Source organism: Gymnoscopelus braueri (genome assembly GCF_963280865.1).
Source record: "Gymnoscopelus braueri genome assembly, chromosome: 4".
Classification (NCBI taxonomy): domain Eukaryota; kingdom Metazoa; phylum Chordata; class Actinopteri; order Myctophiformes; family Myctophidae; genus Gymnoscopelus; species Gymnoscopelus braueri.
In genome coordinates, this window is record NC_137605.1 from 35,568,375 (window position 1) to 35,640,463 (window position 72,089).

The window sequence follows — 72,089 nt, forward strand, 5'->3', positions numbered from 1 at the left end:
AGAAATCTAATGCAAAATTAAGGTAGGCTACTGTATAGTCGTCCACACAGGATCTCTGTATGCTGTCCTGCACTTACTTCTGTGTCTTAATTCAACGTAGTGGGTCTTGTCTTGAGTAGGCTACTGTAATTTGTGACTTCAGGGAGTCACCGTTTTTGAAAGAAATAAACATTTCCTTTACACACAACTATTATGAGGAACTACATGTTACATTTATTTATAGGAAAGTGTAACCCACTTGGTGCGTGTGTCACAAAGTTTGCTGGTACTTTAATCCTTCCTGTCCTAATCAGCTACCGGCTTTATGTTTAAGTAGGCTATAGTATTGTTTTGTTTGTCTTATTTCAGTTAGAACAATAACCTTGCATATGTTCTTTCATTTACAGTACTACAGTACAATCTCCATTTTGTTATATTTTTTAACTCGTACACATCTTAGTAGTAAATTGCACCCACAACTTGAAATTATACCATTAAATTATACCATAAATATATAGTAATCCTGCACAAAAAATAAAAAAATAAAATGAGATCTCTGAATGAAACAGTCACCTTTCATAAATAACCAAAGGAATATGAAATCAGTCTTTATGATTTCATATTATGAGTGTTTAAAGCTGAAATCCATTACACTCATGTCCTATCTGGTATATTCAAACCCAGGTCTCACACATGAAAAACACATTTCTACAGTTCGTCCAATAAGGCATCCCTGCTTGGGCAGGGGGGATATTGCCTCATGAGCTTCAGGTACAGTAGTACTACTTAGTTAGGATCCTACCCTATCATACATTTTACGTCAGAGTTAGATGGCAAAATTCTATTTTCTTTCCGTTGGAGTTGCATTATTGCGTCCCTCTAAACACGGTCGCTGAGGCAAACTTCTGGGCTTGGTCCAACTGGCCCCATTATAACTAACCATATACCTAACCTTAACCCTAACTCTAACCTCACACTACCCTTGTCGAACTATTGGGATGTCGGAATAATGGGATGTCGGAATTATGAGCGGACCCCCCCGGTCTTCTGGTCACGAGCTTGTGCGTTATGCATCAGTGACCACCTCCTGCACCAGTAGGTTTCTGTGCCTGTGTCTGTCAGCTCTAAATAAAGTTTAATGTAATGTTCTGTAACCACATTCCATGTTATTCTAGAGTATGGGTTTTATTTTAGGAGGTTCCATGGTGTTTCACAGAACTACCACCATAACCTCCCTATATCCCATTGCCTAAGCACTCACTACAAATACAATTTGAAGTGGCCTCCCAAGGTGTAAAAAGCTTTGGCTTTGCCATCCAATGCCAGAAGGCAAAATGTCAAATGTAATCTTTATACAAACTGACAAATGAGTGTGAGACTGCCAGGGCTAAATAGAAAGACAGATAGATATTGAAATAGAAGAAGGGCTTTAAATTGGTGTAGGGTTTACCCATTAGGAGCACTTTACTCAATATGCAAATTTGTAGTGTTTGTAAACTGACAAAAATGAGCGTGGAAGAGAGTGGGTTAAATGGGTGAGAGAAAGAGAGTATAAGATAGAGACAGCATGTGAGAAGGGAAATTGGATAGAAAATGAGTGAGGAAGTGACAACAATAAAAAATACATAAAATACATAAAAGGGAAGTAGATAATGCATGCCTGCATGAGAGAAGAAGTGAGAGAGTGATATTTTGACAGTGACATTCACCACCATCCACTTCCCCCACATTATGTGGTCTTGACTGAGCATATTCTTATATAGATACACCCAGCAGATAAACCAACCATCTATTTCATAACCTTTCAGCCTTCCCCGAAACAAACTATAGCCCAAGATGAACTACCACGAAAATCTCTTCCAACAATCCCTTCAGTAACACCTGTAATGGTTTGGTTTAGCTTACCTTTCACATAGTCTAGCCTATACAATTGTCATTATTGACCATATTATTCACATGAGGTGTTAAGTACAAACTAAATGCTTTCACCATGGGCATCATTCCCAGCGGGCATAAAAGGATAAAGCATATAGAAAGATGATGTCATCTGTGGAAGATGACACCAGGTTCTCTCTCTTTGGAGGGTTAGTTTGGAGGAAATAGTCATGTTATACACAATATGTATGATATACAAGGTCAACACAGTTATTACAAATAAGAACATGCAACCATCATTACATCACCATTTCCACTCAGCATCCAGCCATTGTCTAAAGCCAGATTCACTCTTTGGGCTGGACTCAATATGATTGGTGCCAGATGGTTTTCAGAACCAAAGGAAATACGTAATATGCATTTTATCTGTTGCTGGTGGTATCACAGACCATTGGCTATATCCTGGACCAAAGACATAACATGCAACATTTAAGTGATGATACATAGACAGACAATAAAAATGACCAGTTTTGCCTTCAGCAATTATATGGAAATCGGGGACAGGTAAAGATTGTTTTTGTGCAATGCAATATTACTTGTGTGTATAGCCATGGGATATTACCTCATTGTCATTATAATTCATCGCTGTTGATGTGATTAATTGGCTTAATAATGGTCCTCTATATCACAGAATTTACTTTAATCTGAGTCCAACTGAGACCGAATAAGGGAATGCAACATACAATAAAAGTAAAGGTCTAATGTGTGTAAATCAACCCCATCTCACACAGCCATCAGTGCTGCCAAGACTGCTTATTATAAGCGACTTTGGGCTTGTTTATCTGTAAAGTCACTTGTAAATACAGGTAGTTGTGGGTTGCGTTTTTTTGGGCTTGTTTCTAAAGTGCAGTTGCTTAATTGGGCTTGCTTCCTGTTGTTTAAAACAGTAGTTCTCAAACATTTTTATGTCAAGTAGTAATGGCTACAGACCCCCATCTGAAACTATTTTGTGCCAGGGACCCCCATACAAGATTTGTGTTGTTAAAATGTTTCAAATGTATTCCAAATATTTCACAAAGCTCACAACGCATCACATCAGGTCCGGGTACTAAAGTATAATTGGGGTCCTAACACGTTTTTGCACAACAAGGTTGTAGAATGGCTATAGGGTTCAAGTAATAAAACAGATTTTGATGCTATATTAACACATTTAGCTGGAGACCCCCTGTGTGTGTGCTCATGCGGCCTAGTCGCTTCTTTTGGGCTTGTTTTCGTAGACCTGACTTGTTTCTCTCGCTAAATCTGGCAACAGTGACCATCCACTCAACTGGGCCTGGCGACATCAGGGATCTCTGTATCTCCATATTTAGTCGATCTGTCGTATTAGTGGTATACCTCACTGGGTAGTCAACGTACAATGGGTACTTTGACAACAAGTACAACGGGTATTACATAAACGAGCAGGCGTGTGCATTCCCAACTTGCGTGGCAAGTCTGATAATGACCTAATGCAGAGCGCATCTATAGGAGGGGACTTCCATTGTATAGAGACATACGGCCGGAAGCGGAAGGCCTACAAATCCACGCCCACTTTTGACACTCGGGGTCCGTTAGAACGATGAACTGCAGCTCTCAATGCAATCTCTATGAGAGGCATTGTAAAATACCGTCATTTCACTGGTTAACTACTGAGGCTGTAGCGATTTCTTTTGTGTTCTAATAATCTGTCCCATTTGTTTAATTTGTCCTTTTTAATGTCCCATATCTTTCATCTCTATATACTACCCACAATATACTATAATATACTCCATCAGTATGTCAAAACTGCTAGCATCGGAGATCCAGACTTTAAGTGGTCGCATCACGGACGCATCCCTTGAGGTTTTCAATACCCAGAAAACTGGCGAAAGTGGCCGTTTTCAATAGGTTTTGGTCATTATCTCTGGAACAGAAGGTCCAATCTGCTCAGTTCAAAGCTTGTTGGATGCGTGACTTTGAGGACATTAAGCACGCAATGACACATTTTCGGGTTATTTTTTTTTTTAGGGGAGGCGAGACCTTAGTTGGGCAGGCGACCGCCTCTCCTGCCTCTACAGTGGGTACGCTGTCGGTCGGCGCTCGTAAAGACAGTGATGTCACTGAAATGCCTGTCTGCTGTCTACCCTCTGCTGTGTTAGCATTATGGGTAACTCGTTAAAGTGGCAAATTAAATGTGAAACACATCAACTATTAAGAAAACAAGAAGATATGTTGACAAAGACACTCCATACATTTGGAAACATATTTTTATTTAAATCAATATCGTCTCCAGTTAATGTAGGAATATTTCAAAAGTAGGCTAATTCTCATATCCTCTCATAGGGATTGCATTGGCAGCTGCAGTTCATCGTTCTAACGGACCTCGAGTAGCGGCGCTGTCTCAAAAGTGGGCGTGAAATTTGTAGTCCCCGTGTGTCTCTATGTATGTACTTCCCCTAGAAGCAGTTTCTTTTGACCAATGGGTGGCACTCGCAGTAGCAGGTCTCGCCCAGTGTGGGTTCATGTGGTTAAACAATGCTGATTTTAATGTTAGTGTTGGCTGTCATGGGTCCATGGGTCCAGGGGTCCATGGGTGGTCCGTTGCCACCCAGTATACACACCTCCTTTGATCGCTTCTTTCCTGAAGATGATCACACATAACACTACACCTCCTACTGATGGTCCATTGTGGAACCTTGGGCCGTCAACCTTTACTTTATAGAGTGCAGTCAGAAGACAGGCCTTGATAGCCACAGCGTTGATATACTGAATGTAATAGATAAGAACTTCAGAATTCTCCAGGCGCTCAACCGAGCGCTTGTTTGCATGCAGACTTAGATGTGGAGCGAATTGCCTTCGTGATATATCAGGTCGTATTGTTTTAATATCATTAATTTGCTGTTCTTTTATTCACATAGTATAGAGGGAATCTCCCTTGTTTGTCAATAAAGATGCCTTGCGCATGTAAAAGGTAATTTCTGTGTATGTCGTCTATAAACTGGACTTTAGGGTTTATTGAACCAAGAGTGACAGGTCTGTCACGGCACATCAACTGGTGACCCCGACCGTGACCCTGTCCAGTCCAGACGACCGCTGGATCCATAAGATCCAAATAACAATTCGCCCATACACTATGTGCTACAATTCCTTGGGGCCCCAGGAAGGGTACACGCGGTGCTATATGTGAATTGTATTATACCAAATTTAGGTCAATTATTAAAGACAATGTGTAAATATGATTGCATACATGTGAAGTCACCACTGAACAGCAGATTGAATGACCTTTGTGTTTAATACCCAGGCTCTGTACTTCCTATACCCCATGATGTCCTGTTAGCGTGGCTGGGTGGACCGAGTTGATCCTCCCAGCAACTGTCTCTGTATATGTTTATGAGACCACCGGAGACACCCCGACGTTTTTTTTTTTTTTTTTTTTTTTTACACGGATGTTTAACTATCAGCTGTTACAATCAGTTATTTGTCTTTATTTATATATATATATTCATGTCAAGGCCTCTAGAATAACCCACGATTCAACTTGGGTGTTCGAGCAATGCATGGCTATATATATAAATATATGGATTTATTCTTGTTGTACCTCGAAATACCACTTTTTCACGCTTTGGTTTTCGGTGCGGGTGAATTTATCTAATATTAGTTTTACACTAGATGTAGGGGGTTTGTCTGTGTGCCTGCATGAATATATCCGTACAATTGTCATAATGTACTAATAGTTTACTGAGACACTACACTGTTTCTCTGTATTCTGTGGTCCAATAGTTTACTGAGACACTACACTGTTTCTCTGTACTCTATGATACTAATAGTTTACTGAGACACTACACTGTTTCTCTGTATTCTGTGGTCCAATAGTTTACTGAGACACTACACTGTTTCTCTGTATTCTATGATCCTATAGTTTACTGAGACACCACACTGTTTCTCTGTATTCTATGATCCTATAGTTTACTGAGACACTACACTGTCTCTCTGTATTCTATGACCCTATAGTTTACTGACACACTACACTGGTTGAGTTTGCACGGCTCTCTATTCAGCTAACCACGCCGGGTCCATAAGAGAAGATAGCGTGCAGCCTAAGTTGTCTCGTCATATGTCGTTGTTTGTATTTGTTTGTTTGTTTGTTTTGTCTTGTATGTACCGAGTGAAGGTTTAGACTTAAAGTGGAGTCTTGAAAAAAAATGGACACTGCGACCGAGTGAAGGTTTAGACTTAAAGTGGAGTCTTGAAAAAAATGGACACTGCGACCGAGTGAAGGTTTAGACTTAAAGTGGAGTCTTGAAAAAAATGGACACTGCGACCGAGTGAAGGTTTAGACTTAAAGTGGAGTCTTGAAAAAAATGGACACTGCGACCGAGTGAAGGTTTAGACTTAAAGTGGAGTCTTGAAAAAAAATGGACACTGCGACCGAGTGAAGGTTTAGACTTAAAGTGGAGTCTTGAAAAAAATGGACACTGCGACCGAGTGAAGGTTTAGACTTAAAGTGGAGTCTTGAAAAAAATGGACACTGCGACCGAGTGAAGGTTTAGACTTAAAGTGGAGTCTTGAAAAAAATGGACACTGCGACCGAGTGAAGGTTTAGACTTAAAGTGGAGTCTTGAAAAAAATGGACACTGCGACCGAGTGAAGGTTTAGACTTAAAGTGGAGTCTTGAAAAAAATGGACACTGCCGCTAAGGGGCGACCCCAAAAATACTACAGGTTACATGCACGTTATGTTTAGCTCCAGCATCCGAGCGAGGTGACGTGAACGGCTGGCTCTGCAGCCTAGGGTTGCCCCCTAAATAGTACTACAGTGTGTCATATATGTTGTCTTTATATGTATGTTATATGTACGTCATCCGAATGAATGAAGGCCTCTGTAAGTCCTGTCTGTTTGTTTGTTGTTGTTTTTTTAAGGAGCATCCACTAGTCTACACCTTAGTGGAGACTATTCTTCCTGAGGTCCAGGTTTGTGCTTAAGTACAGTCTTGAGGTATTGTTACTTTAAAAAGCCCTTACAGCTATCTGTATTTTTACTTCCACTGCATACATCTCAGAGGCAGACAGTGTGCTTCTGCCCCTGCAAAACACCTTGAGAACGTTGGTAACTGTTTACTTTGAAGTGGGAGATAATTGCTGCAGAACCACTTCAGCCCTGCATACAGCTCAGCCATTTGGAAATTGCCGATCTACAAGCTCACAAGCTATTTCATCTCAAGCACTTCGTGCTTGTGGATCTGCTATTTTCAAAGGGAAACTTGTGCATGTTAAATCTGAGAAATTGTGAATGGGGACAGGCTGCCTATTACTGTAAACACTTCTCACGTTGGTGTCTCACTCCACTCCGATACCATTTTTTGTTTTTGGTACTTTGACCCAAGTACATGTCAGTGGATAGTGTAATCTGCTCCGTAAGCATTTTGTTTAGAGATTTTGTCCTGCTTAGGAATTTAAACAAGGAAGATAACCGCCTGCACGGGGTTCAGTGGTGGAAGCCAAGGTCACGAAGTACATTTACTCAAGTGTTCTAATTGAGTACATTTTGAGGGTCCCATTTTGTATCTCACTAGAGTGGTTCCAGTTTTCAATACTTTTACTTCTACTTAAGTGTACATTTCAGAAGCCGACATTGTACATTTACTCCAGTATGATTACTGGAAACCGTGGCTGTTTAGGCTAGCTCAATAGTGACTCATTGTGCTAGTAGAATCTGCTATTGTTGTTAGAGTTATGAACAGTCTGAAATACGCTATAACTATGACTCGTAATCCCAGAAATTAAGGACACAGATAACTAGGGAGTGGTAGCCCTTAGATTAAAAGATTGGAGTCAGTTATTTTGGAAAATGGAAAAAGAGAAAAAAGCGAGGAGAGAAATATGATGTTCAAATAAATTAGTTTCTTCAGAGAATTCTGCAAAAAAAAAAAAAGAAAAAAATAGCTTCCATGCAGTAAGTGAGTCACTCCCCTCAGAGAGAGAGAGAGAGAGAGAGCCTGGCGCAGCACTATAGAAAAAAAGGGGGGACCCTGTGAACTGATCAGATCTTATATGCAGAAATAATGTACTGTGACCAAACTAAGCGTTATCCGTAATAATTGTATCAATTTGTAAATCTGCTATTTTCGTTAAATTTTATGCACAGTCTGCAATGTGTTGTATACCTATGATTTGTATAATCCCAAAAACCAACAGTTTACTTTCTTAGAAGTGACCAGACCAGAAACAACATGCAAGTGCACTAAGGTGACTAAATGATTGTTGACTCTGAACTGAATATCAGTAAAAAAAATATATATATAATAATAATAAAGAGAAAAGCCAATTTGACCGTGTGGTTAAGTAAGTAGAGTGTAAGTGTAAAATAAATAGGTTATATTTAAAATAAGTAATAATAATTATAATTATTATTATAATAATTTTAAGAATGTAACAGTGGACAGAAAGCCCAAACGCTTCTATGTATTGTTACATTAGTATATCTATATTTTTTTGTTATTACAACTATCTCAGACTTTAGAAATGGGTTGGTTTCACATTCGAGGACTGCAACACTGGTTGGCGGACGGTCATTTCTTTCTATGAACTGGAAACATGCAGTGGAAGGCCCTATAATTCTGTCTGATCGACATGCTGAGGCAGAGGGGCACCAACATTGCAAACTGCAGTGTTCACGAGACTCACTTCCGATGACACCTATGGCATCCAGAGAGCAAGCCTTGGGAAAGCTTGCGTGACTTTTGACAAACTTTTATCTGTTACAGACACTGGAACTACTATGCCATGGAGAAGGACACACTTTCTAAGCAAGAAGTGGGAATATCTGAAGCAAGGTTGACTTACTGCTAATCGTTGTTGTTGGGGCCTCGACATGTGTAAACAAATACATTTTCTATCGCTCTGGGTGGGACACAATAAAAAGAAAAATATATATATTCTTTTTTACAAATAACATACACTAGAGAGGAGACAAACATGATACTTATTAGAGATTAAGTGGAATTTAAAACAAATGTATTTCTGCTTTAACAAACAAACAATTAGTTGCACTAATATATTATAGAGTAAACCTGATTTTGACTCGCATAGATTAAAGTTTCAAAAGATCACATAATAATATTTCACCAGTAGTAATATAATATTACATCTGATGTATAGTGACATCATAGACTAAAATAACTATAATAGCTTAATCAGAGAAAACAACCAAATTGAAGTGAAACTGTTGTAATGTGTAGTGTTAAATAGAATGCCACAATCAAACTATATATATATTCAAATTAAACTAAATTATACAGGCCAATGTCAAATTAGTTAACTGAACGGAAACATGCTGTGTGCGTGTTGGCTCTTTTTGTGCTCTGGCTTGATTTGATTCACATACAGCGAAGTGAGGTGTTTGTGTGCGTTGGTTTCTCTGAAACAGGTCATGGGTTGCAGAAGAGAATTGTACAATTTTGTACAGCCCGAGAATAATGTCAATTGACCTGTGCATAAAGCACAGGAAAGTTGTTTTGTTGTGTTTCCAATTACATTTTGTGTATGGTATGTGTTGTTGTGTATGTCAAAAAAGGTAAAGGAGGGTGGCACCCTGGCCTCTGCACATTCCTATGCTGTGTGCCCTGCCGGGTGTCAGGTCAAGGAGGGAAATAATATGATAGAGATCAAAGACTCACCATCAAACCCCCACCCAATTTTTTTTTAGATAAAGGAGGGACACTACACATTTAATTTGAGTAGTACCAATATCACTCTCAGCCAGACAGGAAATTACCATTGTTTCATGGGGTACATCTATGCTGCCCAAGGCCACTGAACGACCCCAGAATACATATTAATTTTGATTTTGATTTTGATAGTAATGTTGGGGGACATAATCTGATCGTAGCGATCTCCCTGGCAGCTTTAGGCACATTAAATATAGGCTGTCTTGCCCTTCGCAAATGGCAAGTGATAAGAGAGCAGTGACAGAGTGATCCCAATACACACCACAGAAACATTATATTGCCACCTGGGCCCCCATGCTGAACTTGACGAAGAACACCCCTGCACGATATCTACGCCCCGACTTTCGACCTCAAGGAGGGTACGGATCTGACTGGCGCTTGGGGGTTGGGGCCCCTGTGTATAATACGGGGGGCTCCGGTCTCAGGCCCCAGGAGGGTACGGACCCGGGGGGCTCGGGAGTGGGACCTCCGCCTCTTAGCTCATTCAGTGCCAAGTACATTCGTTAATGGCACTGGATGGGTTGGGGGGGGGGGGCCTAGTCTTGGGCTCTGTCGGAACCTCCTCCTCCGGGCTCGGAAAAGTGACCACCTCAACCAGAGGAATTGGAGAAGAAACCAAAAATGCACACAGAGAACAAGTGGGAAAAGTGACCACCTCAACCAGAGGAATTGGAGAAGAAACCAAAAATGCACACAGAGAACAAGTGAAATGATTTTTTTTTTTTTTTTTTAATATATATATATTACACATGTTAGAATAGTTGCTTGTAAAGGAAAACTCAGTGGGAATGCCCCACTGAGGGACCCTAAGTTTAGCAATGCAATATGGAATCAAATGATGTAATTGTCCCCAATAAGAGCTCATGTCCAGATGGTAGGTTTGGGACTGCCCCAGCCTAGTTCAGAGTTTCCCCTTCAAAGAAAAGGGTTTTCCTCGGCTCACATGACTCAAAAAGAGAAAAATGGGACCTGATTTTTTAAACATGAAATATGTTATGCTAAGTGAATTTCTATAAAGTACTGTCTAGATTTTAATCTTGTGTTGTTGTGGGTACTAAATTCGTACCCAAGGAGGGCTTGATGGTCCATTGTGGAACCTTGGGCCGTCAACCTTTACTTTATAGAGTGCAGTCAGAAGACAGGCCTTGATAGCCACAGCGTTGATATACTGAATGTAATAGATAAGAACTTCAGAATTCTCCAGGCGCTCAACCGAGCGCTTGTTTGCATGCAGACTTAGATGTGGAGCGAATTGCCTTCGTGATATATCAGGTCGTATTGTTTTAATATCATTAATTTGCTGTTCTTTTATTCACATAGTATAGAGGGAATCTCCCTTGTTTGTCAATAAAGATGCCTTGCGCATGTAAAAGGTAATTTCTGTGTATGTCGTCTATAAACTGGACTTTAGGGTTTATTGAACCAAGAGTGACAGGTCTGTCACGGCACATCACTACCTCACCCTACCTCTCACCTCCGATCCCAATCACATCCTGCTCTGTACCGAATGCACACTTTTTGCACCAAAATACTGCTTTTTGTTACTACGTTATGCTTCCTGACTGTCACCCATACGGTTTGCACATTGATCTTGTCATTGTCAGTTGTTGTTTGTCAAGCAAATTGTTATTCTGTGTTTCATGTCCTTGTACCTTGAGATTTGTTGTGTAAATTGTTACTGTCCTGTTTCATGTCCTTGCAACTTGAGGTTTAATTGTCCTGTAAATTGTTATTATGCTGTGTTTCATGTTCTTGCAGCTTGACGTGTGTCTTGTAAATTGTTATTGTCCTGTGTTTCACTTTCTTGCACCTTGACCAAAACCAGTTCCTGTATGGCCTATACAGGCAATAAAGTGCTTCTGAGTTCTGGTTGACTGCATTGACCACTTGGCAAGAGAGCAGCATACCTACAGCAGAGGCCAACACACACACCACCACCCACACAGACAGACTGGTAGTCAGATGTGTTAACTGTATTTTGTGGCATTATTTATAGGTAACTGTGTCACTCTGGGTCACTCTGTGTCATTCTGGGCCACTGGGGGAAGACAGAGAGACAAGCAGGTGGACAGACTGAAAGACATACACAGGCAGCCACGCAAAATGAAAGATAGACAGGGCAAAGCAGACAGACAGGTGGAAGGATGGATGGACAGACAGACAGACAGACAGACAGACAGACAGACAGACAGACAGACAGACAGACAGACAGACAGACAGACAGACAGACAGACAGACAGACAGACAGACAGACAGACAGACAGACAGACAGACAGACAGACAGACAGAGAGGTCATAATACCCACTTTCTGTTCCTTTCTACCACCCAGTATTCTCTCTCCCTCCACTCCTCCCTCTCTCAGTTTCTCTGTCTCCATCCTCCTTGTCCTCCCTTTGCCTCTCTCTCCCAGCCACTGGACGTTGGGAGAATGTATTTTAATGTTTTTGTAACCCACATTTACATAGGTGACCTAGATCTTGCCAGTAAATCAAGATGTTGACAGGTAAAATATAAAACACAAATATTATTGCTGAAACTCAAGGAATTAAGGTAAGGTAACACCCCATACTGTACTTATACATACACTGATTTATACACATTAAAATATTTATTGTATGTTATCTGGAAGTGTGCTTACAAAGAACCATACAAGACGTTTCTACATTCAAACATTATTCAAGCTCAGCAGTTTCAATCCCCACCACCTGAATAAATCAAAAAACATCCAACCGGTAAATGTTTTACTCTCCAGGTCTCTGACTGTTACTTAGTGGGAAAGAGACAGACTTTGCTGGAAAGAGCACTAGACAGACCTAGACATAATTAGTAAACATGGCCAAGCTATGAAGCCTTGACATTTTTTTAACTTCCACTGACAAACTATTTGAGCAGCACTGAATCAAGTCTTTGGCAGAGTCACCTTCCACTCGCTGGGATGACAGTTAGTTTAAAAAACGTTTTCTTTCTATCTTTTGCCCTACCCAACCCTTGGAGGGGGATAGAACTGAGAACTGAGAATAAATATAGCAGACAGAGCATTCGTTCAGGAAGTGAGGTATTAAATGTATATTTATTTATTTATACTTTATTCATATTGAAAACTTTATTACTTTGTTAGCGGCGATGCCACGGCTGCTGCCGCTGCCGGAGAATGCACTCGCTCTCCCTCAAAGGATAACCCAATAAGCCCAGGGCTTGTTTCCATTGAGGTCCTGTGTATTCAATTCATCAAGACATTTAATGACAAACAATAATATACAATAATATGCAAAACATCATATATACGAGTAGTAATAAAAAATAAAGATATGTACAGTAAACAGTTGGTATCATACAATAATAGTTCAGATGCTGGTTTTATTGTCTCCGATGCCGAAAGGCATCGCGAGAGAGTATGTTTTACCCCCTGTCCGTCCGTCCGTGTGTGTGTCATTCTGTCATTTTGTGGACAGCTAATCTCTGGCACCGTTGGCTTGATTGCAGCGAAACTGTACACACACACTCCCTGGATGCCAGAGCAGAACCTCTGCTCCACATTTTTCACATGGGCCCTTTATAGAGCCACCAGGAGCCCGATTTGTGCAAAACACATTTTTGTACAGTACTCCTACAGATTTTGGCCAAAAATCCCCCAAATCGGTACACAGTATCTCTATAGTCATTAAAATAAACGGCTCATTTCAGATTTTTCATATTCCATCCTGATTGGCAACAATTGGCTTTCAAAGTTTGCAGGAGTACTCCGTTTCGAACAAAATGCCTCAAATCATGAACACAGCATGCAATTTCCGTGAAATTTTGCTCACACATTCCCATTAGGCCGAGGAAGAAATGCCATTTGAAAATGTTCAAATCAGCCTCATGGTGGCGCTGTAACAGGCCGATTCGTGTTTTTACCTATAACTGCACCGATCAGTGTAAAACTTTGTATGCACACTCTCTAGAGGCCAAGGAAAAACCGTTGCCCTGCATTTTTCACATTTGCCTTTTATAGCGCCACCAGGAGGCAGACTTATGTAAAACAATTTTTTTTATATTAAGCCTTCAGATTTCAAATTTCACGCAAATAGGTACACATGATCTCTATAGTCATGTGATCAAGACAGATCTGTTTGATTTTTCATATTCCATCCTGATTGGCTAACATTGACATGTAATGTTTGCAGGAGTGGCCCGTTTTGAACAAAATGCCGCAAATCATGAACGCAGCGTCCGATTGTGGTGAAACTTTGAATGCACATTTGCACTACGTTGAGGAACAAATGCCACCCTTTTAACATTGGCCTGTTATAGCACCACCAGCAGATCAAATTTAGCTAGACACATTTTTTGAACAAACTGCCTCAAATCATGCATGCAGTGTCCGATTGCCATGCACAGCCTAGGAATAAATGGCACCCTATTCACATTGGCCTATTATAGCTGACTGCATGCCCTCTGTGGAGGTCATCTACTGTACCACTCAATATTTTGCAAGCACCTTGCAAAGGAAAAGACACGTGGTGTGGTCATGACGACATGATGATGAGCACACATGAATGATTCCTCATCCCAACAATATTGGACTGACAGCTCATTGAGGTTTGAGGTGGCCAGTTTGGTGTCTTTTGCTGCAGTGGCATAATGTTGGAGTGGAGCTTTGTTAATCCCGCAGGGCAAATTCAGTTTCAGCTTCACCCAGTTGATGGCTGCTCAGATGGTCATTATGAGCACTTGGGGGGAGCTGCAGGGTGTTTTGCTCAGGGACACTTTGACACTTTCACATGAACAGGCCACCTAATGCAGGCCGCCTAAATGCACTGCAGTAAGCTCAAACAGCCGTTCACACAAGTGCAAATGTGTTGCAGATAGATCACAGACTGTCTAGTTGCAGTGTCCCACACAGAGACATCTCCTAACATTATTGTTTCCCTTAACCTTGTCTAAGGTAAAACATGTTCAAAATCATATGACAATCAGAGCAACCCTGCACAGAACAAAAACATCCTGTAGTATTAGGCCATAGATTAGCTAAAACCAGATGTGGATACATACCCCAGGTTCTGTAGTCATTCAGGCTACTGATGACCCAGACAGACTTTCCACCGTGTTGCTATTTAAGGAAACAGTAATGATCCCACAGGGAATATCAGGATTTTCCACTGCGACCTCCCAGGTAGGGTTCAGGAAGAGTAGTCAAGAGGTCACTAGAGTGTCCAGAGGTCTTGGGACCCTTAGAACTAATGAAATAGTAAACACCCTGAACTATCCTGGGCCAAAGTACAACAATAAGGGAATCCCCATCATGAGTGTGTACTGTATATGTGTTTTGTATGTAGGAATGTATGTATATACAGTATGTGTTTGTACTAGTATGTATGTACCTTCATACGTATGTATGTATACGGTATGAATGTAATATTATGTACTATGCGTGTGTTCGTGTGTTCGTGTGCGTGCGTGTGTGTGTGCGTGTGTGTGTGTGTGTGTGTGTGTGTGTGTGTGTGTGTGTGTGTGTGTTTAGAATACACAGCAAGTGTCGCTCAGTGATATGTAAGGATAGCAATTAATTTATCACCTGATAAGGAGAGTAAAGCTGGCATGGGATTTCCCTCTCTTTCTCCCTCATCTCAATGCAACTGGCAATAATTGTGATGAATAAAACGTCTCTCTCCCTCTCTCTCTCTCTCTCGCCGTCTCCCCTTCTTTTCCCCCGTGTCTACCCCTCCCCCCCCCCCTTCAGGATCTCACAGTAAATTGCAACTCTCGCCTTCCTCCAGTCGTCTGCCAGAATTCCAGAACTCTGGGTGATCTCTCCAACATTCCATCCTGTTTGTCGTCATGGTGCCAGTGGAAAAGATCTGCTATAAAAGAGTCTCTTCTCCGAGGTCTTCACACAGAATGACAAAGGAATTACAACCTTCTGCAACGCCACCTCCATACACTCCACCAGAGACGAGGAACATTTTAACCTCAATTGAACAGAACTCAACTTGATACGGTACGGTGTCAAGAGACAAGACAAGACAAGACAAGACAAGACAAGACAAGACAAGATAAGACAAGTCGAGAGTTCTTTCTACCAATTAAGTTTCTGTGATTCGGCTGACCCAACAGACAAGATGAGGATTTTCAATCCAGCAGAGAGAGTCTTGTTTGTTTTCTACATCTTAACACAGGTATGCTTGTTGAATAATATATTATAAAGAATTCCAAGTCTGCTGACAAATGTTATTATTCTGTTTGGAAAAAAAATGAAAAATGAAAATAATTGATATTTCTTATTTTCAGCATAATTATTTGCTTGGTTTTAACTGAACATCTTTTCCATGATATTTCAACACTAAAATACTTTCTCTGCCCCAGATGTTTACCCTAGTCTGGTCCCAAGCATGCCCTCTGAGGTGCCAGTGCCCTCGGGAACCACCCATGTGTGCCCCTGGGGTGCCCCTGATCCTAGACGACTGTCCCTGCTGCCTGGTTTGTGCCCGACAGAAAGGCGAGGTCTGCTCTGAAACAAATCCCTGTGACACACGTAAAGGACTGCAGTGTGACTACACAGCCGACGTACATAAGAGGACTGGAGTCTGTGTAGGTGAGTGAGCCATTACAGGGATCTGTACGATCGGTTGCGTAGCAGAGTAACTGCTGTGTACCCGCTTAATGTTTAGCCTGCGTTTTTGCCTGCTGCTTGTCTTGAACGTTTGTTTTTGCACGGACATACAGTATACAGTAGCATGAGTTCACAGGATGTTTAAGCTAGTGATCTATGTAATTTTGACATCACTGTGTAATACCTCCGCATCAATACATACATAGAACCTATATCATAAAGATTAACAGTCAACCTACAGTACGTAAATCAACTGTCAACCTAAATTCACCAACATTCTCTCACATCCAGCTCACCAGGGAAATGCATGCGTTCTGGACGGCTCCGTCTACCAGGACGGTCAGACGTTCTTTCCCAGCTGTAAGTACCAGTGTGTATGTCGGGACGGGCAAATCGCCTGTGTGCCCCGTTGCAACTTGGATGTGATGCTGCCTGGCCCTGACTGCCCACTGCCACGGAGGGTCCAGGTGCCTGGGGAGTGCTGCGAGAAGTGGGTGTGTGAACCACCGGCTGAGGCCAGTGCACTTGGGGGCTTCGCCATGGCAGGTGAGTAAAGAGGAAACATAGCCTACTGTAGATGAGACAATAGTATTCTCTCTCTCGCATGCACACGCACACGCGCACGCACACACGCACACACACGCACACGCACACGCACGCGCACGCGCACACGCACACACACACACACACACACACACACACACACACACACACACACACACACACACACACACACACACACACACACACACACACACACACACACACACACACACACACACAAATACTGCACTGCATTCATGCAAAGATTACATACTCTCCCTGTGATTCCTCCAGCCTTCCGCCAGGAAGAGACTGTGGGTATCGACAGCTGGGACCCCAGCCAGAACTGCATTGAACAGACCACGGAGTGGAGTGCCTGCTCTCGAACCTGCGGCATGGGTGTGTCCACCAGAGTTACCAATAAGAATCGTCGGTGTGAGATGGTGAAACAAAGCCGGTTATGTATGGTCAGACCCTGTGACGACCAGCAGGACCAGATGCAGCTGACACCGATTGGCCCTAAGGTAACGCAATTACCCTACAGTGGGCTACACTTAGAGATCCACTAAATTCACACTGATTATTTTATTGTGTATGTTTTCATAGTACTATATGGCTGAACTTTGGTGTCTGGCTGAACTTTGTTTTACCTAAACCTTTTAATAATTAATGTGCTAGTATTGTGTCGTATTATACCACTGCTTAAAATAATTAAGGGAATACTTTGATTCCTTTGAGCAGTTTTTGTTAGCAGTATGTACACAGTTCATGAAAACTCAAAATAATTAAGGGATCAAAGTGTTCCCTACATTTCTTTGAGCAGTATATCTCCTTCCCGCCCTCCAGTCTTGTAAACTTAGGTTCCTAGAATATTCAACACCTTGCTTGCACAACGAATGCAGCAGTGCAGTCTTCATAAAAGACAATAGCATGCATGTTCAACCCAATCCAGAAGGATGTCAAGTGTACTCTATTTGCAGATACGACACATGTACTTTTCACCAACATTAACTTTCTGTCTCATCCGTCTTCCTCCAGAGAGGCAGTAAGTGTCAGAGGATGTTGAAGAGCACCAAACCTGTCCATCTCTCCTATAAGAACTGTACCAGCGTCCAGCTCTACAAGCCTCGCTACTGTGGCTCCTGTACCGATGGTCGCTGCTGCACCCCCCACAGCACCAAGACTGTCCTGCTGGAGTTCCAGTGTGCCAACCGTAAAACCAGCAGGAGGCCTGTCATGGTGACCCAGAGCTGTGCCTGCCACAACCACTGTCCCAGAGACAATGCCATCTGGCAACCCTCAGACCTGGGATACAGTGGCATGAGGTTATAGGGTCACATTCCATACTCAGGAAGGAACACAGGTAAATGGTTAATAATAGATGATAGATAACCTGAGTATTTGTAAATGCAGGAGGTGAATTAAGCTGAGTTGTCAAATAGTGTGGTACCTGGCAAATAATATGCTGGCCTATGGGCAGATCTGTGCTCCACAGTGTTGTATTTCTGCTGTTTTTAGGTTGCATAAATGTACAGAACATTCAACGCTTCTTGTAATGATGAGAATAATACTTGTAGAAATCAGTCACCTCTCTAGAGGTCATGATAGTTGAAAATGAGATAGTTCTGTGTCTTCCTCTCCTGGAGAGGGTGTTTATTGTGTAGCTTCCTGTGTGTACCATAGTGTTGACTATGGTGAAATAGAATCTAAGCACTTGAATGTATAAATAGATTATATTGATGCTTTCTACTTCTGAAGACTACAAAGAAAATATGCCAGTAGGCAGTCACAAAAGTAAAATTGGCTATAGGTCTTAAAAAGGTTTCTTGGTCATATTTTCACATATACAGTATCCTGGTTGTTAAGTTGGACACCTTGTGTGTAATATAATATAGATCACTAGGTGTAATAGTAACACCTGTTCCTGGGCTACAAACATACCAGCAGACTGTATTTTATTCAGCCTACCGGACTTTGGAAGACCATTGGATAGGTATTAATTTAACATAAATTGGGAGTCAATTTTTACGTTTCTTTAACCACTTTAACCCTGGCACCCAATTTTGGATATATCATTACAGGCAATAATAAATAATTTTGTTAAGTGGTTATGTTAATTTAACTTTGGTTGCCGTTTCAGACTCATTTCAGAATTGTGTATGCTTTGGTCTGATTTAGAGCTTTATCCTCTAAGGGATGAGGAGAAATGGAGAACAAGAAGACTGAATCAGTTACTGTATGTTTTGGGGGTCACCACCATTCAAACATTTCAACTACAGAACACATTGACTTTGTCCCTCTCCAAAGCTCTACCATCAAATAAGGGCTTGATCCTCAAAGGCGAAAGGCCATTCTCATGACTTTGTGGTAGTTTCCACAACTATCTGAAATGCACCTTTGACCTAAAGTGTATACCCTCCAACTCCAAGCAAGCAAATGTATATTTTTCAAGACGACTAAAGTGTGTAGAAAGACAAAGGGTATGTAAATACCGGTACTTGTTGTATCGTTTGTATAAATAAGTGTGTATTACATACACAATGTTTTCAATCGTTTATGTAAGTAAATAGGAATGATATGCATTTGTGTGCCTTTGTATTTGTATTTTTGTCTGTTCCTTCCTGTAATTATATGAACAATGTTGATCAAACTCTACATCTGGAAATAAATGTGTATTTTTGTATCAAGTTTGTATTCTCTTCTTCTCATCTTCTATGAAAGCATAGATTAATCAATGCAGAGCAGTCAGCATTGCATGAGATGAGACGATTGTTGCAACACTTTTCTTTTTAATATTACTCCTAAAAATGTTTTCCAAACATCATGCAAATCGGTACACATTATCTGTATAGTCAAGTGATCAAGATGGTTGATCACTTGACTTTAGTCAGATAATGGCTCACAATAACCTACCTGACCTGGCGGAGACCTGTGTTCCGAGGAGCACTTTTTCTAGTTTGACCTTTTGTCTGTCTCCCATCTGTGGAATGTCTGTGTCACTTGACCCACTAACAGATGTATTCCAGTTCCTCTAGATTTAAGTAAATACAAATAAGTAACAGTGACATGGTAAGGTTGTTGAGCCTTGTTATCTTTGTACAGTAATGAACATTTGTGAGAGCATCACTTTTGCTTAGAAATCTTACCATGTGTGTGCTAGATCCAAAGTATGTTCTTATACAGTACTAGCATTACTACATCTGTTTTACACTTGTAAACGTTTTGCCTACCACCTCAATCACACAATGCTTTTACACATAGCCACATGCTGACCTTAAGCCACTCTTGTATACTGTAGTATAGTATAAAATGAGCCAATGACCAATATCGACAGAGCAATCCTTAACCAACCTCTGCAATAAAGACAATATAAACATTTTTTTTGTATAAACCCAAGCTGTGGGTCTGGTGTATATGATTGATCAGTGTCCTACAACTCTCTGTCAAAATACTGAGAGAGAAAGCTCTTACGTTATTTGCATGGTGGTGTTATATAGGTTTCAGGTCAGCCAAATGTATGTTAAGTGTTATCTAACAATATACATACTCTAAAACATATATTTACAAATATATAATATAGACAATAATGAACAATACATTTATAAAAGCAAATACAGTACAATTGATCTAACGTATGTATATATTATTTACATACTGTAAAAAACATTGTGCATTTATACACATTTTATAGTGGTATTTATATAATTTAGTTTTTCTACCCAATAGCTTTTGCCTTTGTAGACTTAAAAAAGAAATGAAACAGGAACAGAAAAAGAGTACTTTTCTCTCTTTGAATATATATATATTGTCAGATTAGGGTCATAGATGGTGTTTCAGGCAACTGCAAAAACTGCCACTAAGTCAAGAGAGTGATCTTTCACCTTTGGAGGTTGAGACTGTTTAATGACAGAGCTTGTGAATAGGCCAACAGACCAAAATTTTGTTGGTGGTCCCTCCAAGAATAAACTGTTTGCCGTATAAACAAATTGGTATGTAATCCTCACATTCCCCATTGGTTTCTGACCACGTCATCCCTCCATAGTGAGTGAGCAGATATCTAAAGCTACTGACGATGTTACGTTTCTGAAGTCAAACAGTCCCAATGTGAGGTAGGCTGAATACAATATTATATTCTTGCATCTTTATTGTCTGAGAAGAGGGTTAATTTGGCTTGGTTACCAAACCCAAAAGTCAGTAAAATTGGTTGTTTTGCAAATGGAAAGCCAAAAAATGTACGAAAACAATTTCAACCTCAACATCAAAACCACTGAGTTGGAGGCTCTCCACTTGCCTCAGTCAATGCACAGGGAGGATAATGCTATCAATGATCTCCTGTTTGTGTACAGGGTCTTTCCACACCACTCTCTCACTGTACATACAAGTTGAACAACCATGAACACCCGTCAGGTGTAAAGGTAACTTATAAATACTTCAGAGTACGGTACAGTATGTGAGGTTGTTCTGCAGTAAGTTTAAAGGTCAAGAGCTTGTTTTACTTTGAACGTTCATATACTCCCTACCATTTTAGCATTATCAAAGTGGACAGGATATAGATTATCGACAAATGAATGATAAATGCAGGGGAATAATTTGCTTATCACATAGGCCTACCATTACAGACTCATTTATACACAAAGACAATGAGAAAATAGCATTTGATCAACACTTTAATAGAACAAAAAAAATGCTGTCAACAAGGAACTGCCCCGGCAAATGAAATGGTTGTCCTGCTGGGATATTCCAACAGTATGTCCGGCCACACCATTATGCAGCCATTCTGTGAACCATAGAAGGACTCTATGAAACTGTGTTTGCCAGCCAAGTTTAATCCATGTTTGACATGGTTAGTTCCTTTAGCAGCTGACTCACTCTTGCTCATATTTGTCCGATTGGTTTTTGTACTGATCAGCTGCTGTATTAGCCCTTGGGCTGATACGGCAGCAGACCAATCAGCGTAAACATATCACCCTCTCTGTCCTTTTATCACCCAGGGTAAACAAAGAGTATAGGTACGTGATCCTTTTTTTTTTATCAGAGACTTCAAATGTAGCTATGTCAATAGTTTCTATATTAATGTTTTCAACTTTTTATTTGACCAACCAGCCACACCACTACAGTCCACTGTTTCCACAGAGCAGTAGAAAGATAGAGTATACCTAATTAATTTGTAGCATGTGCTGTGACCCTATAACCTCATGCCACTGCATCTTAGTTCTGAGGGTTCTCAGATGGCACTGTCTCTGGGACAGGGGTTTATGGCAGGCACAGCTTGGGATCAACATGACGAGCCTTCTGCTGGGTTTACAGTTGGCACACCGGAAGTCTTGGAGCTGTGGAGCGGCCATCGGTACAGGAGCCACAGTAGCTTGTAGAGCTGGACACTGGTACAGTTCTTATAATCCTGAGACATGGACAGCCTTGTTGCTCTTCAACATCCTCTGACACTTAGGCCTACTGCTTCTCTGGAGGCATGAACATGTATTCTGTTGTCTTTTACGTCTTTTTTTAATTTGCTGCATTAGCTGTGGTAAACAGATTAAAAAACACTGGTCTTGGCAACCTGTCCACCCTTGTAAAACCCTATTTAAAAAACCTTGATGTGCTCTTTGATTCCTCATTTAAGTTTGACAAGCAGGTAAATACAGTATAAAAAAAAGGTTCGCCCCCACACACCTTAGTTCCATCACTTAATCGTTTCATAGTTTTTAAATAATGGTATATTTGTTTGTTTGCGCCTTGTATGTCGTGTACAGCACTTTGGTCAATGACAGTTGTTTTTAAATGCGCTTTATAAATCAATTTGATTTGATTCGATTTGAAGGTGATGAATATTCAAGGACCACAAGTTAACAACTTACCACAGGACTAATCCATGTCAGCTGCATGTGGTGAAACAAGGAACCCACATATTTAAATCTATCACATTGCTATTTCACATTTCAGACAAGAATGTGTTTTCACTTCTCTCCTCGAGCTCCTGCCTATCATTCGTTCTCAGATCATGTGGTCAGAACTCAGAATGAAGTAGCCCGTCTGTTAGTCTCGCACAAGAGTGAGACTAACGTCAGAGAGGAGTGTGAGTATACGTTCATGTCTTTGTGCGTGTATGTGGCGCTAATCCTTTTTGTGTGTGAAGGTATGTATGAATGAAAGCATTTCTTCCTCTCTGTATTTGTGTGTACAGCAAAGTGGGTTTAATCTCTACTCACCTGCCATGGTGAAGCCCCCCAGCGCACTGGCCTATAGACCTGTGGCTCACACATGCACCCACTTCTCACAGCACACATACTCCCCACTCATGCAGGCACCTGGACCTCCATGGCAGTGGACCGTAAAGGACCAGGCAGAAGAATATATGTTGCAGGAGGAGAGTAAACATGGGATGAGGTTGCTCACAATTCTCTTATCTCTATCTAAACACAACAATGACCCACTCACCCACAGAGGCTCCAGTCCTGGCTGTGTAGTCACCCTGCAGACATCCCCTTTATGTCAGGCATGCATGGGTGGTCGGGACTCATGCAGACAGCCCAGTGCCTCTGTGGATGAGAGCTTCCCACCATCCAGGACATTGACGACAAACGCAAGCTTATCAAAGACCCTAGCCATCCCAACACACTGACTTTCACATGCAAGTGCTACCTCGTGGCAAATGACTTCAGAGCCACAGAGCCACCTGTCAGTGTGTGAGTGCTAATCCCCCGCACACACACACACTGCCTGTCTGTGTGCAGAGGCAGCCTGTGTGTTTTCAACACTTTGCATAATTATAAAACTGTACACACATTCACACAATGTAAATGTACATAGACATTGAGATAAATGTAAATAGGTATTTACACACATATAACGAGCAGTGGATAACTTTTAGAAGAAGGAACCATGCGAATAGCACCTTCAAGCACCTTTGATGTATATATATATATATATATATATATATATATATATATATATACCCCATGCCAGGCCGAAGGTGTCTGTGAACAGCTAATCTCCTGCACTGTTGGCCCGCTCGACATGAAACTGTGCACACACACTCCCTGGATGCCAGAGCAGAACCTCGGTCCCAAATGTTTCACATGGGCCTGTTATAGTGCCACCAGGAGGCAGAGTTTTGAAGAAAAAATAAATAAATCAAATCATAAACACAGAGTGCGATTTCCGTGAAACTTTGCACGCACATTCCCACTATAGGCCAAGGAAGAAAAGTCACTTGAAAATGTTTAAATCAGTGTAATGGTGGCGTTATAACATTTCGTGTTTTACGATTCGTGTTTTTACCTATAGCTGTCGCCTCACAGCTAGAATGTCCTGGGTTTGATTCCTGCCGGTGACGCTGTGGGCGCTGGGGTCGTGTTCTCTCCTCCGCGTCATCAGTGCCCATACCCTAGGTGGGGTTGGCGAAAGGGCCTTTCAGTGTGGCGTTTGCATGTTCTCCCCGTGTCCCTGTAGGTACCCTCATAAAAAACATGCAGTAATCCTGGTCTCTATACTGGCTCTCCCTGGTCAGCCGGGGCGCCTGATGGAGAGGAAAGGAACTGGTTGGAATAACGTGTTCCTTCCACGCACTACGTCCTACCGGGGAAACTCCCCCCTGTCAGGTGATAAGAAGCGGCCTGCTAACTCCTCATGCATTGAAGGAAGCATGAGCTCAGTTCGGGGCTCTCCCCAGGCAGGCAGAGGGAGAGTAGCACCCAGGATTACAGCTTAGGCTTTGGCACTGGGTGAAAAAATGGGTTAAAACATTTGTGGGATAAAAAAAGAAAGAATAAGTTAAAAGAATATTACAAATAAATAAAATAAAAAATAACTGCACAATCTGTGTAAAACGTTGTATGCACACTCCCTAGAGGCCAAGGAAAAACGTCTGCCCTGCATTTTTCACATTCTATAGCGCCACCAGGAGGCCGATTTTTTATTGCTCCTACAGATTTTGTCCAAACATCACTCAAATGGGTACACATTATCTCTATGGTCATGTGATCAAGACGGATCTGTCCGATTTTTCCTATTCCATCCTGATTGGCGAATTTCAAACATTGCTGGGCCACAATAACCTACCTGACCTGGTGGAGACCTGTTGCTGTTACAAAGGTGAGGAAGCAAAACCAAAGAATTTTACTCTATATGTACTTGTATATAAAATGCAACAATAAAAATGCTGAATTGTGGACTTTATTGTTTTCTGTTGAATTGCTGTTTGTCCAGCACCTGGGTGAGATTGGATCGTCTTTACCAGTCATTTTGTGAATTAACCACTTCTCTATAAGAAACAAGGAATAAGCACCTTGTGTAATGTACACAATCTATTCATATGTCACCTAATATCGAGGGTTGATCACAAAAGAGCATTGCAATCCTAATATTACGGTTGATCACAAAAGACCATCGCAATCAGGTGCTGAGCATGTAGACCTGGTCTTTTAGGCAAACGATACCGTTGTGCAATGGACCAAACACAAATTTAAGCTTATGGCAGAGCTGCTCCACTGGCACCATGTTGAAAACATGATGGAATGCTGGAGAGTCTTCCACAGTTCTGGCACACGACTGGATTAAAGGCGAGAGTTGCAATTTACTGTGAGGGGGCATGGAGGGTAGACAGACAGAGACGGATATATTCCCAAGCTTCCTGGACCATGTGAAGTATAGGCGGTGACCTTTTGACATCTTCCTCTTCCTGGATCCTACATTGGGAGTTCACAGAAGAAACCCCTGCATATCCCTCTGGGATCATTGTTGTTTAAATAGCTTCTTAGTGCACACTTCAGTTCACTCACAAGCCTGCCCTGGATGAATGGGTTACTGTTACTGATAAAGAAATAATGACATTTGGTCTCACCTAACCAGATGGTATGCAAGTTACTGTGTATGGATTGGCAGTGATGTTAACTGGCTCCTTATCAATGGATAAACAGTTAAACAAAATTCCAATGTGTCTCTGTTTCCCATGCACCACTTTGTCCCTACACAGTATTTGGAAAACAGCAAATGTATTGTTGGGGTTGCAGTAATAACATTGTTTTCTTCTGAGCAGGGTGAAGTGAAGCATGGAGCACTGGCTGGAGGACACCTATGGTGGAAAGTACATTTACTCAAATACTATACAATACAGTACAGTACAATTTTATGGTACTTTACTTGTACATCTCAGAGGTACTGTAAATATTGTACTTTCTATTCCACTACAATTAATTGAATACTTTAGTTAAAAGTGACTTTGTAGATTTAGATAATTATATAAAAAAAAACATTTAAGTAATTTTTTATACTTATAGTCTATTCAAAAATAGCTGATCTACAAGCTCACAATGCTTCGCATCGCTGCATTTTTATTTAGTGGTATTGATATTTTTACTTAAGTAAAAAACCTGGGTACTTCTTCCACCACTGCACTGCATATATGTAGGGTGATATGCAGTGTTATATATAAATGGGGTGTAATATACAGCGGGTCACCATGAGTTGTGTCATTGACTCATTTTCTGTCTGAGAGCCAGCCACCACCAGCCTGACTGACGGACAGCTTGTCTGCCAACCGATTTTATCATTGACTGCCGGCTACATTTAAGTTGGACCAGTTGCAGCAACCATTGGGCCATATCTCCAACATCTCTTCCATGTTGACTGTGTTCTCTTTGACGCCTTCTTGTCTGGGCTGCAGGCCACTGGTTTCTGGGGCAGAATACGGCCCAAACCTTACACGTTCTTGTACTGTTGATTTACTGTATGCTAGAGGAATTACAAATCAAATTTTCAGATGGTGGTGGGACTCCAAGCCAAGATGTTGGGTTGAGACCGAGATGGTAGTTGCATGTATTGAGCTGGACGATTAAGGGGTATTGAGCATGGCCGAAAACAGTGAAACTCAATGGTTGGGCTATAAAATGTTTTTATAGATGGGATGTGTTTTGAAGTTGGATGACAGTCTGTCTGTGTGCAACCTCTCCCAGTGAGTGAGAGAAAGGGAGGAAGGAAGGTAGATAGAGAAAAATAAATGAAATGTGAAAAGGTTTTTCCTGATTGACCTGTGATTCCAGGGAAAGTTAGGTGACACTGCCAAGGACTTGATTCAGTGCTGCTCAAACAGTTTGTCAGTGGAAGCTGAAGAATGTCAGACTTCATAGCTCTGCTTTGTTTGCCAACCATGTCTGGGTTTGGGTCTGAGTCCTTCTCCGTTATGCTTTCCAATAACATCTGTCCCTCTCTTAGCACTGCGATGAAGGCAGTCAAATGCCTGAATAGTTGTTTGACTGAAGGGTGTTGGTGGTGGAAACCTCTGACCTTGAGTTATGTTGAAATGTAAAAAACAAATGTGGACGTTAGCTTCAATGTGGATCTCGGTATTCATGTTGCCAAACTGTGATGTAATCTATGATGTCAGTCATCTCATATATGATGTCAGTCGTCTTTAACATATCTATGCTGTATAATATAACTCCAAATTTGGGCAAGGTTTCAGCCCGATTAGAGCCTTGCCGTGACAAGTTTGTGTACAAGTTTTTGTAAGTGACAGTGGTTCTCAAACTTTTCAGGCCGCGATCCCCCAAAATAATCATATTTGGACTGGGAACCCCCCACCCTGACAAGCATTTGAAATTGTAGGAGTTGAGGCATTGAATTTAGTTTGCCTCGGTTCCACAGATAAAAAAAGAGTGTAAATAGCTTGTTTGTTTGCCTTTTTCCGAGTTTTTAACAGCCTGATAACAGCTCCAACAAATAGTCTGGCACTGGCTTAATGTGCCCCAGGGACTGGCTTCACTGGGGCACTGGCACTTAAATCATGACCATAAAAAAAGTGTCTCACTAACGTTATTTCCATTCCCTGTACTCATCACGTTTCATTTCAGCATTACATTTCACCATGAATGCATTCATTAACAGACGGTCATGTATAATTGCACACACAGCCTCTCTCACACAGCTGATTCAGTCCAAGTTTGTGGTCACAGCTTGCCCATCCAACAAGCAGATACAAAGTAGCCTAAACCCAAATCTAATGGGTTTAATGAAAAGACTATAGTCAGGGCCCAGAACTATAGCTGAGCCCCTGAAAAGGTGAAAAGTGAATGAGCCCTACTGCCAAGGGGTAGTTCACCCCAAAAGAAATGAATGAACATGATTTGTTTTTAATCAATTACTCACCCCATGAAGCCTTGAATTCATGGAGATGTTTGTGTTTTTGTCACATTCCTGATCCAATTGAATTGAATAGGAGGCCAAGGCAAAACTATATATAAACTAGAAAAAGTGCTCCTCGGAGCACAAGTCTCCACCAGGTCAGGTAGGTTTTTATGGCCTCCTGGTGGCGCTATAATAGGCCAATGCGAAAATGGAGCCATTTCTTCTTAGGCCTTTCACAGCAATCGGACACTGCATTCATGATTTTGTTCCAAAAATGTGGTTTGCTAAATTAGACCTGCTGGTGGCGCTATAACAGGCTAATGTGAAAAGGGTGGCATTTCTTCCTCGGCCTAGTGGGAATGTGCGTGCAAAATTTCACGGAAATTGCACACTGCGTTCATGATTTGAGGAATTTTGTTCAAAACGGACCTACAGTATCCTGCAAACTTTGGAAGCCAATGTTAGCCAAGTAGGATGGAATATGAAATATCGGACACATCCATCTTGATGACATGACTATAGAGATATTGCGTACCGATTTGCGTGATTTTTGGACAGAATCTGAAGGAGTAAGAGCAATTTTTTTTTTACAACAAAACTCAGCCTCCTGGTGGCGCTCTAAAAGGCATATGTGAAAAATGCAGGGCAAATGTTTTTCCTTGGCCTCTAGGGAGTGTGCTTGCAAAGTTTCACGCAGATCGGTGCAGTTATAGCTAAAAACGTGAATCGGTCTGTTATTGCGCCACCATGAGGTTGATTTGAGCGTTTTCAAGTGGCATTTCTTCCTGGGCCAAGTGGGAATCTACGTGGAAAATTTCACGAAAATCGCATGCTGCGTTCATGATTTGAGGCATTTTGTTCAAAATGAACCAATCCTGCAAACTTTGGAAGACAATTTTAGCCAATCAGGATGGCATATGGAAAGTCAGACAGATCCGTGTTGATCACATGGCTATGGAGATACTGTGTACCGATTTGCGTGTTTTTTGGACAAAATCTGTAGGAGTAATATCCAAAAATGTGTCTAGCAAAAGTCGGCCTCATAGTGGCGCTATGACAGGCTGATCTGAAAAATGTGGGGCAGAGGTTCTGCTGTGGCATCCAGGGAGTGTGTGTGCACAGTTTCACAGTGACTGGGTCAACGGTGGTGGAGATTAGCTGTACGCAGACAGAAGGACGGACACACACACACGGACGGACGGATGGACACACGGACGGACGGACAGGGGGCAAAACATACTCTCTCGCCATGCCTTTCGGCCTGGCGGAGACAATAAGATAAAAAATTGTTGTTCAATGAGTTTCTCTGCTGCTTGGTGTCCAGCATCTGGTTGGTTCTAATAACCATCCACAAGAACATCTTCTCATAGGTGGACTTGGCCAAGGCACCCACTGAGTTCATAACCTAAGGAAATGGGAACGTTATTAGTAGGGGAGTGAATGGTTTTTACATTTACCTGCTTGCAAATAATGATAATATTCATACGTTGGCTATTCAAAAATAGCAGGTCAACAAGCTCACAGCACGTCACGAAAGCTCACAGTGCGTCACAAAAGCTGTGTCTTTGTCTGTCTGTCTGTCTGTCTGTAGCCTCGATCTCCAGACTTTCATTGTTTAGTTTTGCTAAAAAATAAAAGCCTGGAGGAACGTGTCGGTGTACCCGGTATAGGAAGTGTTTCATTTCCCCAACCAACCAGAGTGCAGTGGGCGTTGCTCGTAATGTTGTGTTAACGGGGCGGGGGTTGGCGGACAGATCGGTGAACCAATGGGATCAGGCGCAGTCTCTCTGCGCCTCTATACACCCGCCCCTCTATACACGAAATCAGGAGCGTTGGTGCAGCCTAGTCTGTCTGTGTCTGTGATAGAGTCATTTTGGTCTCTTATCTGAATTATCATAATGTGTCTAGGGTCCCTTAACCTTAAAATGTCCTATTAATTATGGTCTCATATGGGCCTGTACTTTGCCATGGTAAAAGTACTCTGTACTCTTAGTCTCTGTGTCTGCAAGCCAAGGTCGAACTCAAGCAGGCCTTTTCTGTGGCAATCTTGTTTTGGGAACACGGTATCTGGGTGTTCTCTTCTCTTCTACAGTTGTCTCCCTTAGTGTCACCAAATCTTCACTGACCAGTGACAGGTCAGAGATGTCAAACGTGTTTGACCCAGACATGGGGACGCTGTTTTTCCATAAGATAAACTGTCACCATCATCCTCCATCATAATCTACCATCATCAGACGACGACGTAACCATCAGTCTCATCCAATCCGAGAGGTCCACCTTCAACCGGAACCTCATCGATGTCACATCCTATGATGTCATATGTTTATGTTACTGGACAATGTTAAAAGCTCGTGCTTGCTCTGTTACACTACGGAGAGACGCGACCGATGCTGCGGACACCTGTGAGATACTGTAACCTTCTAATGTCTCTCTGATCTGAATACAATCAATTGTTTCATTACACCCAATGGCTGCCTGTCTGAGTTTGGTTTTTTCCTTATTGTCTCCGTGTTACAAGTATCTGTACTTTGTGTGGGTCATGAGGTGAAATTAAATTCCAACAATTGGTCCTTATCGAGCTGGATATGTTTGAAATATGGTGTACGGGGGGGGAACTGAGCTATTATCAGACTCTCTTTCCCCGGCAGACCATATTTTAATACGTATCAAACGAACCGGCCTTGGGTGTAACGACTTATCACTTCTATTCAGATGAAGGTTAACTTTGAACAGTATCACAATTTATTTTGTTTTGGACCTGGACGCGATCGCTGGACCTTTGGACTGGACCCTCGACATGTCTCAAATTCCACATGGTCCAGCCATCGGGGTCGGGATCCCTGAACCAACATCAGATTTGATGAGTATATATTTTTATTTTTATTGTACCATGGTCCAGTGATTGGGACCTGTAACTTATCCCTGCCTTGATCTGATGAGTATACCTTTTTCTTTATTGTCTTTACCGAACCATTTGTCTCATAATTATCAGCCTGTTTGTAAATTACTGTTTAACACAACTCCGCTAGGGAGTGAGTCAAGTAAAAATGTTTTATCACCTTATATTCCTGGGAGGACATTCCTGAATGTCTCATAAATTCTCTTATCTACCTGGGTCATTATATAGTTTGTCTTTGTCTCTGTATATGTTTATGAGACCACCGGAGACACCCCGTACACTGATGTTTGACTATCAGATGTAGGGGGTTTGTCTGTGTGCCTGCATGAATATATCCTTACAATTGTCATAATGTACTAATTTTCCTTCTATACTGATATTTGACCTAAGATTAACCCAGTCAGACATAAGCCACCCTTTCACACTGCCTATTTGCTATATGTGGGTTAATGTCACAACGGGTCTCATATCAACCCATAAGAGAGTATTCCAGTGTTGCTCTCCCCCTGGCTACATTTACCTGCTTGCTACAGGTAATACCATGTATGCAGATCTGTGTTTTCAATGTCAGTACCACCCTTACCATCCCTCTTAGTACGAAATATTACCAGCCAGCTGCATACCGAACATTACTAACATGTTCGACCCAGACGACAATTGCTAGGTTGTCACCCTTGAAACTTTAGTACATTGTGTCAGTACATTTTTTTTGTTTTGTCTCATATGTTTGTTTTATTTTGACCACTGTAGTTAAATCATCCATCCATTTAATATATTGAGCTTTAACAATAACTTGTAAATCCCTCTTCCCTACAGCCTCTCACTTCTCCCATGTCTTATCTGTTTACATTCTCTTGTTCCGAGCTGGTATCATAACAAGGCTATGCCCACAGAAGAATACATTCACACACTATAACTATGAAGGCTTGTTTTAAAAGTTTAAAATATATATATTTTAACTCTGTTCTAAATTCCTTGAACCATCAGTATAATTATATTTGCCTTAAAAATAAGTTTTAGTTTATTTAAAATATATTTTTGAATATAATTTAAAATAATAAGTAAACCAATCAGGTTAAAATCTTTTTCATTCCAAAATTAGTTTGTTGCTGGAAGATATCTATGTTCGGTATGTTTGTATGTCTGTCTGTGTGTAGTAATGAACGGTTTCTCTCTCTATCTCTCTCTCTCTCTCTCTCTATGGGTCAGCAAGCTGTCGTACGCGGTGTGTGTGTCCGGGCGAGCGAGGGAGCTAAGGAATGAAAGTTTATCTGTTTATCTTTTTCTCCCTGCTATCTATGTATGAGTGATATGCATGCGTGAATGAATGCGTGTGTCTGTCTCCCTAGTTCTAACCATTTTAGTCAAACATTTTTTGTCATTCTCCAGTCAGTTAGAACAAAGTCACTCTGGTCTCTTAAAACTCCATTTCCCATAATTCCTTCTGGTCTCTTAAAACTCAATTTCCCATAAATCCTTCTGGTCTCTTAAAACTCAATTTCCCATAATTCCCTCTGGTCTGAGACTCCATTTCCCATAATTCCTTCAGCAGGAAGTGTTAGTGGTATGTTAGACACGTTTCTATGGCAACCTAATCCTGTAGCTCAGTCACTATTGAAGTCCATTTAAAACATAGATCAGTTAAATTAACCCACAATAAGATTCAATTTGTTCCATATCAATATTGGGAAACATTAACTATAATATTAAGTTTATTATCAAGTCATTTTTGATTTATTTTAAAAAGTTTTGAAAATATTTTATCATTTTAACTTAAGATTTTTTTTTTTGTAAGCTTGCAGATTTGCTATTTTTCTGTACTTATCTCATTTCAATATACTCTTCAGAACAAAGATGTTTATTCCTTATTTTTCATTGTTATATTTTAAAAGTTTTAATTATAACTTTTTAATTTTAATTTTAATTTTTTTATTATTATTTTTTTTCATCCCCTTTCTCATCAACAAATCATCTGACACACAATATATTGTAGATATATGGGTGTCAAATAGAGGGGAGTTTGATTAATATTTGATTTAAATATGATTTGATTTAATGTTTAATTGCTGTGTTTTGTGTTTCTTTTTCATTTTGTGTTTCATTTTAGAACGAGAATGTAAACCACCCCATAAATCCAAATTCCTGGACAACTATAAGGTCACAATACCTGCTAATTGTACATACAATTGTACATACAGGGCTAAACTTTAATTTTATATCTGGTTCTAAACCTGTTTTAAACTATGTTTCATACTACAGTCAACTGTAGGCTACTGTCATGCCCAACAGTAAATTTGATTTCCATTCTGTCTTACAGATTTCAACTTATGTCTTGGATAGACAGATGTTTGATGCCACATGCCTACATGCAATCAGGAAGTATTTCTTGAGTTTTAAGATGATATCACGTAAGTTTTTTCCCCAAATAAAGTGTAAAGTGATGTACAAATTTACATAGTACAGAAGTGTCCCGTTCCATTTTAAATACTTGTATCTTGATAAAGCACAAGGACTGCAGCTCCACAAGGAGGAAGGTAACTTTTCTATTTCTGAACGTGTACAGAAACAATCAATGACCCGAGACGTAGGTCTCTTGTCAGATTTCAATATGAAAACTTACAGACTGGTGAGTTGTCCCTCCCTACAATCTCTCTGCTGCCATGCCATTAAACTGTGCTAAAATTGTCTGTCTTAGTTAAACCAAACATGTTGAAAAGATTTGCTTGGGACGGTGACATTAGCTGAGATTTTTTTGAATTATAATAAAGTTATTTGCAAAGTTGCAAAGGGAAAACTTGGAACACGTGTGGAGTGTCTTGGAAATTCATGAACTATAAACCCTGTTTTGCTTCTTATTTGAATAAATTAATAAATTATACAGTCCTTTCCTAGTTGAATAAATAAATTATACAGTCCTCTTGAAGAAGTATAAATGTGTATGTTATCTAACTAAACATTTATTTTTGGCCTTAAGTCATTTAAATCTTTGCCTGTCTGATTTGATTTTGAATAATGTCACAAGGTGAGACCTGATCAGCTTGACCTTTGACCCTATCCAAATCATGATAAGATGTAGGATTGATAGAGTCATTTTGGTCTCTTATCTGAATTATCATAATGTGTCTAGGGTCCCTTAACCTTAAAATGTCCTATTAATTATGGTCTCATATGGGCCTGTACTTTGTCATGGTAAAAGTACTCTGTACTCTTAGTCTCTGTGTCTGCAAGCCAAGGTCAAACGCAAGCAGGCTTTCTCTGCGGCAATCTTGTTTTGGGAACACGGTATCTGGGTGTTCTCTTCTCTTCTAGAGCTGTCTCCCTTAGTGTCACCAAATCTCCACTGACCAGTGACAGGTCAGAGATGTCAAACGTGTTTGACCCAGACATGGGGACGCTGTTGTCCAGAGATAAACTGTCACACAATCATAATCTACCATCATCAGACGACGACGTAACCATCGCTCTCATCCAATCCGAGACGTCCACCTTCACCCGGAACCTCATCGATGTCACATCCTATGATGTCATATGTTTATGTTACTGGACAATGTTAAAAGCTCGTGCTTGCTCTGTTACACTGCGGAGAGACGGACGGCCGATGTTGCGGACTTGTGATACTGTAAACCTTCTATTGTCTCTCTGATCTGAATACAATCAATTGTTTCATTATACCCAATGGCTGCCTGTCTGAGTTTGGTTTTTTCCTTATTGTCTCCGTGCTACAAGTATCTGTACTTTGTGTGGGTCATGAGGTGAAATTAAATTCCAACAGTCTGTCTGTCTATCTGTGTCAATATCACACATTTGACCTTTGGTTTAAAAAATGGCGTATCTACAAGCTTGCAACTCGTGGCTATGCGACGGGGGTATAAGAGGTTTTGACCGACTATAACTATTGAGCCGTAAGGTCGTATACAGTGAAAAGTTTTTTTCTGCATTCCTTGGCTCATGACACAACTCCGCTTAGCGTGTTCACATGTACAGGGACGTCCCGTTTTGCACAAAATGCCAAAGATACAGAAAGAAGGAGACAGAGACAGAAAGACGGTGACAGAGACAGACAGAGACAACATCCTTTATTTGTAAATAGTCACTGTCGGGTCAAAAACTATTCCTTTTTTATTGTTGAATAAAAAAATGTTAAATAGTGAAAATAGCAGATCTACAAGCTCGCAACGCGTCACATTGCGAGTGGAACTGACCCAGAGATGAGCCCTGAAACGTGGTCATATCCTCTGCTGCTGAGGGAGGGAGGGAGCAGCAGCTGTATGCAACATGCTGTCCACATCCTGTATAAAATAGACACACTTGACAACTTCAGTTTCAAGCACATTCAAAAATACCAAAAATAGCCAATCTACAAGCTCAAAACAAATGTGACGCGACAGACGGACAGACAGACAGACAGACAGACAGACAGACAGACAGACAGAGGTTATTGTGGGCCAGCAATGTTCGTAATTCACCAATCAGGATGGAATATGAAAAATCGGACGGCCATCTTCCTCGGCCTAGTGGGAATGTGCGGGAATGTGCGTTCCCTCAACAAAATTTCACAGAAATCGCACGCTGTGTTCATGATTTGAGGCATTTCGTTCAAAACGGAGCCCTCTTGCAAACTTTGGAAGCCAATCTTAGCCAATCAGGATGGATCTGAAAGACCCGTTTCGTTTAATGACCATAGAGATATACTGTGTACCGATTTGCACACTGCCAACACACCTACTGTAGTTGAGGGCAGCTCTTAAATAGTAGGAGGCCTCCGTCGTGACTGGTTGGTGTTTGATGGAAGGTCTCCTCCCAGCCAGGTCTACTCCCATGCAATCAGGACCTGAGCTGTGATGCAGGTCAGTATCTGCTATAAATCACCCCATTCAATGGAAAGGAATTACTTGCAAATGTCCTCATTCTATGGGGTGGAATTGTAAAATCTCTGCAGCCCCGCTCACCCAGGTTACAAAAATTACTCCTAAACCCCCATTTAATGATAAGGCTTCTCCATTGGCTGTTCTCTCAGCCACCCGCACACCTCTTTCAGACCCGGGTATACAGTAGGTTACTATGGCAACATGGGCTAAAAATGAATATGGTCACTTGCCCATTTCAATATTACGGCATAGAAACTGGTGGTGGACACAATGCACGAATGTCCTCAAATGAAACAGGTTGTAGGCCTACAGAAAAACACATTACATTCAAGAAGATTTCCGTTTATGAGAAGTGAGAACTGACTGACAGTAAGACCTGCAAGTATACGGAAGCAGAGGTAACCACAGTGCGGTAACACAACCTTGTGCTTGGAAGACCACCAAAACAATCTCTCACACCTTGCAGCAAAATCTGGACAGGATGGCTCTCCCCTCTTATAAACCTTTTCATACCAGAATTTCAGTTCCTCACAGGTGTAAGTTCTTGACTTGATGTACTATAATATGGTGGCTTCTGAATGCTCAATTAATCACACTGGAATGTATTTGCCCTTGAAAAGATTATTATGTATTATTTGTAAAAATGATGATTTTTTAATATATGGTATTTAAAAAATGACTTCTGATTCTGAATAAACCCAATTCAAAGTCTAAAGATTGTTGTACATTGGTGCTTTCATAAATCACATTTTGATATATGGGTTATGGTTTATAGGAATGTTGCTTATTTGAAATAAAGCATTTTTACTGGACATTTTGTGCTCTAACATAAAATTACACTCAAGCCTTCAGAATAATTTGCCCTCTACCAGTATTCATACATTTCATGCATTCATCTATCAAACTTTACTCTTTTTTTGTTTTGTTTGCTTACGCTCCTTTACTGTAATTATTATTTATTTATTCTTGAGAATAAAGAATAAATAAAGACTTTTTAATATGATTATTTTCCCACAATTTATTCCAGGAGGGGAAAGTGACTTGAATTAAAAGAGACATTTTGACAACAGGAACACATTTTTGTGTATTTGCCCACCACCATTAGCAGCACATAACCATAACCCCTTTGGTCAGTTCACACAGTCTCACAATGTGTTCAATTGCTCTGTGACGCATTTCCCTTGTACTTTGTTTACCTCCAGCATACAGTTAAAAATAAGTCACTTCTGGGGGGAGCCATGGTACCATCTGTCCATTCCCTTTTGTGAGCTTGTCACAAAGAGTGCATTTAGATGTCTGACTAACCAACTTCAAATAACGTGTATTGGAGATTTTGTCAAAATCTCTTATGTGGATTGGTGGGGGAGAGACCTGCCATGGCTACCAGATTTGTTTTGGTATAAAATGGAAATCAGTTACATCACATACACTAGCTGGGCTTGTTGTGTACCTACAACAAGCTTATACAAGTTTATACACTATGCTACAGTACATAAAAAAAAATCACATATACCTATACCTTACAGATATATTTTTTTTTATCCTTTCATATCTTCAAGTTACAAGACTTTGCACCCATACTGGCTTACTCATGAGCACGTTTTTCTTTTTCTTTAGTTATGTGCTGTGATGCTTTCTTTTCTTCTCTTTTGCTTTAATTACCTGTGTACATACAGCTTTTAGCTGTTGTTAATGTATAACATTTGAAGTGATCTGTCTTTAACATGTTTAAAGGACAAACCATATTAAAACATTGAATCCCCTTGCAACTAGATGTCAACATGAACATTCTGTAAAAAATCTATTATAATACTGTATATAGAATAGTTTAGCTGAATAAAATAAAATAGTTGAATAATTGACAGGTCATTAAGGCACAAAAGCCAAACCATAATAAACAGGCTGTGACCTCACAGAGAAGTTATGTTTAACATACTGGTCATAATTCATGTGACCTGCATTTTTGCCTGAGAGTTTGGGGAGTGGAAATGTTTGATTTCACCTAGGAGAAAGTCAGAAATGCAGCTCTGAAGACACAAGTGGACGTTTATGGGCTACAGCTTACAGCAGCTGGTTTGCAGTTCACTCAGTATTTTTTGGAGGGAGGAAGGAAAATGCAAGTACAAGCAAATAAATGAGTCAATAGTTATAAAATGGGTACTGAAAGCGCTCAGGTGGTGCAATGGTAAAGTCCCTGCCCACCTGGAGGTTGTAGCTTCGAATCCATCGTTGGCACGTGTTCGGGGGAGGGAAGAAAAAAAGGGGGGGAAATGGGTACTGAAGCTCAAATCACATAATGTTTGGTAGAGGTATGGTATAAAAAAAGTGAATAAGAAACATAGAGTACAGTATGCACATCCAATCTGGTAATTAAGTGCAGGACAATCAGAAGTTCAGCATTAAGATTCTGTAAAACTGTTTGTTGGCTCCCACTGTTTATTGCAAAGATAAATGTTTCAAAGCAGAGGATCTTCCTCAGCATAAATCTCAGTGTGAGTGTATTCCTGAAAATATTATTTTGAAACACAAAAAATATCACTTCAGATTAGATATTGAAAGATGATAAAAAATGTAGCAATATCCCCTATAATCTCAACATGCTGTACATAATATTCCTTGTAAGCGCAACACGTAAACATATTTTTCACAAAGAATCAGGCAGTTGACAAGCAAACAGACTACATTGTACAGAAATACTGTCCAATGGAAAACATGGATGCGAGCATTAGTTCAGACTCACACACACACACACACACACACACACACACACACACACACACACACACACACACACACACACACACACACACACACACGTTGTGTCGATTAAAACAATATTTAACCAATGAAAAGTATTAAAAAGTCCATCAAAGGGGGTGGAGTTAGCTGGTTTTGCTGACTCCAGGCTCCACCCCCTTTTGACCCACAACCTCATTGTGAGCTTGGAGGTCCATTTAGCTGTTCTTATCAATGATGAACAAAACCTCCTAACTCCACTTTTTGTTTTATTTTTGTCATTTCCTGAAAAATGAACATTTTGGAGTTAGCTGGTTCCTGCCGGACAGCAGAGATATATAGTATAAGCCTAATCTAGCCTTTGTGACATTGTTGAACTTACTAGCAAATGCAGATGTAGTACTAGGGCTTTCACGACTAGAGATTTTTACTGGTCGACTAATTTGACCCAGTGGTAGTTGACTAGTCAACTAGTCAATTAAACTTTTTTTTAATAGGTAAACATGGACTAGTCGCCATTGTTTTAATGCCATTACAATTATTATTATCCTCCTGCCTTTATCTTTATGCCGTTTTAAGGGAAGCGCTTCTGGCACAGCAGCACAGCAGCACAGCAGCAAAGCGTTTCCAAGGATCCTCAAAAGGGGGTTATTGCCCAATATTAGGCTATTATTGGGCATACTTTTGACCCCCTTTTGATCAAAATAAAGGCATGAGGATAATAATAATAGTAATGGCATTAAAACAATGCATCAACTATTCGACTAGTACCAACAAGGTCGACTAGTGGTTATACTAGTCGACTAGTTGGTGAAAGCCCTAAGATGTACCACAGCAGAAACATTTAAATCCTGTTGCACTATTTAAACCCTACTTTTCACAAATCCAGTTAAGCTTCCAAGAACAAGACAAGTCATTCCAGGTTCCCGAGAGCTCCACACAGTCTTCTATCCCTTTCTCATCATTAGGCTCCCCTCTACTCCACAATCCTTCACCCTGAAGGATTGTCCCATCCACCCATTGCCACGTCCCCTCTGACGCTCGGTCAGACCAAGCCCTGAGTTTCTGATTGTTTAGGAGAAAATCGTGTTCATCTCTGCTGTTTATGATCACCAGGTCAGCTCCATTACTTCGACAGTGCTGTCTGCTCTGCTCCCAGGTTTTCATTCTACTGCTGCCAGTCTCAGCAGAGATTAAGTAACAACTGCAGCCAAATGCCTTCCATCCACTGGGGCACTTTTCTAGAAATAATAATTGTTTATTTAATGTGTGGTTCCCTAACGCCAAAATCAAATGAGTTAAAACTTAAAGAGAAGGAAAGACATTATCATTATGTTGTAGACGACAGAAACAGTGGGAATGTGGTAGCTTTTATGGTTGTATAAAGTATTCTCTTACCTAGGGCTTTAACACAAAGATACAGCCTGTCAACCTCCCTTTTCAGCAGGTCTTTATCTGCAGTCAGGTCCTTTTTCATGGTGTTGAACTGTTCCGTCAGGTTGGCATAACTGCTCTGTAGCTGGCTATAGTCTTCTGTAAGGTTTCCGTTTTGGGTTCTCACATCATGAATACCCGTAAGTCTGCTGTCTGCAAAAGGGAAATACAGTAGGCTATAAGAATCAAAATGTGGTGCAACTGCAACTGTCCCTCTCACGACCCTGTCTAAACTCTTATGGATGGACAACAAAAACAAAACTTTCAATAAAATTCTTCCTACAGTATGTTGCACTTTTTTTGAATCAATGTTGGTTATTCACTCTATAGAAGTATATAAACTATAAGTTTTTCGTTTGTCAAGGGTGTGTGTGCAATACTCACAGTACACTTGAAGGCCTATGATCACAGCCAATAGAAGAAAGCATAGCAACCCCAGACACACTGCAACAGTTCTGGACCTCTGAGTACAACCTGAATGACACATTATCATCAGGATGCCTTCAGGTATTTGGACTACTTGTTCTTGTTGTTTTAAAAAGTGAAATATCAAGCAAAATATGAGTTGGAGGTCAAATCACATTCTAATAAACTGGACAAAAAATTATTATTGTATGCACCAACATTCAACAGTATTATGGAAGTAATATCTTATCTTGTCTTAAGTGCCGTTCACACCAAGCATTAAATGTAACAATAAAGATATTGTTTTAAAAATCATTCTACCTCAAGTGGATGGCAGAGTCCATGCACACCACAACTATAATGAAGACAATGGTGAACGATATACTCATAGTTATCATTATAGTTATAATGCTTGCTGTGAACGCCCCTTTAATCTCATAATCTCATTTTTAGTTGGTGTGTAGTTTTACCTACCTAGAGTCACAGGTTACCTTGTCAGGTCTTTTATATAGGTCTACAGTACAGGTTGTTATGAGGAACTACTACATTATGACGTGAATGGCCAAAATAACTCATCCAGCTGTCCTATTTTAACGGCCACTATCTTGACTCCACCACAGTAGACTGAAAAGACCACAAGAGAGCTTTTCTCAGTTTCATAGGCTCTCAGGTGCTGAGAGCCTATGAAGGTGTGGTGGTTGACTGGTGTTGATCAATCAAACAAATTATGTTCTTCGCCATAGCCAAAATGGTCATCTTTTGAAGTCCATAGCGATCTCAGATGTTACTGAGCAAAAGTCACCGCTGATGGAATGGATGCTGATAGGTCTTCTAGGCCACTGTTTCCCAAACACTGGGTCGGGACCCATTTGTGGGTCGCAGACACATTTTTATGGGTCACGAGTAAACATCCATTAATTTTTTGTTTCATACATTTTGTTTGTAATTATTATTATTTCAAAACATTTCCCCCCCCAAAAATTAATTTAAATTCAAAACAAATGCAATGATTTTTCAAGAGAATTTCATGAATACATAGAAAAGAAAATCAAAGAAATTCCATAAATTAGAAAGAAAATGTTTAAGAATTGGTGAAAATAGCCAATCTACAACCTCGCATCGTGATGCGTTGTGATCTTGTAGATCTGCTATGTTCACTAGCTTGGGTCCTGGGGAGACATCAAATTTATTTTTTCGGATCTCGAGCTAAAAAGTTTGGGAACCAGTGTTCCAGGCTACACTGGGAGGCATGGGCACACATTGCAGCAGGTGGGAAATGCATGGTCTGCACTGCTCCACAGCTGCATGTGTCTTCTGATGCATATAGTCCAGGCTTTCATCAGTGCTTTGCACCTCCCCCTGCAGCCACACACAGTCTGTTTAGAGGCATACAAGTTCATAACCTCTAGCCATGTTTTCCCCCCATGTGCATATCAGTCCTCAGATGGAAGCAGCGTTGTTTTTTTGTTTTGTTTTCAAACTTTATTAATCCATTTTTACTTACAAAACATATACGCACAAACACAACACCTACACAGGACACACACAAAACGCCCCATTTATTTATCTATTATGCTGCAATATTTCAGTATGAAACAGCCTATAGTCTGTATCGATGCTGGACAGTTTGAAGCATTGAGTGACTCAGTCTGTATTAAAGTGACAGCCAATGTAAAATTAACGCTTTGATGCAGACAAGAATATGGTCATTTACTGACATCTTGTGGTGGTGATTCACAATTGCAGGTAAATTGGGGCAATGTTCTGCAGGATTCAGTGCTGCTTATTTGTTGCAATGCATGCAGTTAATTTAAGTAAACAAAATGATAACAGAAATTTGTGATTGTGATTTTATTACACATTTTATTATAGGATATATTATCATATACGTCATGTACACTCTACTGAGCCAGACCTGTTTCAAGTGATGCAGTTGAGTTTGATGCAGTTGAGTGGAAGAAGAAGAAAAACATAATCCTGGAAGTAGGCTACCAATACATGATGAGACAGACAAATAAATAATTTGTAGGCCTACAAAGTATTGGACTTGACCTGCATGGTGAGGTCAGCGAGACGTGCCCTTCATAACTTGGAGTGGGACTTGGAATTTACTTATAACATGCATGTCAGTGACAGAAACATTAATTTATTACATTAATTAATAATGCATTCATTTTAATGTAAAGATATTTTTTGGGTCCAATTTTGCCAATTGAATGATCCTGTGGAGTAGAAAGTTCACCATAATATCATGTCTCTCCCCCACCACATCCAGTTAAAAGTGACAATGCTGCTCTGTAATTAATATGTAAGTCACATGGTAAATAATTTGCAAAACTAAATTACATCACATTATTATTATTATTTTATTATGTTTTCATACATTTTAGCTTAAAAAAAACAACGCTTTGGCCTTTGTCAGGTATAAAGGCCTAGATACCTGACGAACGCCGTCGAGGCCGAAACGTCGTTTTTTTTACCGCTCTATTAATACATTATTTTGGGAGCATTAAGACGGTGTGCGGACCTTTCTTTCTTTACACTTCATACAATAGCTATCACAACCAGCTGTTGGCCTCTGGGCTACAAGATAGTCAGCATTAAAATGTGTGTGTATCTGTGTTTGTGTGTGTGTGTGTGTGTGTGTGTGTGTGTGTGTGTGTGTGTGTGTGTGTGTGTGTGTGTGTGTGTGTGTGTGTGTGTGTGTGTGTGTGTGTGTGTGTGTGTGTGTGTGTGTGTGTGTGTGTGTGTGTGTGTGTGTGTGTGTGTAAAAGCCCACTTTAAACATTATGACATTGTTTACTTTTATATTCATATTATTCAAAAACAGTAAAAACAACAAAAACTCACTCTATCCCTCACCAAACCAGGGGTAAAATCAATAGTTTAACCCTAGGGTTAAACTATTGATGAATAGGGTTCATGTGGTTAAGCAACATCTGCACTTGCAAACACTGTACCACAGCAGACATTTTTCAAGCCTCTTGCACTATATAAACTACTTCTCACAAATCCAGTTAAGCTTCCAACTGCAAGGGACGTCATTCCAGGCTCCATCTGAGAGATAGATACAGTCTTCGGCCCCTTTATCATTAGGCTCCCCTTTATCATTAGGCTCCCCTTTCATCCAGAATCCTTCACCCTGCAGGGTTGTCCCATCCACCCATTGCCATGTCCCCTCTGAAGCCTGGTCAGACAGGCCAATCCAAGAACCGAGTTTCTGATTGACTGTGAGAAAATCGTGTTCCTCTCTGCTGTTTATGATCACCAGGTCAGCTCCTTTACTCTGACAGTACTGTCTGCTCTCGTTCCAGTTTTTCATTCTATTCCTGTCAGTCTCAGCAGAGATTAAGTACCATTTGCAGCCGAACGCTTTCCAGCCATCGCAGTTGTCTAGAAATTTGAAGTGTTTATTTAATTTGTTGTTCTCTGATACTGAATACATATTATTTAAAACTTAAAGAGAAAGAAAGACAATAGGATGATGCATGATTTATAATGTAGAAGTCAGTGTAATTGTGGTATCTTTTATGATGGTTGAAAGTATTCTCTTACCTGTGACTTTAAGACAGCCCTCGTCAACCTTCTTTTGTAACAGGTCTTTCTCTTTGTTTGTGGTGTTGAACTGTTCCATCAGGTTGGCATAACTGGCTTGCAACAGTTTTTTGTCTTCAGCAAGGTTTTTGTTTTGCTCTGTAAGTCTGCGCTCTGCAGAAGGGAGAAGAATCAAAACATGGTGCAAACAATTGTTAACCACTTAAAACCCTCAATATTTAGTAAAATTTTACCTTTGGCTCTGTAATTGGTCTGCTCTATTCCCCTCTATACCAAACACTCTACTCTTTGCCGAAAATAGCCGAAGTACAAGTCTTTCAAAACTGCTCTTATTGCAGTGTGAGTGTGAGTGTGAGTGTGAGTGTGTGTGTGTGTGTGTGTGTGTGTGTGTGTGTGTGTGTGTGTGTGTGTGTGTGTGTGTTACTGTGTTTGATTGACTATTTTATTAGACAGAGATATAAAACAGCAAGAGTACAGTCAAACACTTTGTCTAAAAGGATAACACCAAAAAAGTCCTTGCGGTCTTGTTTCCATTGGGGTCCTAGGCGTGTGTGTGTGTGTGTGTGTGTGTGTGTGTGTGTGTGTGTGTGTGTGTGTGTGTGTGTGTGTGTGTGTGTGTGTGTGTGTGTGTGTGTGTGTGTGTGTGTGTGTGTGTGTGTGAGAGAGAGAGAGAGAGAGAGAGAGATAGCGTGCATGCTCGTGTAAGTGTTCTCTGATCATTCATGTACTGTCACTGATTGTTGAAGGGCATTAACCTTACTGAGAATACACCTAGTGGCTTCTAAAAAATGGAGGCTCCCTGAAGCCACAGTTACTTTACGTCCAATACGATTTATTCTCTTACCTCCGTCTTTAAGACTGTCAACCTCCTCTGTCAGGTTGGCATAACTGGTCTGTAGCTGGGCATTGTCTTCAGTAAGGTTTCTGTTTTGGATTCTCACACGTTGAACTGAAAATATGAGAATAAAAATTGTCCAAACTCTTATGGATGAAATCCAAGTGTTTTGTTTGTAAAGGTGTGTGTGGAATACTCACAGTGCACTTGCAGACCTATGATGACAGCCAATAGGAGAAAGCATAGCACCCCCAGACACACTGCAACAGTCCTGGACTTCTGAGCACAACCTGATGAATCAAACATTATCATCAGGAGACCTTCAGCTCTTTGGACTAGTTGTTGTTTAAAAAAAGAAAATTAAGAAAAATCAAGCAAAATAAGATTTGGAGGTCATAACCTATTCTAAAACTAAACTTGACAAGGCTTTATCATTGTATGCAACAACAGAATATGGAAATTATTGTGTACATTAATTTAGCTCATAAAGTATGGACATTTTATTCCAAGCTTATACATAAGGTTTGTCTAATCTTGTCTTCGATGATGGACCATTCACCACTGGAGACCTAAAGAAACAATATGTCACAGTAATCTCTGTTTTAGTTGGTGTGTAGATTGACCTACCTGACTGCAGTTCAACTTTGTCCTTGGTTTCAAGTTGAGTATTGGCATATATCATGTCTTCATTGTTCGTTGTTGCTCTTATGACTCTCAAATGATGTCCTCCGACCTCATTTGAGTTAACATAGATTGCCTCTGCCATGTTTTCTCTCAGGTACTGTGCAGTTGTCCACACAGGCTCTCTGTATGATGTCCTGCACTTATGTTGTGTCTAATTGAACTATGAGTGGCAGTTGGTCTTTAAGTATGGTAAATAGTGACTTCAGGAAGTTTTTTTTTAAAGAGGATTATGAGGAACTACCAAAACACACTTTTCAAAATCATAGATAGAACCGAATGAGGTATTCCAATTCAAACTGATGGTTCTATCTCCTTATTGACCCTCTCTCTTTGGAAAATGGTGGGCATAGCTCAGACAATATGTTTTTCAGAAAAGTTGTTAATATTAGCAACTCTAGAAATGTCATCAATTACTGGCATTGGCAACATATATTGACTATACATTACACAAGGTGTATTTCTGTTTTCATGAAAGATGTTGAGGCAAGTCCATACCAATGCAACTAGTCGCAACTTGCAACCAGTTGCAAGATATTTGCAGCGGTCTGGACTGACCAGTTGCAGGCCTGTGCCTTTGGGGAAATGGTTGCAAGTAGTTGCAAGTATTGCAACTAGTATTGCAAGTAGTTGCACAATTGCATTGCGAATCATTGGTGTGGACTGGCTTACACAAAGGTTTTCTCTGTAAATAACCTAAATATTTAATACCATCTTTAGCCTACATGATTCTAAGGAAATTAAGAATTATGAATTATGAAATTCAATGAAAAATAATTGTGTGTGTAATGCTTAGGATAACCAAAACATACTTTTCAAATTTAGCCTATACCTGTACATACAACTGAGGCATTCTACTTCAAACTGACAATTCTCAGTTTGATTCTCAAAACGGTGGGCATAGGTCAGACTATATGTTCTCTATTTCTGGCAGTGACAACATAGTGACTACACATTACACAATATGTACACGTTTTCAAGATGTTACACAAAGGTTCCTCTGTAAATAACCTAAAGATGCAATACCATGATTACATACATAGATTCTAAGGAAATTATTAAATTCAATAAACTAAATATAGCCTAATGTAAGTGTGTAAGTAATGAATTCTATAAATGCCTTCTTAATCCTAACAGTCCTAACAGTGCTTTTTTCACCTCTATGGCTGGCAAAATCGCTAACTCATTCATTCATTCTTGACAGAGTAAATAGTAAGAATCAATTATCCAGCAGGTTCCAGCCCCAATATAATGTAGCTGTGTAAGTAATATTAGCATTTATTTTACCATTATTTGCAGCATGCTTTTCACCAGCAATTGTTCACATGGAAAAATCGCTAACCCACGCATTCATAGTATAGCTTATCAGTGTCACAAATGCTGTCTAACAGCCCCGATCAATTAGCTAGTAATAGTGTAGATATAGTTAGATAGCCGTGCCTGAATTGACAGGGTGTGCCAGCACGGGGGAGCCGAGCCAAGGGTAAGCGGGGCTATTCATGACTTGTTCATGTATACTTACCCGAAGGTGTACAGTTCACATGGGACTTAACTCAATCACTGCCATAGGACGACTTTGACAACTTTTTTCCAATGGCCCAGACTGCCTAGCCTGGTAAACCCTCCCTCCGGAAATCTCATTTCTATTTGATTCCAGGAGTGAGTCTGGCATGAACCGCCTTTCTGCAATATTGGCTGTGTATGCCAATTGTATGCCAAACGGCCGAGCCTATCAGCGTCGTCGCTCATTGTTCTGTGATTGACAGCTTACGTTGGCCATTCAGGTGGCGAGTTCGAGTGATCCCAAAACACGAACGGCAGCCATCTTTTTCTTGTGCGCTATATTCTCCGCTATTTTTTTACTTCAAAAAGCTCTCTAACTTCTATTTTGAGGCACGGAATTTACTTATAATAAATCGTTTGGATAGAATTTAGTTGTTTAACTTCATATATGTGGTCAATTAATCATGACAAAGCCTATTTAAAAATAGAAATTTAGAGAACCGGTAGGGGCGGGTAGTGACACCCATGTATCCGAATAAGGCAACCCATTTTGGGCATCGCCGTTTCAAAAGTCCCGTTGCGTCACATTAGACTGGTGAACTGCTGATTGGCTGAAGGGGAAAAATTATCATTGGCTGAAGGGGTTGTCAGTCAACGTTATTACTCCCGCCCAACTCCAGCCCACAGCCAATATTGCAGAATGGGCTATCAGGCCAGACTCACTCCTGGAATCAAATAGAAATGAGATTTCCGGAGGGAGGGTTTACCAGGCTACAGACTGCCAAGGACTAGGCTAAAACTGACTTTTGGACGTTTATTTTTATTTTTTAAAGGCACTGGATGAATGATCAGGCTAGATGTACGTCACCCGAACCTAGTTGTATCCCATACCTGAATGTGCCGTATCACTTTGATTAAGTTGGTAAAAGGATAGCCCTTCGGCCTTAATCAGAAATCAATTCCCCCAAAAATGGCAAACGCAAATCCAATGTTAGTCAACAGGCAAACTGATTGGAAGAAATGTTGTCTTTTTCAGAAAAACTAAAATAATGATGCCCTAGTATCACCTCCAACCCATCATGTTCCTCAAAATGATAGCTACTTATGCTTGCCACCAATGTTTCAGTCTTTCATGAGATCAATCAAATGCCAATGATCCTGGACCCAGGAAAGCTGGATGAAGGTGGTGGTATAGAAGCTACTTTGATCTTTGATCTACTTTCAGTTTTATGTTGGATTTTTGAGTGCCCAGCGCCTTTTTCCATAAGAGTGGCTCTTACAGAGTATTGGTGCCAAATTCCATGCTTGTATCACAAAGTGAACGATTCTGAAATCTGCTGTACTATACTTGGAATACTACTACTACTACTATTATTACATGTAATAATAATAATAGTAATAATAATAATTGTAAAAGTTGTAAAAGCAGCAAAAAAACGATATCACCCCCCAGACATGTTTGGCCCTTGGCACAGCCAATTACATTGTAGGTTCACATTTAAAAAGTAAATATGTCCGTAGACTGAGCCTTTGTTGTCCATAGTTTGTTTTCTTTGTCAATCCAAAGGATTAAAATGAAAGGTAAGGTAAGTGATTTTATTTGGTTAAAATAAATGTTAAATAGTATATTCTAGTACTATAAAGTGTTTGTTCAGTAACAATGTCTCATACAGAAAATGCATTTTCAGGTTGGGATACCAATGGATAGATAACTCGGTCAGGATATATGCAGATTAAACAAGTGAAATTTTAAAGGATCTACACCATGAATTTAAAAAAAATATTTGATATATCATATGGTGTATGTCCCTCAAACCTTTTTCAAAAGGTTTGAGCCTAAATCATCACTCAGATATACTCATCCCAAGTCAATTGTCTCTGGCTTATACAGCACTTTCAGCTGCAATACCAAAACGTCCTTTTGGGCAGGGGGGGGCTACTGAGCAATTCTGTCTGGCCATCATCAATGCAATGGTTGCCATTCTGAAATGGCCTGTTCAGACACGCCCATTCTGAAAATCTCTGAAATGAGAATAATAATAATATAATAATAATAATAATGACTGAATGTTAAAAAAAAAAAATTGGGGTACAAGAGACACTGGGGAGCCCAAAAAATACCCCCCCCCCCAAAAAAAAATGAAATTCATGGTGTGGCCCCTTGAAGTGATGACACAAATAAATAAGCAGACAAAATTGGAACTAGAACACTATAAAAAGAAAAAAGTACTAATGGGTACTCTCTCCTGATTGACTGAAATTGTGTCACCTACACAGTACCTAAAAATGTATTTTCTGCTTGTTAAAGAGCTGGAGAGACATGGAGACCCCTGTTCTGAACAAACACTCAATAGCAATGATTACTACTACTACCCATCAACATTTCTTAATAACCCCCCCCCCCCCCATATGACTGGTGTTGATCAATCAAACAAATATTTTCTTCCCCATAGCCAATGGTCATCTTTTGAAGTCCACAGCCATCTCAGATATTAAGACTGAGCAAAAGTCACCGCTGATGGAATGGATGCCGAGGTCTTCTAGGCCACTGTTTCCAAAACACTTTTGTGTGTCGCGGACACATTTTTATGGGTCACGAGTAAACGTCCATACATTTTTTGTATTATAAATGTTTTTAATTTATTTCAAAACATTCCCCCCCCCCAAAAAAAATAATAAATGAAATAAATATATATTTTCAAATAAATAAAACAAGAAGTAGTGGAAATAGCCAATCTACAAGCTCACAACGCGTTGTGAACTTGTAGATCTGCTATTTTCACTATAGCTTGAGTCCAGGGGAGACATCAAATTTCTCTTTAGGGTCTCGAGCTAAAAGGTTTGGGAACCAGTGTTCTAGGCTACACTGGGAGGCATGGTCACATTGCAGCAGGTGGGACATGCCGTGGTCTGCACTGCTCCACAGCCGAATGTCTGTTCTGTTGCATATAGTCCAGGCTTTCATCAGTGCTTTGCACCTCCCCTGCAGCCACACACAGTCTGTTTAAATACATATAAGGTCATGGCCTCTAGCCATGTTTTCCCCCCATGTGCATATCATTGTTCTCCCTGTATATACTACCGCTGGGAGAACTCATCGCCGATCACGGAGTGAACTTCCATTTCTATGCTGATGATACCCAGCTGTATCTTTCAGTAGCTCCAGACGACCCCTGCGCTCTAGACCCATTGTTGACCTGTCTGTCCAGTATAAAATGCTGGATGAGTGAGAACTTTCTTAAGCTAAATGAGGATAAAACAGAAGTTCTCATAATTGGCTCCAGTGAGCAGAGAGAATCAATAACAAGTAGACTTGGTAACCTGGCTGTAGAAAGTAACACCACAGTAAAGAACCTGGGGGTGATTATCGATTCTGAATTGAATTTCAATACACACATTAATCATGTCACCAAGATTGCTTTCTTTCATCTTAGAAATATTGCGCGAATTAGAGACTATCTGTCGTTAGACGATGCAAAGACGCTGATCCACGCTTTTGTTTTCTCTCGGCTTGATTACTGCAACGCACTCTACTCTGGCCTGCCAAAGAAAACAACTGACAGATTACAACTTGTTCAAAATGCGGCAGCCAGAATTTTAACTAAAACCAGGATGAGAGAACATATCACTCCAGTTCTTGCTTCACTACACTGGCTCCCGGTTGTTTTTAGGATTGATTTTAAAATTCTTTTAATAGTTTATAAAGCTCTAAATGGTCTGGCACCTACCTACCTCTCTGACTGCCTAGAGAGATATGTTCCAAACCGGGCCCTCAGGTCTTCAAGTGCTGACCTGCTCGAGGTGCCTACAATGACATATAAAAAATACGGTGAAGCAGCATTCTGCTTTTACGGACCGACAGTGTGGAATAAACTCCCATTACACCTAAGACAGGCAGCCTCTGTCGATAGCTTTAAAGCACAGCTCAAGACCTATTACTTCACTCTTGCTTTTAGCTGATTCTTTGGTTGATTTTTAATTCCTCACTGTATTCCCTATTTTAATGTTGTTTTATGCCTTTGCTTTTGCCTTTGCTTTTATTTTATTTTATTTTATCTTTGTTTGCTTTATTGTTAAATTGGTTCTAACTGTAATTGTATTCTTGCTCTGTAAAGCACTTTGAGCTGCATTTCATGTCATGAAAGGTGCTATACAAATAAAGTTTATTATTATTATTATTATTATCAGTCCTCAGATGGCAGCTGCATTGTTTTTTTGTTTTGTTTTCTAATTTTATTGATAGATTTTTACTTACAGAACATATACGCACAAACACAACACCTACACAGGACACACATAAAAGTCTAGTAAAAGTGTACATACTTCATATAATAAAAAATATGAATGATAATGATTCATGGATAAGCCCTAATACAAAGCCTGTCAACAGAACCTACTATAGCAAGTTCACACTTTTGAGTGTTTTAACTGCATGCTATACACAGGGACTAGGGAGTCACTCGTTGCCAAAGACATTATTGCTGAATTGTCAGATGTCATGAAAGCTGTGGAGAAGCTGTGAAGAACACACTGCTCTACTTCACTATTCTGAGGTTTGATGGCTTTCACACAGAACAGTGTCTGGCATGTTGAAGTTATGTGTCTAGTCAGGAGTTCTTACTTCTGCAAAACTGCACAGAGCTGGCTGACAATTTCAATGACGATGTTTGGCTTGTGAGTTGAACAGAAGTTTAACCTTTGCATTGTGTTAGAAACCTGCATCCACTTGCGGGTCAAATTTGACCTGTGATTTAACTCAACCCTAAATACTCAAAAAATATTTATTTTCATTTATTTTTTTCTCCCACCTCATAGCTGACATTTTTAAAAATATTATGTTGGGTTAGGGTTAGGGTTTCATCTTTCAATATCTCGTTTTCAATTATAAAAATGTTAAAATTCACTCATACATTTCCTATAATGAAGACAATGGATAATGATGTTATCTAGCTATAATAGACTAACATTAGAACACACTTCCAAAAAGAAAAATTGAAAAAAATACTTGTTTTAGTTTTTTAACTTTAAACATTTTTAATATTCTTAAAAATAGTGACACTTGGTGTGTTAGGGTCATTTTTGACCCATATACCATAGAAGGTAAAAAGTCATTTATTTTTCATAAACTCAAACTTTATTTTACTCCTGATAGCAAATGCTAATTGAGGACAAGTCTCTCTCACTCTCAAACATGTAAACATTGAATATTGAGAATTTTGGGGTAATTGAGCCACACTTCGGACCCTAACACCACAAGTGTCACTTTTTTCACCATCAGAATTAATTAAAATGATATAAAAAAAAAAGATGATAAATACTTTTGTTGCGTTAAAATGGCTATTTCTGAGGATATCATGAAGCCTTGTTCCAATAAAGAAATGTAAAGGTTACTTTGTACCTATTTAAACTTGAAAATGGGTCAAAAATGACCCTAACACAATGGAAGGGTTAAAGTTCTATGGTTCTATGCAAGGCCACAATGCACGCACCATCACGCCATTCTGAGGTTTGACGGTTTTCACACAGAACAGTGTTGTCTGGCATGTTGAAATTATGTGTCTAGTCAGGAAAAAAATGCACAGAGCTGGCTGACAATTTCAATGACGATATCTGGCTTGTGAGCTGAACAGAATTTTAAAGTTCTCTGCAAGGCCACAATGCACGCGCCATTCACGTTTCTGTATGACAGAATGGAAAGCATTCTAAAAAATAAGAATATATAGTATGGGGTCCCTGCTTCATCTCTCTATCAGCTAAGGGGTACTTGACCCGAAAAACGTTGAAGACTCCTAATCTACATAACTGTGGAAATACGTCATCCAGGCACGCAAACCTATCCATATGTCCACCACTTCTTTTTGTTCTCGTTTCAACTCAAAACAAAACACGGTATGGTGGCAGCAGGAAAAGAACAAACTGAGTCTGATCAGCAGCTGGATCAGCCTGACAAACCACCAAGAACACCCCATGGCCTTATCTGTAGTTCATGTTATGAAAAACACACACACACAGACATTTTCACTTTCACTTTTCACTTTTGCTGACAAGGTTCTATAAATTAATTGTGAAAACATTACAGCAATGCATTGATATATATAGATATAGATATAGATATATAGATATATAGATTACTTACTTACTTCTAAGTAAGTTTACTTCTACTTTTACTTACTTCTACTTTTACTTAATTATTTTCAAAAGCAATTACTTTTGTACTTTTGACTGAGCTACTTTTACTTATAGTGGAGTAAATTTGACCATTAGTATCTGTACTTTTACTCAAGTACTAGGGTTGAGCACTTCGTCCACCACTGGGTATCAATCTGTCATCAAACAGTGAATTCCACCATATGCAGAATGTTGCATGCCTGTCTGCATGTTATATTTTAAACGCTCACTGTCACAGTAAATATTGTAGGCCTACAAAGTATTGGACTTGACCTGAACATGGTGGGGTCAGTGAGACGTGCCCTTCATAACTTGGGTGTGGGACTTGGAATTGACTTATAACATGCATGTCAGTGACTTTGAAAGTTGACATTAATTCATTAATGATTCATTCATTTTAATGTATGAGAAAGTTCACTATAATGTCGTGTCTCTCCCCCAACACCCCCAGTTAAAAGTGACAATGCTGCTCTGTAATTAATATGTAAGTCACATGGTAAATAATTTGCAAAACAAAATGACATCACATTATTATTTTATTATGTTTTCATACAATAGCTTATACAGTAGCATTCAAGAGGTGCACGCACATCCAAACATTTTGACGGGTGCTGGATCATAATAAATAGATTTTAAAAAATGATTAAGAAAACGTTTTGGCCTTCGTCTGGTATATAGGCCTACATACCTGATGAAGGCCGTCGAGGCCGAAACGTTGTTTTTTTATCGTTCTATTAATACATTATTTTGGGAGCATTAAGACGGTGTGCGGACCTTTCTTTCTTTACACTTCATACAATAGCTATCACAACCAACTGTTGGCCTCTGGGCTACAAGATAGTCAGCAATAAAATGTGTGTGTGTGTGTGTGTGTGTGTGTGTGTGTGTGTGTGTGTGTGTGTGTGTGTGTGTGTGTGTGTGTGCCCACTTTAAACATTATGACATTGTTTACTTTTGTTTTAACATTAATCAAAAAGGTAAAAACAACAACAATAAAAACTCACTCTATCCCTCACCAAACCAGGGTTAAAATCAATAGTTTAACCACTTAAAAACTCAAATGTATTCACCAGGGTCCCCCAGGGATCTACAGTATACTATCCTTTTCTCCCTCTCCACAAAAGCTCTTTGCTGAAAATACAAGCAAGCTCATAGATTGGCTATTTTTGGTGAATGTTTGCCTATTTTCACCAAATAGCCTATTATTACATGCACAGAATAGGGATGCTATAGGGTCCATGTGGCTAAGCAACATCTTCTAGCACATGCAAACACTGTACCAAACCTCTTGCACTATTTAAACCTTCTCACAAATCCAGTTAAACTTCTGAGTGCAAGGCGCGTCATTCCACCCACTTGCACCGTTAATGATCTGCAAATGCACACAGTCTTCGTCCCCATCGGCATCATTAGGCTCCCCTGCCACCCAGAACTTTTCACCCCGAAGGCGAAGGGTTGTCCCATCCACCCATTTCCATGTCCCCTCTGAAGCTCGGTCAGACAGACCGATCCAAGCCCAATTGATGAAATTCATCATGAGAAAATTGTATTCCTCTTTGCTGTTTATGATCACCAGGTCAGCTCCTTTACTCTGACAGTACTGTCTGCTCTCCTCCCAGGTTTTCATACTGCTGCCAGTCACAGCAGAGATTAAGTACCATTTGCAGCCAAACGCCTTCCAGCCAGAGCCAGGGCAGTTGTCTAGAAATTTTAATTGTTTATTTAATTTGTTGTTCTCTGATACCAAATACATATTAATTCAAACTTAAAGAGAAAGAAATGCATGATTTATAAAGTAGAAGACAGTATAATTGTGGTAGCTTTTATGATGGTTGAAAGTATTCTCTTACCTGTGACTTTAAGACAGCCCTTGTCAACCTTCTTTTGTAACAGGTCTTTCTCTTTGCTTGTGGTGTTGAACTGTTCCATCAGGTTGGCATAACTGGCTTGCAACAGTTTTTTGTCTCCAGCAAGGTTTTTGTTTTGCTCTGTAAGTCTGCGCTCTGCCGAAGGGAGAAGAATCAAAACATGGTGCAAACAATTGTTAACCACGTAATATTTAGTCAAATTTGTCCTTTGGGTCTGTAATTGGTCTGCTCTTTTCCCCTCTACACGAAACCTCTTTGACGAAAATACAGTAGCCGAGGTACAAGTCTTTCAAAACTGCTCTTATTGCATTGCATTGCATTGCATTGCAGTGTGTGTGTGTGTGTGTGTGTGTGTGTGTGTGTGTGTGTGTGTGTGTGTGTGTGTGTGTGTGTGTGTGTGTGTGTGTTTGATTGAATATTTTATTAGACAGAGATGTAAAACAGCACGAGTACAGTCAAACACTTTGTCTAAAAGGATAACACCAAAAAAGTCCTTGCGGTCTTGTTTCCATTGGGGTCCTAGGCGTGTGTGTGTGAGAGAGAGAGATTGCGTGCATGCTCGTGTAGGTGATCTCTGATCATTCATGTACTACTGTCACTGATTATCTATTGTATGAAGGGCAATAACCTGGAATAAAATGGAGGTTCCCTGAAGCCACAGTTTTGGTCTATTACGACTTTACGTCCAATACGATTTATTCTATTACCTCCGTCTTTAAGACTGTCAACCTCCTTTTGTAACAGATCTTTCTCTGCAGTCAGGTCTTTGTTCATGGTGCTGAACTCTTCCGTCAGGTTGGCATAACTGGTCTGTAGCTGGGAATTGTCTTCAGTAAGGTTTCTGTTTTGGATTCTCACATGTTGAACTTCAGAATCATGAAAACCTGTAAGTTTACTGTCTGGAGAAGGGAAATATCAGAATAAAAATTGTCCAAACTATTATGGATGAAATCCAAGTGTTTTGTTTGTAAAGGTGTGTGTGTGGAATACTCACAGTGCATTTGCAGGCCTATGATGACAGCCAATAGGAGAAAGCATAGCACCCCCAGACACACTGCAACAGTCCTGGACTTCTGAGCACAACCTGATGAATCATACATTATCATCAGGAGACCTTCAGCTCTTTGGATTAGTTGTTGTTTAAAAAAAGAAAATTATGAAAAATCAAGCAAAATAAGATTTGGAGGTCATAGCCTATTCTAAAACTAAACTCGACAAGGCTTTATTATTGTATGCAACAACAGAATATGGAAATTATTGTGTACATTGATTTAGCTCATAAAGTATGCACATTTTATTCCAAGCTTATACATAAGGTTTGTCTAATCTTGTCTTCGATGATGGACCATTCACCACTGGAGACCTAAAGAAACAATATGTCACAGTAATCTCTGTTTTAGTTGGAGTGTAGATTGACCTACCTGACTGCAGTTCAACTTTGTCCTTGGTTTCAAGTTTAGTATTTTCCACATTGGCATATATCATGTCTTCATTGTTCGTTGTTGCTCTTATGACTCTCAAATGATGTCCTCCGACCTCATTTGAGTTAACATAGATTGCCTCTGCCATGTTTTCTCTGCATGGAAATCTAGTGCAAAACTCTCAGGTACTGTGTAGATGTCCACACAGGCTCTCTGTATGATGTCCTGCACTTATGTTGTGTCTAATTGAACTATGAGTGGCAGTTGGTCTTTATGTATGGTAAATAGTGACTTCAGGAAGTTTTTTTTTTAGAGGATTATGAGGAACTACCAAAACACACTTTTCAAAATCATAGATAGAACCGAATTCAAACTGATGGTTCTATCTCATTATTGACCCTCTCTCTTTGGAAAATGGTGGGCATAGCTCAGACAATATGTTTTTCAGAAAAGTTGTTAATATTAGCAACTCTAGAAATGTCATCAATTACTGGCATTGGCAACATATATTGACTATACATTACACAAGGTGTATTTCTGTTTTCATGAAAGATGTTGAGGCAAGTCCATACCAATGCAACTAGTCGCAACTTGCAACCAGTTGCAAGATATTTGCAGCGGTCTGGACTGACCAGTTGCAGGCCTGTGCCTTTGGGGGAAATGGTTGCAAGTAGTTGCAAGTATTGCAACTAGTATTGCAAGTAGTTGCACAATTGCGTTGCGAATCATTGGAGTGGACTGGCTTACACAAAGGTTTTCTCTGTAAATAACCTAAATATTTAATACCATCTTTAGCCTACATGATTCTAAGGAAATTAAGAATTATGAATTATGAAATTCAATGAAAAATAATTGTGTGTGTAATGCTTAGGATAACCAAAACATACTTTTCAAATTTAGCCTATACCTGTACATACAACTGAGGCATTCTACTTCAAACTGACAATTCTCAGTTTGATTCTCAAAACGGTGGGCATACTGTAGGTCAGACTATATGTTCTCTATTTCTGGCAGTGACAACATAGTGACTACACATTACACAATATGTACACGTTTTCAAGATGTTACACAAAGGTTCCTCTGTAAATAACCTAAAGATGCAATACCATGATTACATACATAGATTCTAAGGAAATTATTAAATTCAATAAACTAAATATAGCCTAATGTAAGTGTGTAAGTAATGAATTCTATAAATGCCTTCTTAACAGTTCTCTGAAAAAACATAAAGTCTAAAATAACACTGATGCTTTCCCGGATTGAATGGGTTAACATTACATGCTGTACATTAATATCACCTTTGCAGCAGGTGCTTTTTTCACCTCTATGGCTGGCAAAATCGCTAACTCATTCATTCATTCTTGACAGAGTAAATAGTAAGAATCAATTATCCAGCAGGTTCCAGCCCCAATATAATGTGGCTGTGTAAGTAATATTAGCATTTATTTTACCATTATTTGCAGCATGCTTTTCACCAGCAATTGTTCACATGGAAAAATCGCTAACCCACGCATTCATAGTATAGCTTATCAGTGTCACAAATACTGTCTAACAGCCCCGATCAATTAGCTAGTAATAGTGTATATGTAGTTAGATAGCCGTACCTGAATTGACAGGGTGTGCCAGCGTGGGGGAGCCGAGCCAAGGGTAAGCGCGGCTATTCATGACTTGTTCATGTATACTTACCCGAAGGTGTACAGTTCACATGGGACTTAACAACTCATTCACTGCCATAGGACGACTTTGACGACTTTTTTCCAATGGCCCAGACTGCCAAGGACGACTAAAACGACTTTTGGACGTTCTTTTTTGTATATATATATATATATATATATATATATATATCGTCGGTGTCCAGGACGAACCAGCTAACTCCATTTTCTTTTTTTTCATAAATCAACGCTATTGAACACCCTTTACCTTGTACCTTGTAAAAAATCACTGTGCAATAAGCGAGGAAGAGGACCATGTAAACAAGCTCCCCGTAGTCTGTTAAAACTATGCAGTGTACCTGTTTATCAAACTTAGCACTGACTTTAATGTTATGAAAACAAGTCATTATATTTCTAAAATCTATGAAGTGTTTAATGAGGAGAGCAATGTGACAAGAAGAAAGGCGTTCATAGCATTTCTGTCGCGCTAGTTCTACTACCTCTTTGCAGAAGTTATTGTAATATTTAAAGTCCTGTTTATTATTGTAGGCCTATATAATAAGTGTCATGAAGCATCAGGGCATTAATTCACACGTTGTTGTGATGCATTGTGAGCTTGGAGATCCATTGTTAGCTTTTGGGAATTTGCACCCGTTTGAAACCTCTCCCTCAGCAGCGAGTGGAGCTAACGTTGTTTGGACACCTCCATTTCAGCTTGATTTCTGACCGTCCGAAACTACTAACTCTACTTGTGCTGGATTTGGGTAAAGTGTTGATAATATAATGACACATGCAAGTATCTGACAATATATAAAGTCACTATACCAACTTTGATGAGGCAGTATTGCTTTGTTTTAAAAATGTAAGGTTTTCTTCATTTCCTGAAAAATGTACATTTAGTTTTTTTCGTTTCCTGAACAATGAGCGTTTTGGAGTTAGCAGGTTCGCGCTGGACAGCAGAGATGTTGGATTTTTGAGTGGCCAGTGCCTTTTTCCATAAGAGTGGCTCTTACAGAGTATTGGTGCCAAATTCCATGCTTGTATCACAAAGTGAACGATTCTGAAATTTGCCATTAATTTGCTGTAGGCTACTATACTTGGAATACTACTACTACTACTATTATTACATGTAATAATAATAATAGTAATAATAATAATAATTGTAAAAGTTGTAAAAGCAGCAAAAAAACGATATCACCCCCCTGACATGTTTGGCCCTTGGCACAGCCAATTACATTGTAGGTTCACATTTAAAAAGTAAATATGTCCGTAGACTGAGCCTTTGTTGTCCATAGTTTGTTTTCTTTGTCAATCCAAAGGATTAAAATGAAAAGGTAGGATAAGTGATTTTATTTGGTTAAAATAAATGTTAAATAGTATATTCTAGTACTCATTGCTATAAAGTGTTTGTTCAGTAACAATGTCTCATACAGAAAATGCATTTTCAGGTTGGGAGAACCAATGGATAGATAACTCAGTCAGGACACATGCAGATTAAACAAGTGAAATTTGAAGTGATGACACAAATAAATAAGCAGACAAAATTGGAACTAGAACACTATAAAAATTGTTTAAGTACTAATGGGTACTCTCTCCTGATTGACTGAAATTGTGTCACCTACACAGTACCTAAAAATGTATTTTCTGCTTGTTAAAAGAGCTGGAGAGACATTGGAGACCCCTGTTACTGAACAAACACTCAATAGCAATAATTACTATCAGAATATATTTTTAACAACACAACTATTTGTTTTAACAAAAAAAAATACACAGCCACACTAATGTCCGGGTTGGACAAAAGTGACCCATACACATTTCTTAATAACCAAACAAATGATTTTCTTCCCCATAGCCAATGGTCATTTTTTGAAGTCCACAGCCATCTCAGATGAAGACTGAGCAAAAGTCACCGCTGATGGAATGGATGCCGAGGTCTTCTAGGCCACTGTTTCCAAAACACTTTTGTGTGTCGCAGACACATTTTTATGGGTCACGAGTAAACGTCCATACATTTTTTGTATTATAAATGTTTTTAATTATTATTTCAAAACATTTTCTCCCCCAAAAAATCATAAATGAAATAAATATGTATTTTCATGAATTAAAAATAAATGCAATGATTTATCAAGAGAATTTCATGAATAAATAAAAAAGAAATTCCATAAATTAGAAAACAAATGGGAATGTTATTGTTTTTGTACTTGTTTAGATTAGAGCTTCATGCATGTCCTTTTTGTAATTGATTGTTTTACTAGGTAGATATCTGTATAGAAAGGTCTAACCAGGGACTGGGGTCGCAAATTAGCCTCGGCTACAAACCCCATATACAAGGCAACGGTCTCATGTTTTGTAAACTTGATTCATTGTTTTTTGTATTGTCCCTGTCAAATAAACAAATAAATAAATAAAATGTTCAAGAAGTAGTGGAGATAGCCAATCTAAAAGCTCACAACGCGTTGTGAGCTTGTAGATCTGCTATTTTCACTATAGCTTGGGTCCAGGGGAGACATCAAATTTCTCTTTAGGGTCTCGAGCTAAAAGGTTTGGGAACCAGTGTTCTAGGCTACACTGGGAGGCATGGTCACATTGCAGCAGGTGGGACATGCCGTGGTCTGCGCTGCTCCACAGCCGAATGTCTGCGTTGCATATTATAGTCCAGGCTTTCATCAGTGCTTTGCACCTCCCCTGCAGCCACACACAGTCTGTTTAAAGACATATAAGGTCATGGCCTCTAGCCATGTTTTCCCCCCATGTGCATATCAGTCCTCAGATGGCAGCTGCATTGTTTCTTTGTTTTGTTTAACTTTATTAATAGATTTTTACTTACAAAACATATACGCACAAACACAACACCTACACAGGACACACATAAAAGTCTAGTAAAAGTGTACATACTTCATATAATTAAAAATATGAATGATAATGATTCATGGATAAGCCCTAATACAAAGCCTGTCAACAGAACCTACTATAGCAAGTTCACACTTTTGAGTGTTTTAACTGCATGCTATACACAGGGACTAGGGAGTCACTCGTTGCCAAAGACATTATTGCTGAATTGTCAGATGTCATGAAAGCTGTGGAGAACACACTGCTCTACTTCACCATTCTGAGGTTTGATGGCTTTCACACGTCTGGCATGTTGAAGTTATGTGTCTAGTCAGGAGTTCTTACTTCTGCAAAACTGCACAGAGCTGGCTGACAATTTCAATGACGATGTTTGGCTTGTGAGTTGAACAGTAGTTTAACCTTTGCAATTTTGTTAGAAACCTGCATCCACTTGTGGTGTTAGCGGGTCAAATCTGACCTGTGATTTAACTCAGCCCTAAATACTAAAAAAAAAAATATTTTCATTAATTTTTTTCTCCTACCTCATATTTTTTTTTATATTATGTTTGGTTAGGGTTAGGGTTTCATCTTTCAATATATCTCGTTTTCAATTATAAAAATGTTAAAATTCACTCATACATTTCCTATAATGAAGACAATGGATAATGATGTTATCTAGCTATAATAGACTAACAAACACACTTCCAAAAAATTATAATAAAAAAAAAACTTTTTGTTTAACTTTAAACATTTTTAATATTATTAAAAATAGTGACACTTGGTGTGTTAGGGTCATTTTTGACCTGTATACCACCAGAAGGTAAAAAGTCGTTTATTTTTCATAAACTCAAACTTAATTTTACTCCTGATAGCAAATGCTAATTGAGGACAAGTCACTCTCACTCTCAAACATGTAAACATTGAATATTGACAATTTGGTGGTAATTGAGCCACACTTCTCTGCCGGGTCATTTCGGACCCTAACACCACAAGTGGCACTTTTTTTATAGAGACCATCAGAATTAATTAAAATGATGGGGAAAAAAATGATGATAAATAATTTTGTTGCGTTAAAATGTCTATTTCTGAGGATATCATGAAGCCTCGTTCCAATAAAGAAATGTAAAGGTTACTTTTTACCTATTTAAACTTGATGGAAGGGTTAAAGTTCTATGGTTCTATGCAAGGCCACAATGCACGCGCCATCACGCCATTCTGAGGTTTGACGGTTTTCACACAGAACAGTGTTGTCTGGCATGTTGAAGTTATGTGTCTAGTCAGGAAAAAACTGCACAGAGCTGGCTGACAATTTCAATGACGATATCTGGCTTGTGAGCTGAACAGAATTTTAAAGTTCTATGCAAGGCCACAATGCACGCGCCATTCACGTTTCTGTATGACAGAATGGAAAACATTCTAAAAAATAAGAATATACAGTATGGGGTCCCTGCTTCATCTCTCTATCAGCTAAGGGGTACTTGACCCGAAAAAAGTTGAAGACTCCTAATCTACGTAACTGTGGAAATACGTCATCCAGGCACGCAAACCTATCCATATATCCACCACTTTTTTTAGTTCTCGTTTCACCTCAAAACAAAACACGGTAATGGTGGCAGCAGGAAAAGAACAAACTGAGTCTGATCAGCAGCTGGATCAGCCTGACAAACCACCAAGAACACCCCATGGCCTTATCTGAAGTCCATGTTATAAAAAACACACACACACAGACATTTTCACTTTCACTTTACACTTTTGTTTACAAGGTTCTATAAATTAATTGTGAAAACATTACAGCAATGCATTGATATATATATTATATATATATATATATATATATATATATATATATATATATATATATATATATATATATATATATATATATATATATATATAAAACTTACTTATACTTCTACTGTAAGTAAGTTTACTTCTAATTTTACTTAATTATTTTCAAAAGCAATTACTTTTGTACTTTAGACTGAGCTACTTTTACTTATAGTGGAGTAAATTTGACCATTAGTATCTGTACCTTTACTCAAGTACTGGGGTTGAGCACTTCGTCCACCACTGGGTATCAATCTTTCATCAAACAGTGAATTCCACCATATGCAGAATGTTGCATGCCTGTCTGCATGTTATATTTTAAACGCTCACTGTCACAGTAAATATTGTAGGCCTACAAAGTATTGGACTTGACCTGAACATGGTGGGGTCAGTGAGACGTGCCCTTCATAACTTGGGAGTGGGACTTGGAATTGACTTATAACATGCATGTCAGTGACTTTGAAAGTTGACATTAATTCATTAATGATTCATTCATTTTAATGTATGAGAAAGTTCACTATAATGTCGTGTCTCTCCCCCACCACCCCCAGTTAAAAGTGACAATGCTGCTCTGTAATTAATATGTAAGTCACATGGTAAATAATTTGCAAAACAAAATGAAATCACATTATTATTTTATTATGTTTTCATACAATAGCTTATACAGTAGCATTCAAGAGGTGCACGCACATCCAAACATTTTGACGGGTGCTGGATCATAATAAATAGATTTTAAAAAATGATTAAGAAAACGTTTTGGCCTTCGTCTGGTATATAGGCCTACATACCTGACGTTGTTTTTTTTATCGTTCTATTAATACATTATTTTGGGAGCATTAAGACGGTGTGCGGACCTTTCTTTCTTTACACTTCATACAATAGCTATCACAACCAGCTGTTGGCCTCTGGGCTACAAGATAGTCAGCAATAAAATGTGTGTGTATGTGTGTGTGTGTGTGTGTGTGTGTGTGTGTGTGTGTGTGTGTGTGTGTGTGTGTGTGTGTGTGTGTGTGTGTGTGTGTGTGTGTGTGTGTGTGTGTGTGTGTGTGCCCACTTTAAACATTATGACATTGTTTACTTTTGTTTTAACATTAATCAAAAAGGTAAAAACAACAACAATAAAAACTCACTCTATCCCTCACCAAACCAGGGTTAAAATCAATAGTTTAACCACTTAAAAACTCAAATGTATTCACCAGGGTCCCCCAGGGATCTACAGTATACTATCCTTTTCTCCCTCTCCACAAAAGCTCTTTGCTGAAAATACAAGCAAGCTCATAGATTGGCTATTTTTGGTGAATGTTTGCCTATTTTCACCAAATAGCCTATTATTACATGCACAGAATAGGGATGCTATAGGGTCCATGTGGCTAAGCAACATCTTCTAGCACATGCAAACACTGTACCAAACCTCTTGCACTATTTAAACCTTCTCACAAATCCAGTTAAACTTCTGAGTGCAAGGCGCGTCATTCCACCCACTTGCACCGTTAATGATCTGCAAATGCACACAGTCTTCGTCCCCATCGGCATCATTAGGCTCCCCTGTCACCCAGAACTTTTCACCCCGAAGGCGAAGGGTTGTCCCATCCACCCATTTCCATGTCCCCTCTGAAGCTCGGTCAGACAGACCGATCCAAGCCCAATTGATGTAATTCATCATGAGAAAATCGTGTTCCTCTCTGCTGTTTATGATCACCAGGTCAGCTCCTTTACTCTGACAGTACTGTCTGCTCTCCTCCCAGGTTTTCATATTGCTGCCAGTCACAGCGGAGATTAAGTACCATTTGCAGCCAAACGCTTTCCAACCAGGGCAGTTGTCTAGAAATTTGAATTGTTTATTTAATTTGTTGCTCTCTGATACCAAATACATATTAATTCAAACTTAAAGAGAAAAAAATGCATGATTTATAATGTAGAAGACAGTGTAATTGTGGTAGCTTTTATGATGGTTGAAAGTGTTCTCTTACCTGTGACTTTAAGACAGCCCTTGTCAACCTTCTTTTGTAACAGCTCTTTCTCTGCAGTCAGGTCTTTTTTCATGGTGTTGAACTGTTCCGTCAGGTTGGCATAACTGGTCTGTAGCTGGGCATTGTCTTCAGTAAGGTTTCCGTGTTGGATTTTCACCTGATGAACTTAAAAATCATGAAAACCTGTAAGTTTACTGTCTGGAGAAGGGAAATATTAGAATCGAAAATTTCCAAACTCTTATGGATGAAATCCAAGTGTTTTGTTTGTAAAGGTGTGTGTGGAATACTCACAGTGCACTTGCAGGCCTATGATCCAAGCCAATAGGAGAAAGCATAGCACCCCCAGACACACTGCAACAGTCCTGGACTTCTGAGCACAACCTGATGAATCATACAGTACATTATCATCAGGAGACCTTCAGATCTTTGGACTAGTTGTTGTTTAAAAAAAGAAAAATAAGAAAAATCGAGGTCAAAGCATATTCTAAAACTAAACTTGACAACGCTTTATTATACAACAGAATATGTAAATTATTGTGTACATTGATTTAGCTCATAAAGTATGCACATTTTATTCCAAGCTTATACATAAGATTTATGTAATGTTATCTTATCTTCGATGATGGACCATTCACCACTGGAGACCTAAAGGAACAATATGTCACAGTAATATCTGTTTTAGTTGGTGTGTAGATTGACCTACCTGACTGCAGTTCAACTTTGTCCTTGGTTTCAAGTTTAGTATTTTCCACATTGGCATATATCATGTCTTCATTGTTCGTTGTTGCTCTTATGGCCCTCAAATGATGTCCTCTGACCTCATTTGAGTTTACATAGATTGCCTCTGCCATGTTTTTCTATGAATGGAAATCTAGTGCAAAACTCTCAGGTACTGTGCAGTTGTCCACGCAGGCTCTGTGTATGATGTCCTGCACTTATATTGTGTCTAATTGAACTATGAGTGGCAGTTGGTCTTTATATGGTAAATAGTGACTTCAGGAAGTCACCGTTTTTGAGAGGATTATGAGGAACTGAGTGGTGCCAAATTTAGAGGGTGTGATGTCTGTGTGTGAGAGCACATTAATTTTGACTCCACCAAAGGAGAGTGAAGAGACACACAATAACATTGCTTGGTTGATTGTTTCTGACATTGATCAGTGTGTTGGTTGCATGGTGGTGATCAAATTATGATTAAAAAGACTGTCAGCACACAGAAGAGCCACATTATACTTCTATAATGTGATCATATACTGTAGATTTTGTTAAACATCACAAACTAATACAAATGAAATCCTACTCTTAAAGATGCAGTGACAATTCTTTGTTAAAATAAGTGCGGCTCTATATTCTGATAGCATTCTGTGTGTGTGTGTGTGTGTGTGTGTGTGTGTGTGTGTGTGTGTGTGTGTGTGTGTGTGTGTGTGTGTGTGTGTGTGTGTGTGTGTGTGTGTGTGTGTGTGTGTGTGTGTGTGTGTGTGTGTGTGTGTGTGTGTGTGTGTGTGTGTGTGTGTGTGTGTGTGGTTGTGTGTGTGTCGTCTTTATTTAACCAGGAGAGTAACATTGAGGTTTTGAGACCTCATTTTGAAAGTGAGACCTGGCCAAGATGAATCCAAAGCAGTATGTAAAAACAACAAAACAAAGGACAAGTATTTAGAAAACCCCATCCCAAATTAGACCCTATGTTCACTCAGCCCTATGTACAGTACATGGTACACAGGTTACAAGTTACACTGCATGCTACACTCGTTGCCAAAGAAATTAGTGCTGAATTGTCCGATGTTAAGGACTTTGTAATGAAAGATCTGTCAAGCAGCTGTGAAGAGGCCCGGACGGTTGGCGTAGCGGCCCGGGGACAGTGTGTCGCGGTTTCGACCTTTGCTGCGTGTCACTCCCCATCTCTCTCTACCCATTTCCTGTCAGACTACTGTATACGATCTATAAAAAAAGTCAGAAAAAGCCAAAAATATATATCTTGAAGAAGCTGTGAAGAAAACACTGCTCTATACTTCTCCATTCTGGGGTTTGGTGGCTTTCACACAGAACAGAGTTGTCACGCATGTCTATTCAGGAGTTTTTACTTGCCCAAAACTTCACAGACTTGGCTGCAAATTTCAGCAACGATGTTTGGGTTGTGAGCTGACCAGAATTAACAGTTCTAAGCAAGGCCACAATGCACATGCCATTCATTTTTCTGTATGATAGAATGGAAAGCGTTCTAAAAAGAAGAAGATGGAATGACTGAGGCCTAGTTGTAATAATAGTAATAATAATAATATATGTGTTATATGTACCATTTTATACAGTGTATTAGGGCTGGGGTCTTCAATGTTTTTTTTTCAGGCCAAGGACCCCTTAACTGATAGAGAGATTAAGCTGGGACCTCCTAATACATTGTATAAATAGTTTAGCATAATATTTCTACTATAGGCCAGTCCCTCCATCTATGTTTTAGAAAGCCTGCATTCAGCTCACAACCCCAGACATCGTCACAGACATTTGCAGTTTGCTCTGTGCAGTTTTGGATAAGTACAAATTCCTGTCCATGATATGTGCTATATAAATAAATGTGACTTGACGTGTAGGTTAGGTTATAATTTAACGGGTTAAACCGTCAACATTCTTAGGGCTTACATATACTGTAAATCATTATCATTCAAAATTTTAAATACTATATAAAGTATGTGCACTTTATAAGTCTGGTTTTAACAAGAACCAAGGGGACTGCCATGCTCAACTACTAAAGTATAAAGTATAAAAGGCACGGAAATAGCTAATTAAGTTGTCAGCACACGTTGTGCAACACGTTTAATAACAGCAGAAGGAAATGGACACATTTATCAGATGGGTGTTTATGGGTGTGGTTTACAATATAGGACATGCAAGTTACATTCAAAAGTGTGAACTTGCTACAGACTACAGTAGGTTTCTTGTCAATTCTCCGTAACATACTCACTATGGGATATCACCGCCCCCTGGCGTTGATGCAGAGCTACATACCATAAACTCCCGGGCCATTCATTGGCTGAGAAGGGTATGTCACGTGTCCGGTAGACCGGAAGAGGTATAAAACCTCTTGCGTGACGTGGCTCATCCTCTTTCGCTTCTCTGCATGGCAGATGCAACAGCTCAAGACATACCTTAATAATAACAAACGTAACTTTGATCAGGACAGAAACCAGCTTTAGCCCACTCGGTGGTACTTGTACTAACCAACGGGTTTTCCTCCTATTAAAAAAAAAAAAAGTTTTATTATTTCCGCTCCCGCGGCTATCTTCTCTTTCTTTCTTTTACTGCTAAAGCAAGTTTTCCTCCTTTGAGTTTTCCGCGCTCTTAGCCTTGCGGTTGAAAGCTAACAGGTTAGCTCGAGATGGAGGTTCCACGTCCCTGCGTATTGCTGCTCTGCCGCTTGATGATCGCCGGGGATGACCCTCGTGGTTTCTGCATCTCGTGCCTCGGTCTCTACGGGGCCGGGGCATTTCCAAGATGCACCGGGACGCTGCGAGGACTGCGCTGTTCTCCACGCTGCACCTCGATAGCCGCTTAGCCAGGGCAGCGCCCTGGCTGCGGGAGGCAGCGACGTCTCGTCCCCGGTCGTCGCGGATCCAGCAACACGGCCCAGGGAACGTGGGTGGTGGGGCCCACCACGTGCGCTCACAGTCCACAATGGGCCCTCCGGCAGTCCCGGCTGCGAGCGGCGTTAGCCCCCGCTCGCAGCACCTCCAGGCTGCTACACAAGCCGTGCTACGCAGCACTGCAGCAGCCGCTAGCACCGTGTCTGGGAGAACCAACCAGGTGCAACTACCTAGCGGCACTTCCTCCCCCTCTTCCCAGCCGTCTACTCCGCTGCCACAGCAAGCGTACCGGGCCAGCGGTGCGTCGCCAGGAGACAGCGAAGGGGCTCCGGCGACGGCGGCATAGGCGAGGGGAGAACGAGGCAGAAGCTCGTGAGTGAGTTAGCCCAGACTAGCTACGTTAGCTGCTTCGCTAGGTTAACGTCGCCTTAGTCAGGCAGTGTTTTGTTGGCTTAACACCCATGCAACAGGTTATTAACAGCGTTGTCCTAGCCTAGCTTGCCTCGCTAGGATAACACCAGCTTGTTAGCCTTCTCACTCTGTGTATCGAGCAAACCTCGGGGGCTTCTGAAGACCTTACTCGATGGACAAGATGGACGGCTCCTCGACTGCCAGAAGGCCATGTTTAATGAAAACGAATGTGTGTTTAAAAGTAAAATTTTTTTTCTGCCAAAGAAATAAATGTGTTACATGTTACAAACGATCTCGTTCTTTCACGTGGCTTGAGTGCAGCGGAGCAGTGGAGTCCCCTACCGCGGGCTTCTCTGCTCCAATGCTCTCTGTATGTAAGCCCATAATGTCTGTGATGCCCGAACTCCGGTATCCCAGACATTGATGGGCTAATATCTGTGCATGTAATGTAAATGTATCAACGTTCTCAATTACATAAGCCCACACTGTCTAGAACACCCGAGTGTTCTAGACATTGTTGGATAACATCTGAAAGAGCAGCGGAGCAATGGAGTCCCCTGCAAGCGGGCTTCTCTGCTCCGATGCTCTCTGTGTATAAGTCCACAATGTCTGTGATGCCCGAACTCCGGTATCCCAGACATTGATGGGATGATATCCGTGCATGTAATGTATCAACGTTCTCAATTACATAAGCCCACACTGCCTAGAACACCCGAGTTCCGATGTTCTAGACATTGTTGGATAACATCATATGAAGGTAATATAAAAACCCACATCACCCCTGTCCGCCAGAGGGCGCAAATGCGCCAGTGGAATGGGGTCACGCCGGTTTTTGCCTTCCGTCCCACAGGAAGTGCTCACGCACCACTGTGAACCGGAAGTACTTCGGTCAGACATGACCCCTTGGCCGTACCGCCTCATGTTTTGCAGGCCACGTTCGCCTTTAACGAGCGACAAAGCATCCCCTACGGGGAGGAAGGTTTTGTCGCCTCACAGCTTCCGTCCCACAGGAAGTGCCCACGCACCACTGTGAACCGGAAGTACTTCGGTCAGACATGACCCCTTGGCCGTACCGCCTCATGATTTGCAGGCCACGTTCGCCTTTAACGAGCGACAAAGCATCCCCTACGGGGAGGAAGGTTTTGTCGCCTCACAGGCTTCCGTCCCACAGGAAGTGCCCACGCTCCACTGTGAACCGGAAGTACTTCGGTCAGACATGACCCCTTGGCCATACCGCCTCACGTTCGCCGCTGGAGGGCGACAAAGCACCTCCTAGAGGTTTGTCGACACTCCGTGCAGGGCCTTTGGGCCCAGACAAGATGGCGGCGGCCAGAGTAAGTTAGGGAGAGAGTAATGACAGTAGCGTCGATCCCATTGTGAGAATGGAAGGCGGAAGTGCTCTGTCTACGTCAATGAGATAGTTCCAATGTTGGAACTATAGCCCATAGAGGCCCGCTTTGCGGCGAGAGCAAAGCGTGACGTTACTCTCTTTTCTACACTCTGGCGACGGCCAAGGTAGGATTACTCATATATATATATAGTTTTCACTGTATATATCTATGGGCTTAATTCTGACGCCGGGGTTTTTTCCCGTGGCCAATCACGTGACTCCTCCGAGTCCTCCGTTGGCCAGGGCTTGCCAGCGCTACTAAACGAGGGCCACACAAGCACCGCCGGCGGCAGTGGCAGCGTCACTGGTCCCCATGGCAACGGTCCCCATGGCAACGCTCCCACTCTCCGAGCGGCCGGTGACGTCATCGTCCAAGCCACTCGCTCGGTGGGTGAAGCAATGGAGGTTTGCAAGCCGAATGCTTAGGTATTGCTCACAATACTAAAAGGGTTTCAGGCTGCATTTCTCCACAAATCCCCCCGTGACAGAAAAAGTATTGTTTTCCCGTGCAAGGGGTCCAGCAGCCAATACTCTGAGGGAGGAAGTTTCCTTCCTCTTGAGCATGGGCGCTATTAAAGAATTACTTCCGATACTTCTGTTTACTATCCCAGTACATCAGCGTTACACTGTGTGTGTACAGGGTTTTTTCAGTACAGCAGTGACACACTGTGGTTGTACTGATCAACTCCCCTGATCCGCAACAACACATTGTGGTTGTACTGGTGTGTTTTCCACGTGCTCTTATGCATATAATCTCCTATGTCGGACACGGTGTTGTTCCTCTCATGCAGAGGATAAGGCAACCATGTCTCTGAGAGAGGGGGTTCACTCTCTCTCCGTAGTGAGTATGTTACGAGGAATTTGTCAAGAAACGCGAGGTTACGTTGTAACCCCGGTTTCCTTAGAATTCAGAGTAACATAGTCAGAGAACTATCTATGAATCGGAACCAACTGGTTTTCTATTCGTAATATTTTCTGGTGGAAAAGAAGGGGGGGGGGGTACGACCCATTCTGAATCTGAAGGGTCTCAATAAATACTTGGGTCAAAGGGCGGACCTCTGTCTCCGCCATTTTGGAGGGACAGATGCCCCCTTTGCCGTACCGCCTCACGGACTACAGGCCTCGTTCGCCACTAACGAGCGACAAAGCACTCCCTAAGGGGAGGACGACTTTGTCGACGCTCCGTCCGGAGCCTTTGGGCTCAGACGAGAGGGCGACGGCCAAGGTAGGCTTACTTCGGACGGCCCCGTTTGTCAGAGTGACAGCGCCGTTGGTTTCCATGGAAACAGACAGGCTGCGCTGGCGGACAAACCGGATGCTGACGTCAGGCAAGGTCCCCGGGACCGGTCACGTGACCCCGCCGGGTCCTAACGGTTAGTACCTCTACTGCCTCGAGCGGTCACCTCGGGGTTAGCACCGCTGGCGGCAGTGGCAGCGTCGCTGGTCCCCATGGCAACGCACACAGGGTTAGCGCTGCTAGCACCAGTAGTAGCGTCTTTGGTCCCCATGGCGACGCACACACAAGAAACCGGTTCCCTTGGAAACGGATCTCAACGTTTCTTGGCTCATGGTGATTTAGCCTTGACTAGCTTGTTAGCTGCTAGGTTTACGTAACCTCCAGTCAGGCTGCTGTTGCTTCATTTGGCGGCTAACTGGCCTCACTAACAACAACACATTGCAGTGTTGTTTTTTGGTGCAGGGTATAGCCAGCCCCGTTAAAGCAACACCACGGTGGCCACCTACCACCGCTACCCTTCCACGGTCTCTAACGGCCCCGCACGTGCGGGTCCGCTGGATCACGTGGCGACATCACCGGTCCAGTTGGAAACGTGTGCGTTGTCCGCACTGGGTGACATCAGAGCCCCTCCTAACTCGCTTGCTGAGGCAGCTTGTTGGAGAGTTTGCAGTCCGGGACTGTTTACTATCCCGGTACTTCAGTGGTACACTGTGTGTGTAGGGGTTTTTCAGTACAGCGGTGACACACTGTGGTTGTACTGGTCAGCTCCCCGGATCAACAACAACACACTGTGGTTGTACTGGTGTGTGACCCTCTCTGCGGACGGTGCGGTAAGGAGGTGGGTGGACCAGCATTGTTTTCAATGCTTATTTCCACGTTCCTTTCTATCCACCACAGTCAGGAGGTGGCGCGGCACACAGATGTGGCCGTTTCCCCACTTGACGTCGCGGGGTTTTTCACCGTCACCGTC

General features: G+C 40.6%; 2 protein-coding genes across 2 annotated transcripts; one reads left to right on the top strand and one right to left on the bottom strand.

The window, feature by feature from the left end:
* Positions 1–15,649: 15,649 nt before the first annotated feature.
* On the top strand, positions 15,650–18,066 carry LOC308084143 (CCN family member 3-like; the record flags this gene model as incomplete). The annotated part of the gene is made up of 5 exons (XM_080426663.1): positions 15,650–15,757; positions 15,945–16,173; positions 16,483–16,737; positions 17,029–17,258; positions 17,773–18,066. The coding sequence occupies exons 1-5, from the start codon at positions 15,701–15,703 to the stop codon at positions 18,064–18,066; spliced, it is 1,065 nt and encodes a 354-aa protein (XP_080282789.1). The 5' UTR covers positions 15,650–15,700.
* Positions 18,067–43,198: 25,132 nt separating this feature from the next.
* LOC308083588 (uncharacterized protein) lies at positions 43,199–56,459 on the bottom strand (the record flags this gene model as incomplete). Its single annotated transcript, XM_080425904.1, has 7 exons — positions 56,232–56,459; positions 55,805–55,894; positions 55,518–55,709; positions 54,821–54,945; positions 44,600–44,621; positions 43,756–43,908; positions 43,199–43,593 (listed from the first exon to the last, which is right to left on the bottom strand). The coding sequence occupies exons 1-7, from the start codon at positions 56,377–56,379 to the stop codon at positions 43,199–43,201; spliced, it is 1,125 nt and encodes a 374-aa protein (XP_080282030.1). The 5' UTR covers positions 56,380–56,459.
* Between the last annotated feature and the right edge of the window lie 15,630 nt (positions 56,460–72,089).